General features: G+C 33.8%; 8 protein-coding genes across 12 annotated transcripts in view; 4 read left to right on the top strand and 4 right to left on the bottom strand.

Moving 5' to 3' along the window:
- LOC123891028 (cathepsin B-like protease 2) overlaps positions 1–557 on the bottom strand; it is a 4643-nt gene extending 4086 nt beyond the window's left edge. The window contains exons 1-3 of the mRNA XM_045940812.1: positions 399–557; positions 251–310; positions 1–78 (exon numbers count right to left, since the gene is read on the bottom strand). The exon at positions 1–78 is cut by the window's left edge and continues 3 nt beyond it. Of these exons, the coding sequence (XP_045796768.1) occupies positions 1–78; positions 251–310; positions 399–467 (207 nt within the window). The 5' untranslated portion in view covers positions 468–557. The remainder of the gene's footprint in view (positions 79–250; positions 311–398) is intronic.
- Positions 558–6005: 5448 nt separating this feature from the next.
- Positions 6006–11792, top strand: LOC123891027 (ribosomal RNA small subunit methyltransferase NEP1-like). 3 transcript variants are annotated; one of them, XM_045940808.1, is made up of 9 exons: positions 6006–6088; positions 8475–8510; positions 8877–9185; positions 9518–9610; positions 10329–10473; positions 10609–10713; positions 11067–11149; positions 11228–11285; positions 11538–11792. In XM_045940808.1, exons 3-9 carry the CDS (start codon positions 8892–8894, stop codon positions 11615–11617), a joined length of 858 nt encoding a protein of 285 aa, XP_045796764.1. In that variant the 5' UTR covers positions 6006–6088; positions 8475–8510; positions 8877–8891; the 3' UTR covers positions 11618–11792. The 3 variants fall into 3 exon arrangements, with proteins under 3 accessions (XP_045796764.1, XP_045796766.1, XP_045796767.1); XM_045940810.1 differs by having other exon boundaries at positions 6042–6086; positions 8473–8514; XM_045940811.1 differs by lacking the exon at positions 6006–6088 and having other exon boundaries at positions 8473–8510.
- Positions 11793–13882: 2090 nt separating this feature from the next.
- Positions 13883–29436, top strand: LOC123891026. The gene is given in 22 exon segments (XM_045940807.1): positions 13883–14478; positions 14543–14627; positions 15119–15158; positions 15245–15487; positions 18417–18516; positions 18583–18657; positions 18987–19085; positions 19393–19509; positions 19597–19712; positions 19831–19930; positions 20311–20325; positions 20327–20664; positions 21272–21596; positions 21824–22038; positions 22833–23051; positions 24035–24221; positions 24975–25207; positions 26643–26735; positions 26820–26921; positions 27108–27465; positions 28338–28475; positions 28555–29436. Coding segments are annotated over 22 exon segments (3960 nt in total). The 5' UTR covers positions 13883–14346; the 3' UTR covers positions 29185–29436.
- A 1006-nt stretch (positions 29437–30442) lies between these two features.
- LOC123891024 (anaphase-promoting complex subunit 13) lies at positions 30443–32464 on the bottom strand. 3 transcript variants are annotated; one of them, XM_045940805.1, is made up of 4 exons: positions 32416–32464; positions 31797–31899; positions 31247–31300; positions 30443–30781 (listed from the first exon to the last, which is right to left on the bottom strand). In XM_045940805.1, exons 2-4 carry the CDS (start codon positions 31870–31872, stop codon positions 30720–30722), a joined length of 192 nt encoding a protein of 63 aa, XP_045796761.1. In that variant the 5' UTR covers positions 31873–31899; positions 32416–32464; the 3' UTR covers positions 30443–30719. The 3 variants fall into 3 exon arrangements, with proteins under 3 accessions (XP_045796761.1, XP_045796760.1, XP_045796762.1); XM_045940804.1 differs by having other exon boundaries at positions 31797–31890; positions 32416–32444; XM_045940806.1 differs by having other exon boundaries at positions 31797–31906; positions 32416–32439.
- A 1341-nt stretch (positions 32465–33805) lies between these two features.
- Positions 33806–36203, bottom strand: LOC123891023 (pentatricopeptide repeat-containing protein At1g33350-like). Its single transcript, XM_045940803.1, has one exon. It carries the CDS (start codon positions 35995–35997, stop codon positions 34624–34626), a length of 1374 nt encoding a protein of 457 aa, XP_045796759.1. The 5' UTR covers positions 35998–36203; the 3' UTR covers positions 33806–34623.
- Positions 36204–36899: 696 nt separating this feature from the next.
- On the bottom strand, positions 36900–42929 carry LOC123891022 (DEAD-box ATP-dependent RNA helicase 3, chloroplastic). Its single transcript, XM_045940802.1, has 10 exons — positions 42345–42929; positions 42086–42228; positions 41093–41498; positions 40699–40797; positions 39923–40147; positions 38941–39318; positions 38246–38389; positions 38028–38123; positions 37563–37858; positions 36900–37424 (listed from the first exon to the last, which is right to left on the bottom strand). Exons 1-10 carry the CDS (start codon positions 42786–42788, stop codon positions 37334–37336), a joined length of 2322 nt encoding a protein of 773 aa, XP_045796758.1. The 5' UTR covers positions 42789–42929; the 3' UTR covers positions 36900–37333.
- A 9545-nt stretch (positions 42930–52474) lies between these two features.
- Positions 52475–58768, top strand: LOC123891020 (transmembrane protein 184A). The gene is made up of 6 exons (XM_045940800.1): positions 52475–53068; positions 53410–53483; positions 54046–54195; positions 54516–54801; positions 57591–57824; positions 57999–58768. The coding sequence occupies exons 1-6, from the start codon at positions 52913–52915 to the stop codon at positions 58359–58361; spliced, it is 1263 nt and encodes a 420-aa protein (XP_045796756.1). The 5' UTR covers positions 52475–52912; the 3' UTR covers positions 58362–58768.
- A 3517-nt stretch (positions 58769–62285) lies between these two features.
- LOC123891021 lies at positions 62286–63844 on the top strand. Its single transcript, XM_045940801.1, has 2 exons — positions 62286–63029; positions 63192–63844. The coding sequence occupies exon 2, from the start codon at positions 63206–63208 to the stop codon at positions 63560–63562; it is 357 nt and encodes a 118-aa protein (XP_045796757.1). The 5' UTR covers positions 62286–63029; positions 63192–63205; the 3' UTR covers positions 63563–63844.
- Positions 63845–67204: the final 3360 nt, after the last annotated feature.

Raw genomic sequence — 67204 nt, 5'->3', positions numbered from 1 at the left:
AACATTGGAGAAACGAGGATTAATAGCAGCCTTCCATCCTGCCCCTGGGTTTTCGTTAATCTGTTTAGCGATAGACTCCTGCATCATCATCATCATAACTTTGTTAACAAGATTTATCAATTAATCACATACTACATAACATAGCACCATGAAATTAACCGTATATTTCATCAAATTCAAACTTCAAAATTTTCCCTCAATTGATTTCAGTAACTACGATAATAATTCATTCATAATAATTGATTATTACCTGAAGAATATGAGAATTAAGCTTGAGTCCATTAAGCTGATCTATTTCCGCCTCACCGATCTATCAACAAACAACAACGATTGTTGTAATTTGAAAACACATGCGTTCAAAAATAGAAAGAAATGAAAGTGGAGAAGAAAAAAAGTACCGAGAGATAAGAAGCAGAGAAAGCTAAAAAAAAGGTAACCAGGGGCAGAATTGTTGGGGCCATTTTCATCTATGGATAGGATGAAATGGAATCTAATACTCCTACCTTTTATTTATAGAGTGCATATACATTAATTCATTAATTAATTAATTATTTAATCAATCAATTAATTATCATTTGTTTTGGTCTTGAGATAGAGTAATTATATATCTTGGTTACGCAACTTGGGTGAAAAAATAGTAAATTAATCAGTAACGCTACGAAACTAAAGAAAGCAACATGTGAAGTGATTATCAACTTGCCTAAAAAATCAACCAACTATAATTTTCCATGGCATTTTTATTTTATTTTTTGGGTGCAACATTTATGTGATTTTTAATAATAAAGACAAATGTGGTAATTGAGTAATGCTTATGTATAATGATCGGGATTCTGAGCAGTCGGTTTATTGGTGCAGTCGTGCATTCACGCTATTTATAGCCGTCTGATCAAGATCGAACAATCATAATTTAAACGTTTATTAATTGACTGCATTTATTTAAACCATCCGATCACAATCAAACGACTATAAAGTGATTACATGGAAAAATCAACTGCACATAATCCATTTCTTATGTATAATATATGGACGAAATGTGTGGCTTGTGACATTCACTATGTGTCCAAAGTCATGGGATTGGCTAATGAAGTGGATTTGATACAGAAGAAAAATGGCACAAGAGGACAAGATCAACACACCCAACATAATTAGACTGCATTCATTCAAATTCCAAAATTAGATCGGTCTGTAGTATTTTTTATTTTTTTTCCTTTTCTCTTCCTTCAAAATACACTATCATGCATCATCCTATCTAAGTCTCCAATCAAGTGGCCACTGAGTATGGGCTTGCCTGCTGCTTGATCTACACACCACCCAAGGAGTATAACAATATGTCATTGGATTGGAGATAGGGGGGAGTAGATTTATAATCTAGATTCTCTCTCATAATAGTGAAATTTTCAACCATGCTCATGAACGGATCCAAGAATCTATAAAACGGGGCTGAAATAATTAAATAATAAATATAAAATAAATCATAATAATTATAATAGTCCTTAAATATGTTTAATAAAAAATAAAAAATACATTATATTGTTTATCTAAATTGTACACGACACATTGCTCTATATCATAAAATTCATCAACAATTTAATCGTATTAATTAGTTTGAAATTCATTTTCTATCTTATTTCTCAACCTATTTTTCACAATCTTCATAGCAAGAAAATAATCTTTCACTTGTAGCAAACAATCAGAACTAACATAATTGAATTTGAACTTTAATAGTATATAATATTTTAAAGTAAATTGTTACAATTACTATGTTGTGGGTGTATGTTTTGCACCAAACTGTCGTTACTAATCTTTTAACACATATCTCAAATATCGTAGTAGGTATCAAGAACAAGTATATGAAGAAAAAAAATGACAAGAGGGGGGGGCCTCAGCCCCTACTTGCCCCCCCTTATGTCCGTCCCTGACCATGCTTAATGTTTGTTTTGAAAATAAAAATACACTAACAATCAACAAAAATATATAAGATTGATTAACACTTCCTCGAAGATTACTAAATTTAGTCTCTTTGAAGTTGGTCAAATAGATCGACATTTATGCTTGGATATAAGTAGCAATTTTCATAGAGTATGTTAGAACTTAAAGAGAGAGTTTTGAAATGTGAAATTGAGAGAGATTGAGGGAGAAATGTTATGATTTCGTTAAATGGGAAAAATGAATACAATTGGTGTTATATACAGCAATCAAGGTTACTTACAATCTAAGTAACAAACATACTCCCTCCGGACACAAATATAAGAAAAAATAACTATCATGCATCAGCATGATAGTTTTAGACTTCATTCATTCATTCAAAATACACTATCAAAATACACTTCTCTTCCTTCAAAATTAGATCGGTCTGGAGTTTTTTTTTTCTTTCCTTTTTTCTTCCTTCAAAATACACTATCATCGTTATGCTAAAATAATATTAATTGAAATTTTTTAACTAATAGAGTAAATACACAATTATCCAGAATAGAACTCTAAAAAAAATTTGATTTTAAATACTCCCAAAATAGATTTTTAATTTTAAATGAAGTTAATTAACGAGAAATAAATTATTGAAGAGTTCTAAATTTCAAAATATTCTAGACAGTAGTTATATTTTATGTATATAATTGCACAGTTTATATTTTTATAAAAGGAGTATATAATATTTGAACAAATTTTTCCTTATATGCAATTATATAATATAAGTCACAAGGTTTTAAAAAATAATTAAATTGCACTGACCTCTGAGAGTGTGACTTTTATCCTTGTAAATAGATCGTCACTAAGCTTTAATAACTATAGCTAGGTTTCAGGAAGTCTTTTACAATCTCATCTCAAGCGATTCATAAAACAAATAAAGAGAAAAAACCGACCAAGTCATAAAACTTTATTTCAATAAATTAATACACAAGAATGTTGCAATTTAATTTACCTTGAGAATTAACAAGTGGACATTTAAATAACAATAAGGCAACATATAATTTACACAATATTTGGTGTGTTAGTCAATAAGATTGAGTCTAAACTAATTCTAAAATGTAACACTATTAAAACAATTCGTTACTACTATAATATGACAAATTATACAAATGTATTTTAGACTCAAATCTAGAGAATGTATTTATATAAAATATTGCACAATTTTCAAATTTAATCAACACCAAATATTTAATCTCAAAATAGTTGATATAAATATAAATTATTTTTAGGTGTCCAAAATTCCAAAACTTTTGCCAGAATATCAGAATAATAAATATTAATTATTTGGCAAGCAAACGTAATAAAAGGAAAGGAAATTAATTATGCCTGATGCAAGTACGTAGGTTTCCCGTAAAGCAAAAAAATAATAAAAAAATACAGTTTCTTCTTCTTCACCCTTAGTTTTGAACCCGACTCGTTCTTTAAGGTTTATAAAACAGAAAACAACAATTGAATATGGGTTTTGATGCGATTAATGGGAGTCCCATAACAATTTTGAGAATCGTCAAGATAAAAGAGAGAAATCGGAGATCAAAGATTTCAATGGTTTTATATATCCGAAAATTAAAACGGTACATCACATGTATTGAAACCGAATTTGTACACGAAAATAAAATCACTTAAAACATGTTGTTCATGAAATTCCTAAACAATTTTGGCAGTTTTGAGTGAGAATAAAGCCATAAATTAGGTATCGTAATTTTGCATGCAATAACAAGGATCATGAATTTAAATGTGCAAGTTATGATTATGATATTTTCCAGAAAGATACATTTTGATGGAAAATAGGCACGATAGTTTGTAAACCGTGTAGTCAACATAGGTGATTTCAAGCGATCGATTTCAGTTTCAAAACAAAATAATAATAACCATAACATGCATCTAAAACCATCCACAATGAACATATTCATTTTTTAATATTTAACTGGACCTCACATGTACACATGACTCATTTATAATTTTTTATTAATGGTATCTAATAAATATTCAATCCCTCCAACCCAAATCTCTTAAAAAGTTCTAAATGTGTCCCACCAATAACGCATTCCACCAATAAATATACATCTACATCAATATAAATGAGACCCATAAAAACAAAATAAATATTACTTATTATCGTAGAACTAGTACCTATTAGGTACTTTTTGTGTTTTGCTCCAATGGGGTACCTATTAAGTACTAGTACTTAAAAAAATAAGTACCCACCATTAGAGATGGTCTAAGGAGCTCTGATACCAATTAAAGGATTTTTATATAAATGGTCATAGATCTGTAGACACAAATTATAGCATATTATTATTAAATAAATAGATCAAAGAAAGAAATTGTGTACCTTTAAGGTTCTTGAAGACAACCAGAGAGGAATAACTACCCTCATCACTGTTAGTGTTTCAGAGAGTCAGGTTTAACCTTGCGTTGAAATGTCTGATGAATAACGTTTATATAATTGAACGGCCGAGGGCGGAGACCTCTCATTGGGCTTAATTAAATTGTCAAACTCATCACGGTCCATTCAGAAACAAGAGCTCAATCAAATAATTCATCAATAATTAAGTGGTTAATATAATAGACCGTAGTTCATATTAATAATAATTTCTCATAATTGATTATTGTAAATCCATGATTGATTAATTAAATAATTAATCCAACATTAACACCCAGTAAATACTATATTTTAATCGTAACGTATTTCTCTTCACTAACATTTTTTTAGAGTCATGTATCTATACTCTTAATTGCAAAATGGAGTGAATATGACCGTAAAAAACTTATTTATACAACCCCAATATGCATAAGTGATTGTTCTTAAAAGTATTAATTCATGATTGTTTAAGAAAAAACCGCAACGACAAACGGCCTCCAAGTCTTTCACTTTTATTACTTGGGGTGAGGTTTAAAAATGGAGCGAGATGACTTTAGGCGAGGTCGGCCCAGGCTCCGGATACACGAGACATGCTCAAATAACTTTGCGCTTCAGGTCTTGAGGTCGGCCCAGGCACCGGATACACTGAGACATGCTCAAGTAAATTTTTCCTATGCTTTTCATGTATATTATGGAGAAGATGAAGTACATTATTTTTTATTTCTTTTTAGTCTTACCAAAAAATATTAAAAAATTTAAGAAAAATAAAATAATTCTCAAAATTTTAGAAAATAGAGGACTAAAAATATATCTATCTATTCTATACTATACTATACTAAAACTTCGACCTGTGCGGAGCACGGGTCTAATTAACCTAATATGTAACAAAAAAATTGTAATATTAAAAAGTATTTTTAAAAAACTTTGTTGTAAGCAAAAAAATGCGGGTTTGATTGCCACGGTAGACAAATTTATTTATTTTTTAATTTAAAACCGCAATAAAAAGAGAGAAAAAATGAGCGCGGAAAATATTAGGTTTAGGGTTAGTGTATCGGAATAAACTTAGAATATATATATGAGAAAATATTATAAATGCATTTAATATTAGGTTAAAACATTAGGATGACAAAATTATACTGCAGATAATTTATTTTTATTTTTTTTGTAACACTTTGTTCCTTTATCTTTTATTTGTAACACTTTAACTTAAGATAAAGGACCTGCAGTGTTGACTATTAGGATTTTTAACTTTAATCACAATTGAATTTGAAGCACATGCTCCAGTGGTTGAAATTTTTTATTGTAGGCAAATGATGCGGGCTCGATTTCCACTGTAGACAAATTAATTTTTTTTTTAATATAAAACTGCAATAAAAAAGAGGGAAATGAGGTTTAGGGTTAGTTTATTGAAATAAACTTAGAATATAAGAGATATATAAATATAAAAAATACATGAATTTTGATGTAAATTTTTTTAATAGCAACAAAAAAATTTTATTAACAAACTCACAACACATTTTTTTTTACGGCAAAAATCTTTTAACAATAAATAGACCAATACAAGGTGGAATATATTATAATAAAAAATAAGATATTTTTTTGTTTTTTAAACACAGGCCCGGGCCTGATCCGCTCGTAAAAAAATAAAGAATTTGTAAAACATATTAAAAAATAAAACGTTTATATTATCACACAAGAAGTGAACCACAAGAAGTGAAACACACATCTCGTCTTCTCTGAAACCCAACGAGAAAGACGGCGCTTTCTGTAACGCCCCGACTTTTAGAATTATTCGTTTATTTAGAATTTAGTTAATCCTTGTCTATTTTGTTAGGAATTAATGGTTTAGATGTGTTTGCATGATTATCTAATTATTTTAGCTTGTTAAATAATTAGTTGACGGAAATTTGAAGTACATAAGATGAAGTAGGAAAAATAAATGATTTAGAAGTAGTTAGAGAAATTGGGCCTTGTAGCATGAATTGGGAGGTAATAAAATAATAATAAATATTAAATAATAAAACAAAATTCTCATAACTTGGAGACATAAAATAACCTAGTTTTTTTTTTATAAATAGGCTAAAGTAGTGACAAATTAGGATTGCCCACTATTTTACTGAAACAGAAAAATAAAATAGAGAAGAAAAGAGAGGATTCGCGAGAGAAAGAAAGAGGAGAAAAACCACGGAGAAGTAAGGGGTTTGTTCGACTCACTTAGGAAATCCTGAAATTATAGTTTTATGAGTGCAGCCGTTCCTTTTCTTTCTAGGAGTATCAATTGCTTGTGTTGTGGTTTATGTTGTTCTTCTTTTAAATTTAAAACTCTACCTTCTGTTTTAATGTGAGTGCATGTGATATGTGTTACATTTAAAAATCGTGTCCTATATTCCTATGTGCTATTGAGTTGCTGAGTTCTTGGGTGGTGATATTATTGAGTTAAAAAAAAGGGAATTATAGTGCTTATGGTGCTTTAGGGGTCTTAATCGGTTTAACAATGTCCCTGTAGTTTTTCTGGGTCCAAGACTATAAAAATAAGAGTTTTTGAGAAGTGTTAATGGTGTTGTGGTTTAATTTTAAAGAGAACTCTAACCTCCTTTTACGTGCGATTCGATTGCCGAATTTTAAAACTAATTACGGGTATCTCTTTAAAATCGAACGACGATCAAAACGATATATAGAACGTTGAATATCGTTGAGAAACGAGAGAGGAATAACCGGGTCGGATTCCGGGTCGCACGACCCGTTTTACAGCAAACCGGGTGAAGAAGGAGGTGAACAGTGTCACTTCCCTTCGCCCAGTCGCAGCCCCGGAGAGTGGCGGCGCGTGAGACCTATAGGAGACTCCAATTGTTTTATTTCTTTTTACAGTAAAATAGTAAATAATTTTACGAGAATTTTGGTACCACTTTGATAATTTTTGGACACTCGTAGCTATTTTTAATTAATTATTTCGAGTAAAAATGTGATTAAAAATATTATAATTTCATGAAAATTTCCCAAAAAAATTATGTACAGTATTTTGAATATTTAGAACCCTTTGGTGTGATTCACTCTCTCTGGTTCCTAGATTTGAAATTATTTCATAATTGTTGTCTATTAAATTGAGTTAATTTTCTAACTAAAATTGCAAATCAGTTTTTAATTAAATTACTTGAGTCGGGGCTGTTTCGGGTATTGGTCGGTCGCTGTTAAAAAGAGTAAACTAATTAGTTTGACTAAGATTGGACTATCGTTGGTGTTGTCTTAAATCGTGGTTCGTTATTAGTAGTAGTGTCGTTTTAGTCATGTTGTTGTGGTTGGTTATTAATAAGTGTTGAGCTATATTATTAATAACGATGTTGAATTATAATATTATAATGATTATAATGTTGTTGAAGTATCATTATTATTATTATTATTATTATTATTATTACTATTATTATTATTATGAGGTAGTCATGAGGTAGTAAAGATGTCGTAATGATGTCGTATATATTATTATTATTATTATGAGGTAGCCATGAGGTAGTAAAGATATTAAAATGATGACGTATATATTATTATTATTATTATTATGAGGTAGTCATGAGGTAGTAAAGATGTCATAATGATATCGAATTATATATTTATAATGGTGTAGTAATGATGTAGCAATGAAGTTGATGAATCGTTGGTAGCGCGTGTGTATTAGCTTGTTGAACTGTGGTATCTAAGAGTTGTGTTGTGCGAGTATTCAGTCGTCCAAAAGGATAATATGTTGCTTGTTGTTACTATGTGTTTGGCTACGTCTTATATTACTATAGAATTCAGTTAATTGTGTGACGTTGTTACTCACCCCTTTTTTTGGTTCGCCCCTACGATGTGCAATCGTAGGTTTTCAGGTAAACAATGATGCTTAGCTGAGAGTCCGGAGATGGCATTAGGAGCTGTCTTCCTTTTGCGTTTTCAATAATTGAGTCGCTCTGCTAGGAAGTCCTAGGGGAAAACTCTAAATTTTATTTTAGTTGTTTTATTGCTTTACGAATTTTTAAATTGAACCGTGGTGTTTACCTTAGTAATTTGAATCTTTCGGACAAATTAGTTTTGTTTATGAGTTTGTTTCCGCTGCATTTTTATTAAAGAGACATTTTACAAATAAAATTAAAGGGTAAAAATTAAGGGTGTTACACTTTCACACCTCCGATCGATTCGTCTACATTCCCAGGCAGGTAATTTTATGATTTTGCTTCTTTTTTCTTCTGCTTCTTCGTCTGTCGAGGATCGCTTCCTTACCCATTAAGTTTGGGGGTTAGGTTTATCTTGGATTTTGCAAAATCATGTATTGAGAGACAGCGGAGGTTTTGCTAGGTTTATGCATAATAGTAATGTTGTGTCGCCTAGGTTTATGAATATAGTTTTTCAAATACTAGATTTTGCTATACAGAAAGGTTTAGCGTCGCAGCTTGTTGTCACCCGTCTACCCTCTGTTCATGTGTAATATTATATTTTGCTATATATAAAGTCATTATATATTTAATCTACTTTTGTTTATCAAAAAAATTATATATACTTATTATCTCTTCGGCTGTAGTCTGTGCGTGCCGAAATGACTAGAGCTTACAGGGTAAAGGGGAAGAAGAGGAAGAACAGGGACGTTGTTGAAAAGTACCACCGTGAAGAAAAAGAAGTCGAAGATGAAGAACAAGTTCAACCAAAGAAACCAAATCTTCAGAAGGAAGAACCAACTCAAACACCAACATCATCAATAATAACAGAGGAAAACAAAAATAACGAACTCATTGGTATCCCAATTGCTCCTCCAACTGAAAAGAACAGTGAGAAACCAGGTGTTATATTTATTCTCGAAAAAGCTTCTTTGGAAATCGCTAAAGTCGGCAAGGTAATCGCTAATGTCAATTGATCGTAATTTGCTAAATCACTAACAACATTTGACTTGATAAGCTGAAATTTTACAGTGAGAGTGTATCAAAATTAAGCACTTGTTTTAATGTTGTTTATTACTAGCAAAAATGTTGAGCGGTTTGAGTAGTATGCATGAGGTCCAGGGTTTGATCCTCTGCTCCATTGTAAACCAAAAGAAAAAAAAAATGTTGTGCAAGATTGTTTGTGCAGATAGTGGACGTGTAAAAATTCTTATTTGAACTTATATTATTTATGTGTGTGATGGTTTGGTATTGTGATTAATGATGATGTTGATCTACTTGTCTACAGACTTATCAGCTTTTGAACCCGGATGAACATGCTAGTTTTCTCCTCAGTCAAAAAAAGAAACCTGATGATTACAGACCTGATATTTGTCATCAGGTTGGTTCAAAAATGTTTTTATTAATTATATTTTCACTACTTTCTGTTATTGAGTTTGATGTTTATGTTAATATGCTTCTTGGTTGGTTTTAAAATGGTTAGGCTCAAAATGATTAAACACTGTTTTGTCCTAAGTTTATTGACATGTTCTAATTTCAGAGAATGTACCATGATGGTCTTGAATTTTGTAGTAATAATTTGGATTAAATGTTATTTTAGTCTCCAAAGTACCATAATTTTTGCTTTTAGGACTCCAATTTTTTGTCTCATTTATGAAAATGTTTCAACTTCGATTGTGTATGTTTTGGGCGTTCCACATTAGATGAGATACGGCTTGAAAAAGTGTTTATAAGTGGGAGACATCCCTTGTCTTACAATCTGGTTTTGTAGGATTGAGTTAAGCTCAACATAAATTTTGAGATAGTATAAGAGTCTATCCAAGATTTTTTGAACTCACTTTCCGGCCACATGGGTCATGCTCTAATATCCAGTCTTGAGCATAAGAGTAGGTGTTTTGAGAATCTCACATTGGATGAGCTATGGTTTGAAAAACTATTTATAGGTGGGAGACATCCCTCACTTGACAAAAATATTGATACGTTTTAAGAAGTGAAGGACAAAAATATTAGTCAAGCCAAAATGATCATATTTTGAGGAATGAAAAACATATTTAAGCATAATAATTTAGAATCTCATCTCATATAAATTTTGTTTTCAGGCACTTCTATCTATTTTAGATAGCCCATTGAATAAAGCTGGGAGGTTGAAAATGGTATACATAAGGACTGAAAAAGGCGTTCTCATAGAGGTCAGGCCCGATACTCGTATTCCAAGAACATTCAAACGGTTCGCTGGTCTCATGTGTAAGTTTGACTTAGTTACCTATTTGATTTGATTATGTTAACACTACTATCTTGTGTGTGCCTGCATGATTTTCTTTTTGTGAAGAAAATGAGGAATCTCTTATTTTTTGCTCTTAAAACATTTCTTCCTTGCAGTGCAACTGCTTCAGGAATTGAGGATATCTGATGGTGGGAAACGTCTTCTCCGCATAATAAAAAACCCCGTAACCCAATATTTGCCTACCAACTCGTGGAAAGCAGGTTTGTTATTGTTGTTCAATGCTTTTGAAATTGATTCCATACAGTGTTGCCAATCATGGATTGCAAAGATTAGCAGTTTGTTCACATTTTGCTACGATATAGTGCTATAGCACCGCTATTTGAAAACACTTTGTACTAAATAGCATAGCATGGAACGAACAAATAAATGATTTGTTCAAATTGCGCTATGCTATAGCGCTATAGTTGTTATTTGATAACCTTGATTTCATGAAGGCCACATGTTTATTTCCTTTGTTTCTTCCTTTTTGTACTATTCACTAATCTTGATGTACACACTTGTGTGTTTCTCTTCTCTTAAAAAAATATAATTAATTGCTCTCTTTGAATGATAGGTTTATCTTCTAGTTCAAAGAAGGTGGTAAATATGAAAGACTATTTGTCAACAATTCCAAGCAATCTGGACCTTGTCTTTGTGGTACTTACTAGCTCAATTTTTAAATTCCTATACCTATTTATCTTAGTAGGTTTTAACTTCTGAATGATCTAATTTAAGGTAGGAGCAATGGCATATGGGAAGGTTGAGACAGATTACACAGAGGATTATATAGCTGGTATGTTATCCTTGTATTCACCTTACCTTAAATTTGGGCCTCATTGGATTAACTTATTTGAGGTTATCTACTGTTATAAACACTTAACACTTGCAATTAAACCTCTTTGTTATAGAAGTAGCTTATACACAAACATTTATATGATAAACGCTTGCTTGATAAAACTGTTTATCCAAACATGACCAAAATGTATTTGTCCACAAAGGAGAATAACTATCGAGTTTCTAACTTTATTATGTTTCTTGATTGCAGTTTCTGAGTACCAATTAACTGCTGCCTACTGTATTGCAAGGATTTGTAATTCCATTGAGGGAAAGTGGAACATATTGTGATTTATGATTTAGCTTCTTCTATTTAATCTGGATGAACAATATATTCTTTTGAAGAGCATATTCAGTTTATGTAATATTTAGGGACAGGTAGGTCTGTGTCGTGTGAGCACTAGGCCTTGAATATTTGTCGGTTTGTTTTTAACTTTCTATTCTAACTTATCTCTATATTGTTCTACATCATAGGAACTCTTTGTTCTCTATTTGCTATCAAAGCATTTTCTTGGAAATTTTATGGTTTCAATTTTCAACCAAAATAATGCAGGCCAATAATAAAGAATTATGTGGAGGATCAAATAGATTAAGCAACCAAATATGTGAGGACGATAATAATAATAATAATCAAACCAAAAGATAAAACGGCTAGAGAGAAAAGACAATAAAAATCTCGTGTTTGTTAGCATTGGAATTGGTATTGATTTGATTGCTAGTAAATGTTCGAGAATGACAATCTAGGAATTTGAAATACCTTTGGCCATTCCCATGGTTCTGTTTTTGAAGAACCAAAAGAATATGAAACATCTATGAAAAAAAATAGTAGGGTCTTGCTGGCTAATAAAGGGCATTCGGTGGAACTAAAAACAGAAATAAAAGAAAAGAAGAAAATAAATATAGACTCTTGTTTGGTAATCGTTTTTTAAATAGAGTTTTTAATTTATTTTACTAGTTTATAGTTTATTTTTTAAACGTTATTTCTACCGGTTCGTTCCTAGAATATTAAATTCTCATCTTAATTGGTATCTAGAGCTTTGATTCAGCGCACATTATGGCTTCTAAGCACAAGCTAGTGAAAATTTTGAGTACTATTGAAGTGGGAGACAAGATACAAATGGGTTTATGTTTATTATGTGATTAACCTTTAACTTTGGAACATCAAGTTATGATGGATGATGTGGAACCAGAAGAATGCCAAGAGGAAGTTCATCAACTACACCTTAACCACCCTACTGCAGCTCCAACAACGTTTTTGCAAAACTCTCTTTTACCCATTGATTCAACTCCAGATATCTTCGATCCTTTGATGTTTAGTGATGATGACACGGATAAATCACAAGGTGAAGCCAAAACCGATGCAAATCCCATTTCAGAAATCAACAAGGAGATAGTGAAACACAAATTGTTGGACAAACCAAAGCCAAGGACATTGCCTAGAGGTCTATATGGTTAATTATTACTTTCAGTTTCAAGATATATTTATAGACTATATACTAGTTAGAGTATGATGCCTATATCAATGCTATGTATGACCTAGATAAGAAAAATAGTTAGAGTAAAGGATAATGCAATAAGTGCCTAGCTGTTTTGTGTTAAGGTGGAATACTATATCTCTTGGTGATCTTAAACTTTTGTTGTCTCTCGTACCAGAAATTGATGTTGCATTTACTTTTTGAAAATGGAACTAATTATTAGGCATGTCTTAACAAACATTTAGTTTGGAAAGTACTAGTAGTAACGAAACCTAAAAAGAAGGAAAATCAATTGCAGTGCGTAGGGGTGGACAAGACCCACACAACCGAACCAAACCAATTAAACCGAACGGTTTTTATTGTCACGGGTCGGTTTTAGATGAATTTCGGGTGAAAAAAACAAAAAACTTGATTTTTAATGGTCTAATCGGACGGGTTCGGTTTTCTAAATTACACCCATCGGTATCCGAACCCGCCCGAACATGTCTTATCTCATGCCAATGATTTAGACTAGTTAGTGTGTTTGATTGTGTATTCAAGTATATTTAATATATTTTTTTTCGGTTTGTGCATTCTTGTTTTTTGTGCAAAATTTGTTGTTTATTTTTATCCGCAAAACCGAGTAACCCGAACCCGCCAAACATGCATGGAAAAAATGGGTCGGTGTGGGCCTCCATATATGAACCGTGGTTTGGACGGATGAACATTTTAGGCCCGAACCCGCCTGACCCGGCCCGTTGTCCACCCCTAGTGCGCATGAGGAACAGTTTGTGGAGATGATTTATATGAGATATTAATAAACCGTTAATTTTGATGAAGTCTCAATAACACATCAAATGATTTTCAATTTTTAAAAAAATTTATATGGATGATCTATATGATATAAACTTTCTATCTAACTATAAATTTTGTAAAATTTATATTCGTTATAAGGTTATTGATAAGTGGTGCGCCGTGCATGAACTCGTGCATAATAGAATCATTTAATATCGATAATTTATTTTAGGCTCACGCGACCCTTTAATATTCAAATAAAGGAGAGGTGAATTAGAAAACAAAGGGTGCAAATAGTAATAACCCCGAAAAAAAACCGAGAAGAAGAAAATGTAAGAAAAGAAGAAGAAAGTGAACCAAAATATAAAAATCAAAATCAAAACGAGGAAGAAGAGTTTGAAGGATTCCAGAGTAGAGATCTCCGTTTTACTTTTCCAAACAATCGGCCATTGCTGAAACTATAATTCAAGTCTCTAAAGTCACCAGAACGAAATCTTCTTATACAGTGCAAGTTTTTGTCTATTCTTTTTTATTACTCGGAATTTTTTCAAGAAACGACTAAGAATTATGGTTGTTGATGAGTGAAGAAATTTCTAACTCCGTGTCGTTAAAGTGCGTTCACTGAACGCACATTACTCAAATCTACACGGATTATGAATTTTCACCAGATTTGATTTCAACGGAATCTGAAACCGCGCGATTCCGATCTCAACAACTTCTGGAAACAATTTTCTTCACAATCGCTTATTTTAGCTACAAAAATAGAAGGAAATGCTGAGATTAAAAGCGTTTCGTCCTTCCACTGATAAAGTCGTTAAGATCCAATTGCATCCGACGCATCCATGGATGGTTACTGCTGATGATTCAGATCGAGTTTCTGTTTGGAACTGGGAACACCGTCAGGTAAAATTGCTTCTTCATTTTTGGTGTTTGTTTTTGCAATTTTTCTAATTGAAACGTTTTTCAGGTGATATATGAGTTGAAAGCTGGTGGAGTCGATGAACGGCGTTTAGTTGGTGCAAAATTGGAGAAGCTAGCTGAGGGAGAAACAGGTTTAACTCTATTGGTGTAACTTTTCAATATTTGTAACCGTGAATTCTCGAACATAGCATTGTTAATTGTTATAGATTTGATGCATTTGCTTTTATTGGATGGGTTTGGAAACATAAATGATAAATCTCATTTTGTGTGAACATTGCTCCACATGAATTTGTTCATTTTTGGCATTCTTATTGTAATAATTGTCATTAGTCACTGTTATATTGAGGAATTGACTAGCTATCCATGGTTTTTAATTTGTTTTGTTGCTACCAGTGAAAAAATCTCAATCAGGTTAACCTGCTTTGTTAGCCTAGTATTGTTCCTGTTTGGTTATACACTGGCATTATTAGGGTTAAGTAAATCGTAACAAATGAGTTCCATTTTTATGCATAAAGAAAAACAACACTTTCGTAAGCATGTTTTGCAGCCTTTTAACATTTCTGCGATGATCTAGTACCAGCACTTTGTAATTGTAACTATATGTTTTTTGTTTGTTTGGTAGAATCTAGAGGAAAACCAACAGAAGCCATTCGTGGAGGAAGGTAGTGTAACCTGGCTTTGTGTTTTTATATCCTTTTCTGCTTTCCATGGTTCGTTTGCTTATCATGACTCTTTACTCGCCTTGAAGTGTGAAGCAGGTGAATTTTTATGATGACGACGTACGCTTTTGGCAAAATTGGCATAATCGCTCTGCAGCGGCAGAGGCTCCAACAGCTGTCCATACTTCATCTTTTAGTTCTCCCGCCCCATCAACAAAAGGGAGGCATTTTCTTGTCATATGTTGTTTAAACAAAGCTATATTTTTGGACTTGGTGACAATGCGTGGCCGTGATGTACCAAAGCAAGAGCTCGATAACAAGTCCCTACACTGGTAAGTTCTTTACTATGCTATGGTTTAAATTTCTACACACTATATATTAAGGCAAGACATGTTACACAACGAACCAATATATGTGAAAAGTGAGATAGGGGCTTATAAAAAGGACAGAGGGAGTATCAAACTGTCCCAATATTTCTATATTTGCATTTTCCTGATTCATCTGGCTGGAGCCATTTCATGTTTATAAGTTTTTGAATCAAACAGTAAGTGCAGTGGCTAGCTGGTGGAGTCATAGGACTAATAGGACTACTGAAATTTGACAATTTTCAAATGTTGTTTGTTTTTCACTAAACTAATTTACTTATAAATTATGATATATTCCTTCTTAAATGGACTCTACTGCGTGGCCTTGTTGCCTTATTTATGTGTATGGCTGTTATCTGCAAAGTGGACAAGTTGGAGTAGAGCTTAGCAGAGCCAGATCAGCAAGTTGAGTTATTATCTGTACTATAAATACATCATGTGACACGAACCAGTATCAATATTATATAACAGAGTTTATGAACACTTAAGAACAAATTAAGGAAAAAAGAGAGCTTTTTATTAATAACAAATGGAAAAGTGTTTACAGAATGGAAATCTCTACCCAAGATTCTGCCTAGAGCTAAGCTCCTATAGATAGCATCAAGCTATCTATCCATAATACTATCTCAACAATAATCAAATGTAGGTCTCAACATTCTCACACCCTCTCCTTATATTCAGGAAGCAACGTTGCATTGGCTCTCTCTCTGATACACGTCACACATAATAACCATCTAGCCACATTTTACCTTAGTACCCCTTCTAGAATACACTCTCCACACCTTGGGTCCTTTGGTTGCAACATTTACTAATTGCTCATGTGGCACGTGCCTATCAATACCCTCTCCTTCAGCCATAACCTTGTCCTCAAGGTTAAAAGAGGGAAACTGACTCTTTATCAAAATTAAATCTTCCCACGTGGCTTCTTCAGAAGTTTTACCTTTCCAATGCACCAAAACTTGCTTTACTTCTTCATCTTGCTGCTGAACCTTTCTAGTGGCTAAGATAGCTTCAGGTTCGCACACTTCTGTCTGTTCACCAGCTAAGCTATCGGGTAACTCACCTTCCTCATGGTACTGTCCTACTGCTTTTTTCAAAAGTGAAACATGAAAAATGGGGTGAACTCTAGACCCCTCTGGCAGCTTTAAACGATAGGCAACTGCTCCTATCCTCTCCACTATAGGATAAGGACCATAATATCTTGCAGCTAGTTTGGCATTAATACGAGTAACCACTGACTTTTGTCTATGTGCCCTGAGTTTAACAAAAACCCATTCTCCTACAACAAAATCCCTCATAACTGGAGAATGGTCTCCCATAAACAATTTCAAAAGGAGTTTTCCCAGTAGCAGAATGAAATGTGGTATTAAACCAATATTCTGCCCAATGGACCCAATGGATCCATGTCTTTGGCTGATCTGCTATAAAACACCTCAGGTATGTTTCCAAGCATCTATTCACAACCTCAGTTTGGCCATCAGATTCAGGATGATAAGCTGAGTCCCTTGTAGTTTAAATAGCTCCTTCCAAAACACTACTCATAAAAATGGGTCTCTGTCACTCACAAATCACAATGGATGGTGGAATACTATGTAATTTAGTAACCTCCTTACTAAATACTTCAGCCAAACTCCTAGCAATATAAGGGTGTTTGAGAGGTATGAAATGATAATATTTTGACAATCTGTCCACCACCACCAATATGGCTTCATAACCCTTTGATTTTGGTAACCCTGTGATGAAATCTATGGAAATATCCTCCCATATTTGACTTGGTATGGGCAAGGGTTGCAATAATCCTCCTGGTGAAGAAGTTAAATACTTCTGCCTCTGGCACACATCACAACTTCGTACAAATCCTTGAATCTTACTTTTCATACCCACCCAATACACATTAGCAGCCACTCTTCTATAGGTTTTGTAAAAACCAGAATGTCCTCCTCGAGGAGTTGAATGAAACTCCTGCAACAGCTTGGGAATTAATGCTGAGTTACTAGCAATAACCAACCTTCCTTCATACAAAAGCACTCCTTGTTGATATTCAAACCCAGGCCTAGAAACTGGATCTAATTGCAAATACTGAATAATTTTTTGCAATTTCTCATCATGTTTCACCTCATCCAGCCACTGTTGTTCTTGATCCCACTGCCAATAAGAAGCTATAGCCATTAATTCCACCTCTTCACCCATCCTAGAGAGAGCATCAGCACCTTTATTTAATTTTCCTTGGTTGTAAACAATGTCAAAATCATAGCCAATCAACTTAGCAGCCCAGTTTTGCTGCTCTGCAGTGACTATTCTTTGCTGCATCAATTGTTTTAAGCTCTTCTGATCTGTGGATACTACAAACTTCCTTCCCAGTAAATAAGGTCTCCAGTGTTGTATAGCCAACACCATAGCCATTAATTGTTTTTCATAAGCTGACGTGGCTAAATTTCTCTTGCCCAAGGCCTTACTAAAATAGCAACTGGTTTTTTCTCCTGCATCAGTATAGCTCCAATGCCTATACCTGAAGCATCACATTCAGTGACAAAACCTTTAGTGAAATTAGGTAATGCCAAAACCGGTGCAGCTGTGAGCTTAACCTTTAACAATAGTTCATTTGCCATCTTCTTTGCTGTTATTCTAATTATTTGCACAAATTGAAGTCCATGGTGTGAAAAATCACCACCTTCTGATTTAAATACACCAATCTTCTACTTTATCCTGTCTTGATTGAAATATGACATCACATATTATTGATCCTCTGTGCTTTGTATGTGATATAATTTAGTCTTATAATTGTAATTTTATTGGCAAGAACACATGATTTTGTTGTGAACATGGTATTTTTCTTTTGCAATCTCCATACACGTTACAAGTTGTTTGAAGTTTCCAATTTTATCTGCTACTGCAGCATGGAGTTCCTTTATAGATCTGGTGTTGGTGACGGTCCTCTTGTGGCTTTTGGTGCATCTGATGGAGTCATTAGAGTTCTCTCAATGATTACATGGAAGGTTGGTAACCAAAATGATAATCTAGTCTCAGCTATTAGCATGTTATGATGCCCTTGTTCCATGCAGCTTGCGAGAAGATACACTGGAGGTCATAAAGGAACAATCTCTTGCTTGAGGTCCTTCATGGCAGCTTCAGGCGAGGTAGATCTTGATTACTCAGGGATGAATTTATGCTACATTATGTTATTTTAATAGCATTTTTTTTTGAGGAACTTCATATTTTTAAATTTCACCTATGCTTTAACAAAGAATAATGTTAACCCTCACACTTTTAAATTTTAATATATTTGCAGAAAATTGCATTTTGTGAGCTTAGTGTTCGTCAAGACAATTCATTGAGAAATTTAAATTGTCTGTTTAAGCATGTGCTGCTTTATTGATCATCTCTTGATAGTACTTTTATGTGTGGAATACTTGTGACATTTCATTCTGTTTTTCTTTTGGGGGGTGGGTTTATGGTTGGATTTCAGGCTCTTCTGGTTTCGGGTGCTAGTGATGGATTGCTCATAATTTGGAGTGCCGATCATGGACAAGATTCACGTGAACTTGTACCGAAGCTGAGTTTAAAAGTACCATTCTTTTCCTTATGATTGCTCCACTTTGTCAGTTAGTTCAATAATTGGTGAAAGATGGAATATGTATCGTTTGAAATGTCTGAAATTGAAACATGTACAAGCTGTTGTTAATTGTGGCTAAATTTCAGTTGTTATTTCTTGTTCAAGTAATGTCAAGCAAAAGGTGGAAATGAAAACTTAGTTTGAGTTGAACAAAACTAAATTTTGACCTCTTATTAATTTGTGTGTAGCTTATGTTTCTTTCCGTTTCTCATTTTTCTAATCTATTATCCTTGGTTTATAAACCACACGATGCATCTAGGCACATGATGGCGGTGTTGTGGCAGTTGAACTGTCTAGAGTGATGGGAGGAGCTCCTCAGCTAATTACAATTGGTGCGGATAAGACATTAGCTATATGGGACACGGTCTCCTTTAAGGTATGGCATTGGTGCTGGCACCTTTATTTTAATTCTGTGAAAATTCCCCTCACGACTAGAAAGACTTAGCATGCTTTTAATTTTCAGGAGCTGCGGCGTATAAAACCAGTTCCAAAATTGGCTTGCCACAGTGTGGCTTCTTGGTGCCATCCTCGAGCTCCAAACCTTGATATTCTAACCTGTGTCAAAGATTCTCACATATGGTATGCAATTTTCTTTCTCCTGTGGTGACTTTTAGTTTATTAGTTTTGTACTTGATTGTGCAATGATGCACTATATCCATTATAAATTTGAAGACTTCTTTGTTTGATCTTTTGTTAGGGCAATCGAACATCCCACATATTCTGCTCTCACTAGGCCATTGTGTGAATTGACAACAGTTATTCCTCCACATGCTCTTGCTCCTAATAAGAAACTGAGGGTATGCGGTTAAATAATTACCATTTTGTTAATTTTGACCTGGTTTAGAATGTATTGATCCTTGTATAATTTCTTGTCAAGTCTATCCAACATAGAATAATGATATGAATATGATTTGAAACTTTTAAGCACTTTAAGGATGAGTTGTGGCTAGGATAAGATCAAGATTGAGTACGACAAAATCTGTGGAAAACTTTATTTCAATCTTTCATAAGTTTGTGTACATTGCAGAATATGATTAGCATGCCCCAGGGTAATAAAACCTATTTAATAGAAAGTAAATTGGATTTCAAGCCCGTATTACTTACTGTCGAATTCCCTCTTTTTGTTGACTCCACCTGGTAATGGATTTGGTCAAACTTATTTGCTGTTTTGCTGCAGGTGTATTGTATGGTTTGCACATACTTTGCAGCCACATCTTGTTGCTATTGGAACCAATATTGGTGTTGTTATCTGCGAGTTTGATGCTAGATCTCTTCCACCTGTTGCTCCCCTACCTACCCCATCAGATAGTAGAGAGCATTCTGCTGTATTTGTAATTGAAAGGGAGCTAAAGCTATTAAATTTTCAATTAAACAACTCTGTAAATCCATCCCTTGGTAGCTCCTTGGCAGAAACAGGCAGAGCTCAGGGAGATTCTTTTGAACCATTACCTGTCAAGCAGGGGAAGAAGCACATTAGTACACCTGTTCCTCATGATTCATACTCGGTTCTTTCTGTGAGCAGTTCAGGAAAGTAAGTTATTTTTTCTACAATCTGTTGAATCCCCCCCCCCCCCCCCCCCCCCCCCCCCCCCCCCCCCCCGCCCCCCCCCAACACCCACATAAAGTGCATCTATAACTACAAGCTAACATTTTTTCTTAATACTACTGCCGTCCCTAAATAAATCCCCTTTTGATCAATTTACAAGAATTAAGAAAATTACTTTATCTAGTTATTGTTTACATTAAATTTGTCAACAGTGTGAGTGTCTATTATTTTTCAAAATTGCTCTTCAATTATTGTGACTCATTTTTTCCACCTAATCAATGATCGTCTCAAGTATTTAAATTATTAGGGGTACTTTTTTAAAAATAATGAATGCATCTAGTAATTTGGAGAGGGACTTGTAAAAAGGGCTTTTCTTTTTGTTGCAAAAGAAGCATATATTTAGATACGGAGGTATACCTCTGGTATTATAATTTCTGGTATTCCTCTTATAAGTTACAGCTTGCAATAATTAACTTTACCATGTTTGTGTATGTTGTAGCCTTTCTACCGTTATGCGACCTCCTCTTCTAGCATTTAGTTTGTTAATTGGACTGCCTTTTGGACGCTTTCTTATTGTACCACATGTTTGCAGGTATTTAGCAATTGTTTGGCCAGATATTCCTTATTTCTCTGTCTACAAGGTCAGCGATTGGTCAATTGTTGACTCTGGCAGTGCAAGGCTTCTCGCTTGGGATACTTGTCGTGACAGATTTGCTATACTGGAATCATCATTACCTCCTCGAATTCCTATAATTCCCAAAGGTAGTTCATCAAAAAGAGCAAAAGAAGCTGCTGCAGCGCAAGCAGCAGCAGCCGCAGCTGCTGCTGGTTCCTCAGCTTCTGTTCAAGTCCGAATCTTGTTAGATGACGGTACATCAAATATACTAATGAGGTCTGTTGGTGCTCGCAGTGAACCAGTAAGATTCTTTCTTAGTCTAAAATATTCCTCGTAAAAGATAGTAAAATTCTTTCTTGTTTTAAAATAAATCCACTTCTATATGTCAAGAGTCATCAATCTGTTTGTTTTACCATGCAAAGATAGTATGAACTCTTGTGCATTTTATTCTTCAAAGAGAGTATTGTTGATAACAGGAGCAACAAATATAATGTTAGGGTACCTTTTGAACCAACATATCTCTTTTAGGTCATTGGTTTGCATGGAGGGGCACTGCTTGGAGTTGCCTATCGAACATCTAGGAGAATCAGTCCTATTGCTGCTACAGCTATTTCGACAATCCAGTCTATGCCATTATCCGGTTATGGAAGCAGCGGCCTTTCTTCTTTTACCACTTATGATGATGGATTTTCTTCACATAGATCTCCAGCTGAGGCAGCACCTCAAAACTTCCAGCTATACAGGTGAAATTTATGATTGTTGTACCTTAACAAAATAACCGTTTTTGATGAAGTTCAGTGTTTTTTTCTTTCTTTTTTCCCCACACCTGACCTCTAAATAGAGTATTGCCTTTTTAAGATTAGAATGCTCACATGTATAAGGGTGCCACTTTGGTTCTACTTTTGCTTTGGGATAGATCCACATGTAGCATTCTCTCTGATGCGGTGCTCATGTCTGTTTCAAGGGAATTTCCTTTTCTGATATGCAGAGAGATGGGCAGCCCTGCTGCAATAATATTTATATATTTTGATTGATATAAAGACATTAATTATTTGAAACCCTAACTGTTCAAATCTCTTTATGAAAAGGTTTCTCTGAAATGTTGTGGGTCGGCTCCATCAAAGGTGTCAAAGGTGTTAATTCTTTTATAAGGGTAATCAGTAGAATTAGACAATTAGTAAGAAGAATATTTTACAATAATACTCATACTGATGTTTTTGCCTGTTATTGGAATTAAGAGGCCGCAGCCATGTGCTTATACACTGCGGCTTACCACCCATAATAGGTCTATTTATCACCTTGTTTGACACATGCTTCTGTGCCACTTCACCCTCAAATATCAAATAAGGATTTTGCCTAAACCACGTGGTGTTTTTCTCCTCCCAATTCTGTACAACCTGTTAAACCCCTAATTTGCATCACATTCATATGAAGTTGAATGCCAGTGTTACTTTAATCTGTGTTAGTTTTAATGAGGGTACAAATTCACAAATTTCCTTTAGATTTGACATTGCATTTAATTGTGTTTGTGATTCAGTTGGGAGACATTTCAACCTGTGGGTGCTCTACTTCCTCAGCCAGAATGGACTGCTTGGGACCAAACCATCGAGTATTGTGCATTTGCATACCAACAATACATAGTCATATCTTCTTTGCGCCCACAATATAGATACTTGGGAGATGTTTCAATTCCATATGCTACTAGTGCTGTTTGGCACCGGAGGCAACTGTTTGTGGCAACACCAACTACTATAGAGTAAGCGTCTAGCATATTACTACTTGGTCCTTTTTATTTTTTTGGTTTAGTGCTTCACTGCTTTTTTATAAGTTTGCATTAGTTGTTTAGAAAGTGGAAATGAAATCTATAATTTACATAATTAATTCCTTGGCTTTTTGTGAATAGACCAAAAATATCAACTATTCATCATGACCAATGAAAAACGGAGAGAATTATGGTTTAGGAAATTCTGATGAATATATATCCAATTCAGGAATTAACCGGTTATGGCTAATCCATGCCAGGATCGACTGTTGTGGGTGTAGCATCAGTTCTACAAAAGTTCCATCCCTCCTGTTTTTATGTGATGCGTGACATCATTATCAATACCGGTGGTTTTGTAGAATAGATCCCATATCTCTGAAGATCTCAGTTTTGGGTATTTCTTCATGGCACATGGTCACCTATTACTATCCTATCATACTCACCCCTTTGTTGTTCGTACGTAAATTCCTCTTATCTTTGATTTAGTCAAATGGAACCCCCTTGGTCTCGAGAGCATTTGTCCGTAATTCCAACAGCTTAGCATTTTCCCTATCCTATTTTTCCATTCACCACAACAATAGCATTACGAAAGAGCATGGTCCTAGATGCTCATCTTGACCGTGTCCAATGAGTTCTCAAAGTGAGGAGTTTAAAGTTGATACTTTGCGAAAATCTGTTTGTAGTGGAAACTCTTCAGTGGCACGCTTGATGTTCAGACACTTGCCATCTCTTCTGCATACATACCACCCCCCACCCCAAGTAGAAACAAAATCTAATTTTTCTGACAAACATCTCTGCATGTTTATCTTGCTACGTGGGATGCTTACATCACTTATAAATCCTTAATGTGAAAGTTTCTGTAGTGACTAACTATCCCTACCATAAGTTGTTGGGTGAAGATTAGTAAATGCCATTTGATTAAAATCTCCAACAACTGGAATTCATAATTTATTTTATGTTCTATGTTTTGATTTCAGAGTTGTTTTTGTGGACGCTGGGGTTACACAAATTGACATCGAAACTAAAAAAATGAAAGAAGAGCAGAAATTGAGAGAAGCACAGTCAAGAGCAGTAGCAGAGCATGGAGAGTTAGCACTAATTACAGTTGAAGGCCCCCAATCTACTACCGAAGAAAGAATATCACTGAGACCACCAATGCTGCAGGTTAAAATACATTTTCAATTTTATCATATATGGAAATGATTGCAGACATTTTGTGTCTATTTACTCTTTCCTCAAGATTTAATATTTTATTCCTAGATATGTTTGATAGATGTTGTTTGAATGAATCGAAAGAATATTTTATATGAAATTTTGTGTGTAATTAGTTTTTTTCCCCTTTAAAACAAGCATTACTTTTCAAAACTAGCGCTTTTTAGCTTTCTTCAGGATTTGGCCCGAACTGTTCGGCAGATTCCCACACATTACGCACCCGTTCACCACTTTGTTTTCAACTGTTCCCACCTCGTGGGCGAGACAAGGGTATCTCTGTGTTAACAACATTGATATATCCTACATCGTTGTTCAGCTGTTAGTTTTCTTCATTTTGAAAGGCTGAAATGAATGAGATTAACATCTATATGATTTTTTGCACTATTTTTGCATTGATGGAGATAGTAATTCAAGTCTATGATTCTGGTATTATATTGTACTATTATATACAAGTTGCCTCTTGATAAAAATTTTGAGGGCAGAGAATATTGCTCTCCAATTAGTTGTATACTGTATCTGGTGTCTGCTTTTTCACTTTGTTTTAAAAATCGAAATTTTTGTTTTTGATCCTCATGTTGCAATTTACACACACCACGAGTTACTTTGTCATCTTATCTAATAAGAATAAGCATATATTGCTAGTTTCCTCGGAGGTTATATATATGAGAGAGAGAATGAGATATTTATTTCTTGTTCCTATTCTAGGTGGTTCGATTAGCTTCATTTCAGCATGCTCCTTCGGTGCCGCCTTTCCTATCGTTGCCAAAACAAACTAGAGTTGATGGTGACGAAGCAGATGAGAGAAGGGCAAGTGAAGTAGCAGTGGGTGGAGGGGGTGTGTCTGTGGCAGTTACTCGTTTTCCAACGGAGCAGAAACGTCCAGTTGGGCCTCTTGTTGTGGTGGGTGTCAAGGATGGAGTTCTATGGCTAATTGACAGGTAATTAGACTTCTTACTATCAGTTGGACATTTTAAAACTAGAAAATAGGCTAAGAAAGTATAGAGAAGATCATAGGTAAGTGCATGGTATTTTTCACTCAGAACGCTGTATTTATATACATCAAGAAATAAAATGCATAAAAGGACAATAGGTTTTGAAATTTTCTTATTATCCTAATTTCCAGTACTACATATAGTCCTATTGCTTCTTTTTTACCAGCAGTGACTATTTATTGGCCCTAATACTTCACATACTATTTCAACATATTAAAGGAGTGATTACGCTTAGTTCACAGTAACTTAGTATACACTACCTGTAGGATATAATGTCCCTTGTAACAAACCCAACTGACTCAAGTGTACAGTAGCTTAGCATACTCTACTTGTATAGATACTATCCCTTGTAAAAAACTGATACGGACCAGAAAACGAAAACAGAGAATCTTCAGTAAAATAAGCAAAATAGGGTAAGAGAAGGCTTTTATTAATAACGGAATTGGAATGTTTACAGAAAGAGGAAAGTCTATTCCTAATCCTGACCAGAGCAGAGCTCCTATAGGTAGCTTAAAGCTGCCTATCCATGGTACTTTCTTACTAAATGATAAGATAACTTTCTATTCTCCCTCACTATTCCTTATATCATGGAAAGGACGTTGTGTGCTCCCCTCACTCCAAAGGCCACGTCATACTCTTAACAACCTTAGCCACTATTTCCCACTTTGCCCCTTCTAGAATAAACCAACCACGTTTTAGGCCCAATAGCTTTGTGATGAATTAATTCCTCATGAGATGTTGACTCAACATTTAGAGTTCTATCACAAACTGTAACCAACTAACCATAGTTAGTTGCAGAGCCTAAGCCTATCGGTGAATCTATAAATAGATTCAGCCTTCATTGTAATCTGATTAAGAATTAAATACAATATTCAGATTCTCTCAACTTTAAATTCTCTCAAGGATAGCTTTAGATTCTCTATAGCATAGGTTCAGATTTCTAATACAACACACAACCTCCAATAAATGTTCAAGACATCCATAATCAATGTGAGAGCTCACGTCATTTAATACCTCCAAGCCTGTATACTGTAGGGGGAATCAATGTAAATTGATCAAACCCCAAGAGAGATCAATGTATTATTTTGTTGGGAATGAATGTTACAGTGGATGAGCAGTCAGAAGAAATTAAAGAAAGCATGTGATTCGGAACAATTATATTTGAAACAGAGTTGGAGTAGCTCTTATGAAGAGATGTGTGATGCACTTAATGTGCTTAATTGAGTTTTCTGTGTTATCTAACATGGGCATCTTTTGTCAAAAAAAAAAAAAAACAAACATGGGCATCTTGTATTTATACATGGATTACAAATTTAAGGTTTTTCATTTTTATTAAATACTGGTTTCAAGAATGATGCTACTGATACGTGGGTTGTGGTAGGTACATGCGAGCTCACGCCTTATCCTTGAGTCATCCTGGTATTCGTTGCCGATGTCTTGCTGCTTATGGCGATGCTGTTAGTGCAGTAAAATGGTCTTGATTTCCTTCTCTCTTTTCATATTTATTACTACTAGTTCAGATATATACGAATATCTCACATTATACTTTATCAAACAGGGCAAGTAGGCTTGGAAGAGAACACCATGATGATTTAGCACAATTTATGCTAGGAATGGGCTATGCTACTGAAGCACTTCATTTGCCTGGAATATCAAAGAGGTGTGTTGTATGCATATAGCCAAAAGGTGGCATTTTAATTGATATTTGTTCGATATATCTTTACTCCTTATGGTGGTTGTTTACGTTCTGCAGGTTGGAGTTTGATTTGGCAATGAAGAGCTAGCATTTTAATTGATATTTGTTCAATATTGCTTTACTCTTATGGTGGTTGTTTACGTTCTGCAGGTTGGAGTTTGATTTGGCAATGAAGAGCAATGATTTGAAGAGAGCTCTTCATTGTCTTCTTACCATGAGTAACAGCCGGAATATTGGACACGATGGTACTGGACTTGGGTTGAATGACATTCTTAATTTAACAGATAAAAAACAAGATGTAGTTGAAGGTGTTCAGGGCATAGTGAAATTCGCAAAAGAGTTCTTGGATCTTATTGACGCTGCAGATGCTACAGCACAGGGTGAAATTGCCCGTGAAGCTCTGAAGCGATTAGCCGCAGCTGGATCCGTGAAAGGTGCATTACAAGGTCATGAGTTGAGGGGATTAGCATTGCGCCTTGCAAATCATGGAGAGTTGACTCGGCTAAGTGTAGGCAGCCTTTCTTAACACTTATTGTTCCAACCCACTGATTTTTGGCTGTTTGGTGCATGTTGGTATAACAATCTAATAGAACTGGATCATAATTATTAGAATAGAATTTTATTCAAGTTAAGCCCAATCCCGATAACTGAGATCTAGATGGTAAATTCAGGAAACCAAAAAAATCCGACTCTAGTATTATAGAAGTGTTTATTCTTATCGACTTAAATAAGTTTGTGCATGTTAACATCTGTTTGTGCACATGTGAGTGAGAGTGAGTAATGTTTATGATTATATAGATAACATAAATTTAAGAGAGAACTATTGTTTTAAAGAGAAAGAAATGCTAGGGGGTACAAAAAAAATATGGAAGGATGTTGTAGGGTTAACCATAGTTTTGTATCACTTTTGGGCAAGTTTAGTATTCAATACAAAGTAGTTGGATTCTTATTATTTGTTGTACAGCTCGGATGTTAGAATCTTTATTTTTTTGACTTAGGGTTCTTCCCTCAATAGATTTCTTTTACTGTATTTGATTCCTTATAGTGAATAGACAATATGACCCTTGTGCAAAATGACATTTGTAAGGATTGCATGTATCACTTTAGCAATGACTAGTTATGCCTCTGCTTTTTGTCCCCATGATTATCTAGTGATATTGGTTTAATGGCAGCACATTGTTTGAGGAGAAAGAATAGACTAGTGTTTGTTTCTTTATTAGTTTAAATGTTCAAACTAAATACATGAAATTTTTAATAAAATGACTGTATGATAGTGTCGTATAATCTACTTTCTTTGGAGATCAAATAGTCATCTTTAGCTCTTCAATTTTTTAATTTTTGTTTTTATTCATAAACAACTAATTACGATTAGTACTGCAGGGTCTGATAAACAACCTAATCACGCTTGGCTTGGGACGGGAAGCTGCATTTTCTGCTGCTGTTTTGGGCGACAATGCTCTAATGGAGAAAGCATGGCAGGATACTGGAATGCTGGCTGAAGCTGTGCTTCATGCTCATGTATGATCTGTTATGTTACTTATGTACAAGTTGTTGATCGCTCTATTTAGTATTTGTGGTCTGACCCTGTTGTTTTCAGGCACATGGACGTCCAACTCTGAAGAATTTGGTTCAGACCTGGAACCAAATGCTACAGAGAGAGGTTGAGCCTACTCCATCACAAAAGACAGATGCTACAGCTGCATTTCTAGCTTCTCTTGAGGAGCCTAAGCTTACGAGTTTGGCAGAAGCAGGGAAGAAACCACCGATTGAAATCCTACCTCCGGGAATGATGTCGCTTAATGCCCCTATCTCCATTCAGAAAAAACCAGCTTCTGCTGCTCAGAATTCCCAACCACAACCGGGAAAGCCATTGGCATTGGAAGCACCTCCTACAACCACAGCAGCGCCAGACAGTTCTACACAACAGCCTGAATCTACACCTGCATCTGCACCGGCACCAGTTAGTGATCCACCTCCATCAGATGGCACACCAACTCCTGAGGCCGCTCCACCTGAATCAAATTCGGGTGAAACCCCTGTAGATAATGGGGCTCCTACCCCAGCCTCAGCGAGTGCCGAAAATCCAAATGTTAATGGGGAAACTGTTCAGGAAGAACCTAAAAGTGATCCAACGCCTCCCGAGGCCCCATCACCAGTAGCAGAGGTTTCAGAGACTAACACTCCAAATCCGACAATAGTACCTGCAAGTGGCGACCCTTTCATATAATTGGTGTACCTCCCGCACTGTTGAAGTAAATGAATTTATTTACAATTCAAGATTTATTTACATTTGTAAAGAAATCATTTTAGATATAAAGGAAATCTATAGTATATTAGTTTGTAACAAGTGTAAAACTCTGGTGGTACAATTGTACCTTGCAGATGTGTTTCCTTTTTTTCCTCTCAATTTTCCGAGCTGAAATGTTCTCTCATATTGTTGTCTGAGTGCTGTTTTTTTTACTTCTTACTTTGATTTTTATTTATTTTTCTGAATATAAGTTCAGTTGTTTTCAAAATTGTACGAGTTTGTGGATTGCATATACAAATTATACTATCAGCTACATTCTTTTGTTGTCGTTTTTTATTCGCATGTTATAACCCTTTTTGGCCATTCATGGCTAGATGATGTAAGAGCTGGTTTCTTTATTTAATAATTTAAACGATATTTGGCTGTCCCTCTTTTCCTTTTGGCTAATGGCTTTCTTCTGCATTTGTTTGGATCATTCAAAAAATTTGAATAAAAATTACATCAACTCATACGCGTGATAAAATAATAACACCGTTATTATTAACCATAGAGATTTTCTGTTTTGACAGATTTAAAAGAGATTATAACATCTACAAAAATACTTCTCTATGTGACTAGACGGTCGTTCAAAAATTCATCTCCCTCTCCCATATGTAATTGATTCTTCACAAAACACGTAAAAGAAAACTCCATCTCCACAAAATACGTAAAAGAAAACTCCTTTCATGGTCTAAATTTGTATGTAGTCGGGGCATGATACTATTTTAAGTGGAGACAAACTAAAATTTAGAATAATACAAGAGGAGAAATCTCCCGTTATATTTTTCTCCAGTATAAAATAAAATAATGCAGTGGTACACATCATAAAATAATTAGTTAAAGAATGGATAATAACATTGGACTCCCTGCGTTAATATCCTTTCCCCCACAATACCTTTACCAAAAGGAGAATGGTGTATTTAGTATACACACATTTGGAGCCGTTGGAATTTTTATTTTTGTAAATTTTTTTTTCTAAACGTGGCGACTATTTTGAGCACGTGCATCCGAGAGCCTGCTGAATAGCCTATGAATACAAGACCAATTTTGGACAGCAAAAATATAAAGATCAAGAAGGCTTAATATAACGCGAATTTATAATCAGAACAAAATTATTCATACCAAACTCTTTCGTATATGCTAAAAAAACAAACTATTATATATTAAGTACATCTCACATCTATTTAAACTCACAAGAAATCTCACAAGAAACTAGAGATTTTATTTAAACTCCCTCTCCTTCCTTTCATTTCCCAAACTAAACAGTAAACACTATTTGTGCATAGTTGCCTTCAGAGTTTAAAGCAAAAAATACAAAAGAGTGCTTTTAAGGCAGGAAGCAGCCAGAAATGAAAACCATGATTTCTTAATATCTATCAGGTACATAGAAAGGAAGGTGCCTAGTTCAGTAACGGGAAGCAATATCATCTGCTTACTATTAAGCATGACACAATGGCACTAGTTAATTGATACTTCTACTCTTGGCCAAGGGCAAGATCGTGCCAAACATCCTTATTAACTTGCTGCGTCTCCTGATCTGATCAACATCAAAGCACATGGTGTTAAAAAGTCAACAAGAAAACTAGAAACAATCCTCAAAAGACCAATCTCATAAACAATAATCAATCGACTATTATAAGCTATGTAGCACTAACACTTAAGTTTGACGTACGTATACAATTACATTCAATCACTTCAATTTTCTTAAATTATTACAGCTGTTTAAAAGTCAGTGTCAGTAACATGTTTTGCTACATAAATTATAAGAGTCCAGTTGTATGTCCATATACACAATTTCCTTTTCACAGCCATATTTTCATTGAAACAATTCCACTAAATTTCAACTTCTCAAGCAACATTAAGTTTGAATCAACAGCTGTGGAGTTGGATAGCTTCCCAACAACAAAACCAATAAGTGCTTATTGCTTAATATAACAATGTCTGCATAAACTAATCTTAAGAAATATAGTATCCACAAAGATAAGTGATTTAAGACACATACTCGAGTCTTCAGTATCATCAGTCCGAACAACGAGCGTTGGGGGCAGTGGAAGATCTGTAAAAAAAACAGCATATCAGATTCACATTCCCACATGGATATCAAGCTAACTGAATATATCACCAATTTCATCTCTAAACTTACATTCTCTTCATACTTCCCATTAAATGAGTGTGTGTGTGTAATTTACATTGAGGGTGGAATGGTGACATATGCCCCTTAATCTAAAAGAATAAAAGATTATCTAATACGACCCATCTTCTCATTTTGTTTACACTTTTGTTTTGTTTTGGTTTACAGCGGAGCTGAGCATCAAACCCAAGACCTCTAGCAACCTACCCAAACCCCTCACCACTAGACGAAACCTAGTAGCTTCATTTTGTTTATACTTTCAATACAAACAAAATGCATAAAAGATTCATCTTGAATATTCACAACATAAAATGCATAAAAGACTCAACTTGAATATTTAACTATTAGCTAAAACAACATTCAAGGGAAGGAAAGGAAGAATAAAATAAAACAGAAAAAGTAAAGGAAAAAAAAACAGTACCATCTGCAGGAAGCGTGTCTCTCATCCAATCCTCATCAACAATATCAATTAGAATTCCCAAACTCAGATCTGCCATGTTAGCTTTTCCACCACACTGTATTTCCTATTCACAGTTAATAACACTTCACATAAACAATGCAATTCTATATATAAATTAAAATCCTAATTCTAATTAAGCAAATATGTTAACATATTGGCAAAGATAATTTTTACAATACATGGGGTTTCAGTTCACTAATGCAGATTTTTCCTATTAACTGCATAACTAAATTTGAATTACTGAACAACACCATCATAGACCCAATTAAAAAAGAAATTAACTTTATGACCAGTGACACTATTTGATACATTAATAAAAAAAAAACAACCCTAGATAAGAAACTACATCATAGACATAAACACAAACACATAGTGAGCAATCCCCAATTTTTTTTTTTTTTCTATTAACTGCATAACTCAATGCAATTTGAATTAGAAAACACGATCATAAACCTAATTAAAAAAGAAAGTAAACTTTATAACAAAACGAAACGGAAGATGCGAAAATTAGGAAGAAATGTGATGTGTAAAGAAATTGAATTTGGAGAAAATAGAGAGAAGCGGAGAGAGAGGAAAGAACCTGACTGAGACTGAGATGATTGTCCCTGCCGATGAAAGAAGAAAGTGTTCTTTTGTATTTTTTTTTCAAATAAAGAGAACGGTTAGTCCCGGGCCACGGTGTGTTTGGTTTGGTGGAAAGAAAATGAAAGGAAAAGAAAATTACGAAAACAAATTGATGAATTTGGACTACAGATTAGTATGGGGAGAGATCAAATTACACTGTTCGTATAAAATCTATCGTTGGATTGAAAGCTTATATCGCATATATCGTTAAATTTTAAAAAAAGAAATTGACGTATCCAAAAAAAAGAATTTGTTCATACCTAATTTATTTAGACCTAGCTTATCCTCATTCTGAAGTTATTGAACAATATTTCATCAAATTTTATCTAAAAGTTTTTGTATGATTAGATAATATGAAGTTTAATTTAAAAACTAATTAAGTTGGACCATCTCTCATAAAAATGCTTGAGTCGCAAAATTTCTTGCTACACCATATTTGCAAGACAATAATTTTTTTTGGGTGGCAAAAGTTTATTGTTTGCAACATGTCATGGCAAAAAAAACTTGATGTTTTCTCTCCCGACGCCCCTCATTTCTTTTCTACCCCCAAAAATCCAATTTTGTCCATTGCGGTTTCAAACATTTTTGCTAAAAAACTTCGGTTCGTATTCACCGAAGCCAAATATTAGACCATTTCGGTAACTGCAAACCGAACATTAGCGTTTTCGGTACAAAAAAAACTAACGTCAGCTTGTTCGGTATCTGCGAACCGAAATGTCCTAGATTTCGGTACATTGGTCGCTGGAATTAGGCCATTTTCGGTAGAAGTTTACCGAAATAATTGTTTCGGTACCTGCGAACCGAAATGTCCCAGATTTCGGTAAGTGGTTACCGAAATTTATCAGCATGTCAGCTTATTTCGGTTCGTATAAACCGCAGTACCCCAAGGGCAAAAATGGAAATTCAGGGGGTAGAAAAGAATTGAGGGGGGTTGGGAGAGAAAACATCAAAAAACTTTATGAATAAAATTTACCTCGTTTCTTTTACCCCATTAAAAAGATGAATGGAAAATAAAAATATTAGATGTCGCTTGGAAGAACTTTTATCTCTATAAGAGCACTTCTTATTGTGTTATCCGGAAGCTTAAGTGGGTTTTGCATTATTTTTTTTAGTGGTTAGAAAATCTAGCTTAAATGTGAATAAGTGGAGTATTTCGGGTTCGAACCGGGCTCCTTCACATATAGTGTAATGTCACTATCAACTGAGCTAAGTTCACGGGATTTTGCATTACTTTAAAGCAATCTATTCTTTTTTTTTGTCAAATAATCTAGTAACTTGAAATTTCACCTTAAGGTAAATAAGTGGGGTGTTCAGGGTTTGAACCCCGACCTCTGCATATATAATACAATGTCCCTACCAACTGAACGAAGTTCATGGGGACTGCAATCTACTATTTTTTACTCTAACAAAATACAACTTTTAAAAAATTATGATGAGTACCACAAAGTATACACATAATAAATGATAAAATTAAGCTAGGTAATTTAATGTCTACCCTAGTCACGAATTTGGTATTTGGATATTCTTTTCAACAACGATCTGGTGATGAAAGATTGTAATATTCTATAATACAATATATATAGGATTATGAAATGTTCATGCAATTAAGAGTTGAGTTTCAAGATTCCTCTCTTGGAGAAGTTACCCAGGTTTAGATGTATACCCAGCTTGGGGTGGGATTTTTTTATTGTTTTATTTGATTAAACAATGCATTTTCTACTCATCCGACTAGTCACAGATTCAGCAAGGCAACTACCTAATCACCTAGAGAACAAGTTATAATCATAAATTCATAATCATACAATACAAATGCTGCTCTTGTAAAAATTGGAACACATCAGCTGTTTGAACTCATTATGCAGTGCCAGGCTGCCAGCCCTCAGATTTGTCATACACTTCTGGATCAAAACTTATAGAACATTGATAGAGTTTGGGTGTCTGAACTCAATTCTCTATAATATTCCTTCCATCTAAAAGATTGTAAATGAAATTATTACAATATACAAGCATAAAAAGAATAGGCTTATAACTGATTTTGCCGTAGCTCCTAATATGCCGTCAATATCAATAAAAGAACTGTGATTTGTAAATGAAAGAATATAAATATGATAAGATTATCTTATAGTATCTCTGCACCCACGTTTAAATTGGTTGAACACACGTTTCACCAGAAGCTTGTAGTTGTAGCTTCTGCCATGGGACACGGGAATGAACGCACCCACCCCAGTTCCAAACTATCGCTTAATCCATTTTTTGTGTCTAAATTTAACTCCTTTGCCTGTCTCAACTGTTCATTAAGCATCAATTTCTTCAACCTTTCAGCCTCTTCAAATTTCCCACCTATGACATACAAATCAGCCATAAGGCTATAAAGTCCGCCATCATTTTTAGGATTTGCCATCCTCAGGACCTGCTCAATCACCCTCTCAGCAATCTCGAATTGCCTATGCTCCTTACAAGCTGACAAGAAGGAACCCAAGACAACAACAGTTGGTTCCACTCTCATTGTTTTGATAATCTCATAAGCTTCCTCGAGCATCCCACTTTTCCCAATCAAATAAACCAAGCATGAATAATGTTGAACTCTTGGTTCCAAACCACATTCCTCAATCATCTTGAAATACCTTCTTCCCTCCTCAACAAACCCACCATGAGCACAAGCAGTAAGCACTCCAGTGAAAGTCAATTCATCGGGTTTGATTCCATCCATTTGCATCTTCTCAAACACAACCAACGCTTCTCTATTAAAGCCACATCGTGCAGCTCCACAAATCATAAACGTCCAAGACCTAACATCTCTTTCACCCATCAACTCAAAAACCATTGCAGCATTCCTCAAAACACCACCTTTAGCATACATATTAACCAAAGCAGCACCTATCTCCACATTCAACTCCCACCCATTTTTCACTACGTAACCATGAACCGATTTCCCAGCCAACAATCCAACACACCCCATGTGAGCACAACCTGATAAAACCGCACCAGCAGTTACCTGATCTGGTTTTGTTCCTTCAACAAACAGCATTCGTCTAAAAAGGTACAAACTTGACATATAACTTCCAACATTAGTATAAGCCGAAATAATCGAAGACCACGAAACAGTATCTCTATCCGGCATTTTCTCGAATAACTCACGTGCTTTATTAATATCACCCGATCTTGAATACCCAAAAATCATAGTGTTCCAAGTAACAATATTCTTTTGTGGCATTTCGTCGAACAAGATACATGCATCAATAAAAGAGAGAAGAACATAAGCATTTAAAAGACAAGTTGCCACATGAACTTGAGAAGTGAAACCGAGTTTGATGATTTGGGCATGAAGATGATGAATGATGGGTAAACTTTGTAAATGGGTGGATGATTTTAAGGTGAAAAGAACGCAGAAAGTGTCAATAGGAACTCCATTGCGATGCATTTTGGAAAAAAGATGCATAGCTTTTGTTGGTGAAGAAGAAGAAGAAGAAGCTTTTTTAATAGCTAAAGCCCATGAACTCCATCTTCTAACAAAAGACAACACTGGTAAATGTTTCATTTCATATCAAATATTATCATAGGTTTTGCGCTCTTTTTCACTTCAAAATATATGAACGTGAACTTGTTGAAATCCACATATAAATATGCCTTTGGTCTTTTTCTCATTATTTTACCCAATTTGGCATTTTTGTTGTTTAAAAAATGTTGGTAATGGTATTTAACAAAAAGATGAATCTTTCTTTATGAACGAAATGAACGAAAACGAAAACGCGGGTAGGTAAGGAAATTGGTACTCTGCCGTCACTCAATAGGTTTTCTTTAGATTTTTTGAAAAATAATTAGTTGGGTTGATTTCAATAATAGAATAGATTTGTTTACTAAATAATCTTATTAATGGATTTTATAGTTTTTATGTGTATCATTTTCTTTAAAAAAAAAAAAACTTGTAAAATATTAAAGGATTTATTAGTGGCCGGGCCGACCTTTGATACTTGCAAGTTTTAGAGTTTGTTTGACCCAGTTTTTTTGAGAGCTTATGCAAATAGCTTATGCAGTATAAATTAAGTTTTATTCTATTTTATAAGTTCATACTAGTAAAAATTATAATTTTATAAACTATTTTATCATAAATTACCTTGATAAACTTATAATAATATATAAAAATTACATAAGCTGTTTGAATAAGCTCTAAAAAAAGCCGGGATAAATGAGCCCTTAGAGTTTGAATAACTATATGTTTAAAATCACAAGTAGATGAATTTATGTAGTTGTCATTTTATGATTAAGCTTTGCAAACAGTTCACTATCGATGACACAATCATATTGAAGAGTAACGTAATTTTATAAACTTTTATGACGTTTTAAATGAAGTGAGGAAGGGGGCAATTGCTGTAATGCAGCTGCACTTTTTCAAATCAAAGATTCAGATTGAAATAAATTACATTACATAAGAATTTAAAATGGAAAATAAATTACATAAGAGTTTAAATTTTGCATTAATTTAAACTTTAAAGGTATTCCTGTCTATCTGTTTCTAAACCACTATAAGATGGAAAATAAATTACATAACAATGTTAAGTAGAACACAGGACCATACAAGTATACAACCACGCTCCTTCCCTCCCCTTTTTCCTTCTCCCAAAAAGAAGAATGCAAAACCAAGCCTTTTAACTGAATACTACTACTAATTTCTATATCAAGACTGAAAAACACGAGGACCGGGAAAGGAGACGTCTAAGGACATTCTGCCGACAAGGAGATGCAAATAAACATCAGTTCTGTAATTATTTTGGGATGCATCTTTGAATTTTTCTGACCCCAATAGGCCAACAGCAGTGACCTCAGCTCACATCATTGGACAAAGGAATACCCAAAAATAAATTCATGGGAGGGGATTAATAAAAGCCGCCGCCGCCTCGCTTGGTTGGACAATCCGATGCTCGATGCCCGGATTCCCCACAATTAAAACAGGCCCCATCAAAGCTTCTGCAATGCACATTCAAATGCCATATCAGTTAAACATGGACTTGATATCACTCAGATAAGGCTCATTATGCAACCTGGATGGGAAGAAAATTAACGGACAACGATAAAAAGTATTATTATAACTTCTAATATTATAACCTGTTCGGTGATGACGGAGACCTGCTTGATTGTCTGCCTCCAATTAGCCAATCATCCCGGCTGCTTCTTTCTGGTTTGGACCAGCTGTTGCCACTTTTATAACTTCTGCCACCCCTCCTAGAAGAGTCACCAAAATCATCATCAGAGCCTCGGCCTTGGCCTCGGCCTCCATCCCATCCCCGTGAGGATCTAAAACCTCCTCTCCCATCTCTAGAACCTCTGCGGTTACTTCGTTCTCTATCGGAAAACTTCCCATAGAAATCACTTGCAGGCCCGTCATCTTGCAAAGCAGGCAACTGCCAATACAAAGTAGCATATGCAACAAATTTTAATATAATCAATAATGCAGTGAAATGATGCCAGATTATGACATTTTGGTTGGGGAAGAAAACAGGCAGCACATGCAATCCACGCATATTTACAAAATAAAATATTAGTGACTTTAAAAATGATGTTGTAATTTACCTTAGTGACTTTGGAAATGGTGTTTCCAGGTGGTACATCCTTCTCAAGTAACTCTTTACCAATGTCCTCTGGAAGATCAAAAACGGCTCCTTGAACCTGATATTAGGGTATTGGCAATGTCAAAGTGTAAGATAATTTGAAGAATGTAGGTGGATTCTCAATAACACTGAAGTTCCAAGAAAAATAAACATGGAAACAAATTTAACTAGGATACAAACCCTTTCATCTGCAATTAAATGTATTTTTCCAACTTCATCGGCCGCTTTGGAATATACATCATTAAGAAACCCGGTGACTGATCTTACTGAAAAATATCTTTGAGAATTTTCTGAATCTCGAGTTAATTGCAATGTAACCCATCCCTGCAATACAAGACAGTTTTAATTAGGTATAGACTACCCACACACCCGTTAACTAAAAGAAAGAAAAGCTAGAGAAAAACAAAACGGACACACATATGAAAGGAAAAATAAGCAGTAGATAATAGGTGAGACGAAGAGAAACTAAAAAATGGAGGTGTATGTTGCCAGTGAAAGAGTTGCACAAGAGGAGATTTCCGGAGAATGGCCTTTGGTGCTTTGCAAGCCATAAACAAATGGGGAAGACAGGGCACCATCAGGATAAATGTTGGAATACTATCAGAGCCTTTTTATCAGGTTTTAAACTTATTTTCTTTCTCATATATCCCAAAAGATTTTTGTAAGAAGCTATTCAAATTAACTTCCCTTTTTAATCAGGTTTTAGAATCTATTTTTTAAAAGCTGTAACAAACAAATGAAAACATTTAAAAAGTAATTATTTTAAAAAGAAGTGATTTTATCATAAAAAAATCTGTAACAGGCTGCCCCTTATACAAAGGCAACATATAGGGAAATTCTTAGAAATGCAAGTTTCCAATACAAGTTTCCAATACCTGTTCATGGGTGATAAGAGACCGGGAAGACGGAGGTTGGGCGAATCCGCTCAGTTGTGCCAGTGCAGCTGCAAGGGCAGTTGTTCCTTTTTCTTCAATCAGTTTCTCTGCAGTTGGAGTGAAAAATGCAATAGACTCGGGATGAACTCTATCAAGTGTGACAACAGCTTGCTCAGCGGATGCCTCCAAAACATCTTCCATAGACGGTGCGTTAACAAATTCAAATTTGCATCCTACATCACGCTCAAGGGATCTAACTGTTCTCCTCTGGCTACCCGTGTACATCAGAATGGCTGTACCTAGCTTTCCTGCACGGCCAGTACGACCAGAACGATGTACAAAAGTCTCGGGATCATTTGGAAGCTCATAATGGATAATCTGAAGGAAACATACAAGACCAATAAGTTCATAAATATTCAATATGTCAATAATAGATTGCACTTTCATTTCAATACATGACTGAGGCAAAAATAAGAATCTTATGAGTTAAATATAGATCTTACATAACAGTATCATAGAGATTGGGATGAAACAATTGAACAATGACCTTAAAATTCACATATACATATACTTATGTGCACAGTTCACAATTTATTCAAATATAAAATTCTAACCCTCATGTCAAATGAGACAGTGTACACTGAAAACAGATTAAAGAAAAGGTTGAATTTAGTAGAAAACGTCCGCTCAATAAAACAGGCAACCTTCATTATACTAGGACAAGCAACCCAAACTCACGAGCCGACAAATCATACCTCAAAGTAGACAATAAAGTCCTAACCCAATCGAGGGTAATATACCGCAAAAAGTTCAAACTATTAAACGCTATTCCAAAAAATTGGTTGTTAGATCATGAATCCCCAATTAAAAACCCCACTCTCCAAACTAAAATAACTCATGAGGTTCACTCTATTAAAAACCAACACCAGGAATGGATTGGTAGAATGGGGACTGCAAAACAACCTATGAAGTATGAACGTACCAAATCAACATTGGGAATATCAAGTCCACGAGATGCAACATCAGTGGCAACAAGCACTGTAAATTTTCCTTGTCTGAAACCATTCAATGTTCTCTCTCTCTGGTGCTGAGATATATCGCCATGCAGTGCCTCAGATGTGATACTATTTGTTAATGCCAACGATACTTCATCAGCATCTCTTTTTGTCTGTGTAAAAACTATAGTCTTCCCACCCTTTGCATAAACCTAAAAGACATAGTAACATTTAATAAAATTAGTGAGCTCAGTACCTTAAAGTAAATGGTTGAATGATAACATGACAGAAAATATTAGCTTAAGACACATCAGAAGATCAGAAATATAAAAATAATTGATTTAATATATTCATGATTTCCAACAGCTACATGAGTTGCAGAAGAACACACAGCCATAAATTTTTGTGTAGGAAGAAATGGCTATGTCTACATGTTTGTGTAAAATACAAAAGTTAAGAGAACTAGAAAGATTTCTAAAGAATGCATTTAAAATTTTAAAATAAACACACGATGAAAATGAAAAATTTAATTAGAGTCAACATAAATAAGTTACATCAGCTAAGTAAATAAATATACTCAACAATAACATTGAATCTTAATTGATATAAGTTTGAATTGTTACAAGATATCAAAACGTTTGGTTACAAGAACTAGTAATGCTATAGTATTACTCATTGTTATGACTAAACACAACCCACAGAATACAGATCGGAGGTTACAGAACATCAAACTATGAAAGAAAAAATTCAACTGTCAACTTACGGTAATAAGATCAGAAAGAATTGTTCGCTTTGAAGTGGCAGTGGCTGACAAAGCATAAAGTTTTATCCCTTCAGCAAGCTTTTCTTCTTCATCGCCAACCTTTTTAAAAGAAAAAGGGAAAGCATCACTATTATAATCTATTGGTTTTGGATAAAAAATGCATCATAATTATGATTCAACTTTTATTCTAAAATGCCATAAATATTATGCACAATTATGGCACAAATCATTTGATGATACAGTCGTTAAATCTACAATAATTAAGGCTATGTTAGATAGGGAAAAAATGATGGGAAACGAAGCAAAGGACGAAGCCTCTACAAACAAACAGTTACGAATTCGCTATATTCTATGTATCTTTGGAGAATCGAAGCCTGAAGTAAGAACAGCATACCAAATCAATAGTCAATGGATTGTTCAAATATTTCCTGGCCAATTTTTTGACCCAAGTAGGCATGGTTGCAGAAAAAAGCATGCTTTGTCTCTTAGGTGGAAGCTTTTCCAAAATGACTTCCACGTCCTCCTCAAACCCAACAGCAAGCATCTGATCAGCTTCGTCGAGTACCAAATACTCAACTTCATTCAACCTAAGTGTGTTCCCATTGATGAGGTCAATCAGCCTGCCGGGAGTTCCAACAACCACATCAACACCACGTGAAAGTGCACTCTGTTGAGTAACATAAGAAACACCTCCATAAACACAAACTGTTTTGAGATAAGGCGCAGATTCTTTTATCTCCTTCTCCACTTGCTTTGCTAACTCCCTGGTAGGTGCAAGGACCAAGGCTCTAGGAAGACGCCTAACAACAAAGAAACAAACACATGCATATAAAACATACAAACAATAAAAATGAATAGAATAGCATCACAATTACACATGACATTAAATTAAAACTAATTAAGGCTTATTTGGATTGACTTATTTAAGTTTATCTATTGACATAAACATTTGGAAGAGCTTATGAAAATAACTTATGACATATTCATAAGTTGTTTTAAGCTTGTTTTCATAAGCATTGCTGGTTAGCTTACGAAAACAACTTCTAGTTTATATGAAAACAAATTGACTTCATTTTATCTTTTGTTAAGGAAATACTAGCTTATACACATACGCTCTGGACCTGTTTGGATTGACTTATTTTTTAACTTTATGAAAAATAGCTTATGCAAATAAACAAGTTTTTATGTTAATTCATAAATTCTGACTAACGAAAATTGTATCTTCATAAGCTGTTTTTTCACAAACTACCTTTACAAGCTTATGAATAACACATAAAAGCTTATTTATTTGCATAAGCTAAAAATAAGTCAATCCAAACTAGGCCTTAATATGATAGTGTTGCACCGTTATTACATGTGAAATCATGAACGAGTGAATGAAGATTACCTGCTACTGCTGTAAGGACCCGAATCTTCACCATCATCGAGACCATTAATAATAGGAATTCCAAAAGCCAATGTTTTCCCTGTTCCAGTCTTTGCACGAGCAATGATATCTCTACCTTGTAGTGCAGGAACTAACACAGCTCTCTAATTACACATACACACAAAAAATGCAATAATTATTTACCAGTTAACACAATGCTATAATAAACAATATTAAGCAAATTAATTAACCCGCTAGGTTTTGTTAACAGTTAACACACCTGAATAGGAAAAAGCTCAGTAATCCCACGTTTACGAAGTGAATCCACAAGTTGCGAAGGCAAATCGAGTTTAGAAATGTCAAGTTCATCGGAGCTAATAGAAGCAGTTCGTGAAGGGAAATCATCATCTTCTTCATCATCACCGTCGAAGCTTCTAGGTCCTCCTAATCCTTGAAATGCTTCATCACTGAGAAGTGAAGAAGAGGAAGAATTTGGAGTAGCAACAGCAGAAGGAATAAACCTATCGGAGGAGGAGGAGGAGTTGAAATTGGCGAGACGGTTGTTATGTCTGAGGAGAGTGTTGGTGACGTGGCGGGATTTGTTGGAGTCGAGAGAGTGGAATTTAACTGAGGAAGTGGAAATGGATGATAGTTTTTTCTTGTGTGGTTCGAGAGAGGGATGTTTGTATGCAGAGGAAGCGCCGATTACAGTGATGGAAGCCATTTTTGTTGATTCTTCTTCTTCTTTGAGAAAGAAGAAAAGAAGAATGAAGAAATGAAGAAAAAGAGATAAAGATAAGGAAAAGAGAAGGAGATTGTTGGAGAATGAATGAATGTATGGCCTTTTAAACCTCCAGCTCGCTCTGTAATTAAACCCACAATAATAATAATTATTAGGGGGTGTACATGGGTTGGGCAAATTCGGTCGACCCGATCAAACCCACCCAATCCAACTCAAAAAATGGGTTGGGTTGGGTAAGTGGGTGGATATGGATTTCAAAAATGAAAAACCCATTAAAAAAATCGGGTTTCGGGTAAAACCAGACCCAACCCAAAAAACCCATTAACCCACTAGTGCTATGTTTCTTGAAATTTTTTTATGAAAATACTAAAGATTTTTTCATTTGATTATTAAATATTTTTATATTGAAAATGAGTTGAACTATTTTTACGAAAATAAAAAAGATTGAATAATTTTTATGAACAAATATGATAATTTTTCGCATTATTTTTTTAAAATTTTAAAAAATTGAATAATTTTCATAAACAAATATAGTGATTCATGGTTTAGTCATTTGATATTAAAAAAAGCAAAAACATCATTTAGATAACACGCTATCCAACCCGTAAATTAGTAGATTTACAAAAAAAATGGGTGATTATTTTTTATAGTGAAAGAAAGTTAGCCTATTTTTCAACAAAATACATTGATTGAGTTATTTTTTATGAAAAAATATGATGATTCAACATTTAGATATTTAATATAAAAAAATAGAAAAATAATTTGGGTAACCCACGACCCAACCCAATCCAACCCGGAAATTAGTGGATTTGCCCAACCCGGCCCAATGTTATAACGGGTGGTTATTTTACTAAACTCAACCCGGAGTACCATATGTGGTTTGGGTTTTGGTTTTGGCCAAACCCAACCCAATCCGGCGCACGTACACCCCTAATAATTATTTAGATATTTTTTACTCGAGTCGGATCTAATATATCCGGATCGCTATCTTACTTACTAGATACTATTATGAAGCACTACACGGACACCAAACACAATAATCATACTGACATGTCGATATCGATAATAATTTGAGAAAATAACATAATTAATGCCACGGGACACGACTAATCTTAGAAGTGTCCATGCTTTATAGATTACTGTGGATATAAATCCAAAATTTTGACATGTTAATGCCATGACATTTTTATGTTCAAAATGGCAATATTATCTTAAAAAAAAAAATTCAAAAAGGTATTTGACTCTATTGAATTTTATTCGTATTATGCGGGCCGCCCGTGGTCCATTCGGGTTAGCTTATATTTTAATCGAGCTTTAACGGGCTGAGCTACTAACACTTGAAAAAAGAGTTCCGGTTTGTTATCGCCACTTACTCTCTCGATTTCCTCTTTCACAACACCGGAACACTTTTTTGAGATGTGAGTAGAAAATAATTTTTTTTTACGGTTTTACTTTATATACGAGGGCATTTTCGTCATTCAAAAATTTGTGTTGGGGTAGATGAAAGATTGTTGGGGTAGAAAAAAAAATTCCTACCAAATTATAAAAATTAAGAAATGTAATTAATGGTGTATGAAAAAGAGAAATTATGATTTAGTTTACAAAATTGTCATTCATTAATGATATAGATAAAATAAATTGAAAAATTGAAAGAATAGAGAGTAATAAATAGTTGAGTGTTATGAAATATAAGTAATAGTAATAATATATAAGTATAGAGGAGAGAAGAAGAGAAGAGAGAAATAATAGATATTGTATTATTCTCATCAAGGTATGTTTTACATGACAATACAAGTCCTATTTATAGGACAATATAATGGGTCACTGGAATGGGCCAATGCTTAATGGACATCCACCAAATTATTCATAACACTCCCCCTTGGATGTCCATCGAGGATATGCCTCATTAAAACCTTTACTAGAAAAAACCCGGTGGGAAAAAATTCTAGTGAAGGAAAAAGAGTACAACATCCTTTGTATTTGAACTGCCTCATTAAAAACCTTACCAGAAAAACCCAATGGGACAAAACCATGGTTAAGGGAAAAAGAGTGCAGAACACAATTATATCTCCCCCTCATGAAGACAATTATATCTGAGACGAATAAGAGCAATTAATCTTCAATATAGTTGATCAGAAGCTTTACTTGATGATGACTTTGTAGAAAGATTTGATTCTTCTTCTTTAATATAATCTTCTCTGAATTAGCTGTTGATGCAGTATTATCTTCTTCAAATTTCTTGTATGTGTAGAATCACAAACTTCAACAAAACCACACTCTGAACTTTCTGAATGTAGTGTTAAAACTTCCACATAATCGGATGATATTGTTGTATCTCTAAGATACAAATTATATACTTGACTTTGTTCCAATATCTTTGAGTTTATTGATACTATCACATACATAATTAACAAAATGCAATAGTATTCTCAATTGAACTAAAATATGGTCCTTCAAGACCAATTCAAGTAAGTGATCATTTTCTTGAGACATGAAATGATCTTTGTTTACATCAAGTGACAATAAATTATATTTGTTAATATCAAATATATTTCATTTCAAATTTTTCTTTAATCAATAGATTTCAAGAACTCTTCAGGAGTTTATGTCATCATATAACAAATTCATTTTCAAAGTGACTTATTCATTTCATTAAGTCATCTCTTCGATAGTTTGAAATGTATATCTCGTGGAAATTAAATCCTTCAAGGAGTTTTATATAATTCACACTAACAAGTGAGCCATACAAATATATCGTGACACATTTTTCAAATAAATTGAATTTTCCATGTGTTAAGAAACTTAATCAAGTAAGAGAAGAATTTTGATTTCACTTCAGGTGAATATTTCTCTTCACGTTCAATGGCAAACTTTTACCAATATGCTTGAATAAAAAAATCAAGCTTTTAATGTTTGTATGTCAACATTTTCTATTCACACGAAAATTAATTTGTATCTATCATGTTTTACATCTTCAGGTGTATGGACTGCTGGTCCAAAAATCTTCACTTTGCAAAGTGACTTTAATTACGTAGCAATTGCGTTTTCATTTAGACAATCATTGTCTATAATTCTCAATAGAATTTAGTTCATGATCCTCATTAACTCTTTTCACAAATAGCGCTATATTATATATAAAAATATCATCAACGTTGACTTCCTTTCGGTTCCATCATATTCCATTCATGACATAATTTTCATTCATGACATAATTCGTCGAGATCTCTTTATTATCATAAATTTTAGGTACCTGAGAAGTTCTTCTGGAACTTATAACTCAATTATGTCAAATACTCTTTTGACAGTTTCATATCCTCACTTGGGTCATCTTTCTTTTTAGCTCCTTTTCTTATTTGAGGATTTTTTTTTTCCATTGGAACCGACTGATCTACCACGCTTCAGGGTGGTTAAAATTCATTTGCAATATAAGACTGTCCATCAGGGACATCCATTTTGATTTGGAGCATTAGCAGCTAATAGTTGATTTCATAAATTTTGCAAATGATTTATCTTTTGAACATTTGATTTAAACTATGAGGATCAATGTGAGATAATAACATTAATTTATTTCAAGTGATTCATTTGAACTTCTGGTTCATATTTTTCAGCTGCTTATTCTCCCCCCTAATATTGGGAAAATTAATTCATCACTTGAAAATCAGCCTACAGGGCTGTAAATAATTCTCCAATTTTTGGCTCAAGATGATTTATAATAGATGGAGATTCATATCAAATACATTTTCCCAATATTCTTTAAGAACCGTTTAAATGCATTCTATTGGAGCAATTGCACATACACAACACATCCAAAAATGCTTATATGGGAATCATGTTTATAAACAAAGTTCAAATTGTAAATTAGGAGAGAACTTATAATAACTTGTTGGCTTGATACGAATTAGTATCTCAATATACATGTTTGAATGTTCCCAAAATACAAATTAGAAGTTATGATCTCATAAGTATCAGTCATGTGCTTACTTTAGACGTCTAAAGAATGGATCTTCTAGTCCATTTTTGTATGATCATATTCTATTCGATATCGATTTCAATTGACATACGATACTTATCAAATATTTTCTAAGAATTCAGAAAATGAGATCTTAGCAAAACTATTTGAGAAAACAAACTCACAAACTTCTGGTTGTGAGTAAACATGCATGTGACCAATTTAGTTGATGCATCAATTCAAGTCACAAAATATCTAAATGGTCAAAAATCTCAAATTATCAATTTCTTTTGGGAATTAGTAACCGATAAAAATTATTAGAATGAAGGAACTTCGGGCCCTTCAATATATATTTATAGTTTTTTTTTTCGCATCATAATAAATCCGGGATGACCCAACCGGTATTGCCAACAATAAATTTAATATGATTTATAAACTTCTGGTTTACAATAATTTGTGCTTCGATTGCACTAATATATTTATAAATGTAGTATATAAACTTCTGGTTTATATCTTTCTCATTAGACTTATTTCCTTCAAAATATGTGTCATAGAGATATTCAACATCTCTTCATTTGTTTCAAAATAGGTGTCATATAAGTATAATTTTGCACCTTCATATAACAATATATACTATACCCAAATGTACATAATTGACCTATTTTATATTTTCTGTAACCACAACATTAATTACTTTCTCTATAATATTCTGCGTTTAAAATATGAGGTTATAAAAAAAATTGATTGGCAACTAGTTAAGAGATATTATTGCCAAATAATTAAAAGATTTCGATAAACGATTGCATACCTTGAATACAATTAAAATAATTGAGATATGATCATATAATATTAATCAAGGGGAAAATAGGTGTACTATTCATATTGAAAAATAATGTCATATAAAAATATAAGTTACAAAGACATGATCATTGCATATAAAGAAAGGAAGGTTAATTTCAAAGTAATTAAGACAGTAACCAAAAATAGATATGAATGTCAAATCAAAATTATAATACTAATATCCATTAACATATCTCACTTAATCATTTGAGAAAATTTCAGATCATGTACAATTCTTTACACAAAGAAAATAGGCTAAAAAAAATTATTTGTGCATGTATAATCCTTAGTATAAAATTGAACAACACCATATAAAAAAAAATTATACTCATGATAAGTAATCATAATAAATCATAAATCAGCCTAAAAATGCAGGTGATGCCATAGAAAAATCGATGCTAAAATTAATAGCAACAAAAGGAGATAAAATAAATATAGTAAAATATTGCAAAATTCAAAATATATCCAACAATTTTTCTTTTGTTCAATCACAAATTTGACTGATTTTTCAACATACTCAAAAAAATTATTTTTTTAATTTGCGTATATTAATGAAGATCTAACTTTGTTTGGATGGGCCTTAAGTTTAGAAAAGTTGGTTTAAAGTACCAAAATATTAGTGAATAAGTTGGTATCCGAAAAAAATATTGCACACTTGTGTTCCTCTTTTGTTAAATTGCCTTAATAGTAGGTAAGTTAATTAGTTTCTATCTCTTTTGTTATAAGTATGACAATTGGTATATGGAAACAAAATCAATTATATAAAAAAAAAAACAATCCATAAGGAATATATATATATATTTTTTTTTTTAAAATAAAACATTGATAGTTATATTTGGAAACAATATTAAATATGAAGATTTGTCATAATTTAGAATTTTTAACGGAAAATCAATATGGCCATTGACCTTTGTTTTTAAGGTTATATTACTGCAGGCCGTAAAAACAAACGGTGTGATTCATGCTAAATGTTTTCTGTGAAATTTACTTAGCAATTGAATTTTACAATTTTATCTATTGAGTTCTTCAGGAACTATATAATAAATCACTATCAATTTACAATCCTTCAAGGATGTAGGAATATTGAATTCATCTAGAATTCATTGAAGAGAAAAAGGAAGTTGTTTTATTAGTTCTTCAGGAACTATATAACACATAAAAATATTTTTGATGTGCAATCCATTAGGGATGCATGGTGATAAATGGTGATATTTCGTAAGTTCTTCAGGAACAAAATTAATTTTTTCTAAGTTCTTCGGGAACTAAGATTATGAATTCTTCGGGAATTCATGTATTAAATGTCTAAGTTCTTCAGGAACTAAGAATAGGTTCTTTAGGAACCAAGATTATGAATTCTTTGGGAATTCATGTATTAACTTTCTAGGTTCTTCAGGAACCAAGATTATGAATTCTTAAATATGTTTATGTTCTTTTGGATGATCGAAGTGTCGATGTTTCACCATACAGATGTCGGTCACGAAGCATAATGATGCTTCACCAGACTATTGTCGGTCACGAAACTCAAACAATATCAAACATCCAAGATACATATTATAAATAAATAAATAATTGATCAACATTTTATGTAATATTAATGATCAAAGTGTTATGCTTCACCATACAAATGTCGGATATCACGAAGCGTAAACAACATTGAATCAATTAAATACATAAAGGAATGATGCTTATTTATTTATTTAATTTTAATTATTATTATTTGATCTTTTATAAGTATACAAGGTTCAAACGATTGATAATCATATAATAATCAAAAATAAAAACTACTTGTGATTTCATAAAAATAGAATAAGAATTGCGTACCTCAATTAGTTAGAGTGTCGTACTGATAACGTGTTATGAAATATAAGTAATAGTAATAATATATAAGTATAGAGGAGAGAAGAAGAGAAGAGAGAAATAATAGATATTGTATTATTCTCATCAAGGTATGTGTTTACATGACAATACAAGTCCTATTTATAGGACAATATAATGGGTCACTGGAATGGGCCAATGCTTAATGGACATCCACCAAATTATTCATAACATTGAGAATATAATAGAAAAAATAACATTAAATATTTCATTGATAATGTAAAGTGATTTATAATTTGATACAATTTTTTTCCCAAAGTGACATATCATTTGGTATGGAGGAAGTAGTAATTTGAAGTTTGTTTTTTTGGGTCGATTTGCCTAAAAATTAATATGTTTATCTGTTCTAAATTTTTAGCCGTTGAGGCAAGTTTAATGTTTGAAATATTTATTTTAACCTTCTCATTCTTAGTAAAGTAAATAAAGTGTAATCAAGAATTATTTCAATAATCGAATTTGAGTTCTCGCAAATAATTTGTCCTAAAAAACTTATTAATCACTTCTACCTAATTTCTTAGTTACAAGTTGTTTAGAAGTTAGAGATAAGAAGGATTTTAACAAGAATTGTATGGAAACTGCAGAAAAAAATAAAATTGTGTTTTATATCATCGACCAATCACACGCAGCCTCAAATTATATAAATTAAAATCTCTTTTTATATTTTTCAATCACCCACTCACTCACTCGGTCATTTTAAATATTTTCATGAGGACGAAGGAAAACTTTTTATAAAGTTCGCTATTTTCGCACTTTAAATAAAAAAACTGTGTTCTCCATAAATCAAATCTATTTAGTTACTCACATAAATTTGAATTAATATCTACGTCCAAGGACCTGAACCACCATATCTTTAGAAAACAAAACAAAAAGCTCCTCACCATTGCTAGCAAAACCAACAGACTGAACTAGTTATCCCCTTCCTTCAAGATCCTATTGAATTATATAAATATAGAGTCTAAACATAAAGGAATATTAAAATCTGTCTCAACCATCGCAAACTAATGAGAACAAACCCAAGAAAAGGTATGCAAAAATCCCAACTCCAGTACACACACCACACTCAGGAAGCAAAAAGGTACAATATTATGATCAAGCAACTAATTTTCTTCCGAAATAACATGGAAATTGTTTTGAGAGAAAATGTGCGATAAAGATGAGGAAAATTTTCACATTTTTTATCTTGTTTGTGTTAAAAATAATATAAGTTATGAGCATCTAGACTAAGTTATGAGAAAAAATTAATTTTGTTCTATGTGAAGAAATAGTAGAAGAAAAACAAAGAGAACCAAAGATGAAAGATCAGGATTATGTAGTAAGAAATAAGGACACGTGTTATGCAGTTTTATTGAAGGAAGAATATTAACAAGATAAACAGCATGTTGGACAGAATAACAACAAAAAGGATAAGGTAAATGAGATTGAAATAGAACACTTCTAGCAATGTTTAATATATGTCCATGTTTGCGTCGGCTACCCCCATTTTGTTGGGGGTGTTTCAACACAAGTATTGTGTAAAATAATACCTTTTGAATTAAAGAAAGAAACCATAGAAAATTCAGGCCATTGTTAGTTCGCATAATTTTTACTTTCTTTTGGAATTAAGTTTCAGCATAGTTAATAAAATTGATAAGATGAGTTCGTGTTTCATGCTTTGCAAGTCATTAACCTAATCAAAGTATAACGAGATTTATCATCAACAATTTAAAGCCCATATATTAACATTATGTCATTCCCATTTAGGGCCAACTCGGATCCCTTTGTTGTTGTCTTTTCCTGCCGCGCCTTTTCCTCGAAATGCAACCTTTGGAGGGGATGTGTCATGTGGTCATCAATTTTCTCCACACTGCTAGGCTCCTCCTAAAACTGAAAGCGGAAATTTTACCTTGTGCGAAACATATTTGGATTCAATGGAGGAAGAGTGTGTGATGACTGATGAGAATGAGATGGGAGTAGTAGTTACCTTGTGCGCATCATATTTGAATTCGTATTTTACATGTAAAAGTAAAACAATTGTCAACCGCTTTTTACTTTTTCGACAAGCCACTAAGTTTGGTAAGTGACGAGAGATTTTGATATTATGCAAGAGCTTCCGGGTTCAATTATCTGTCCGTTGTAAACCGTTTTTTTTTTCGGTAAAAAAAAACTAAATTTACTTACCACAGTATATCTTACTTGATATTCGAGTTATCGGGCCATTTCCTTTAGGAAATTTGTGCCCCATATTTTCTCATTCGTCTTGCGAATTTATAAAAATATCCCGCTTGCTATTAAACTTGCAAACACTTTTTGCACTTTAGATAGAGAACCTTGTAAAAATCTGATAGCTTTGTCCCCTCTCACCCCATGAAGGGTGAGGGCCGAGGGGTACAAAACAATTATATTTTTATAAAGTTTACAAGTTAAGGTGAAGACTATGTTCGTAACCATATTATCTAGAATTTGTGTTTTTATAAGGTTTACCAATTAAATCACACTAAACTAACTTGTTGTAAAAATTTTGATTGACTACCAGAGTGACTATTTCATAACTAATCACACTCACCTTAAAATTATATAAATTGAAACCTCTCCTTTTCAGTTTTCAATTACCGACTCGCTTATGAGGTGTTTTATTTAAAATATTTTCGTGAGGTAAAGGAAGATTTTTTTATAAGGTTCATTATGTTCGCGCTTTAAATAAAAAATTGTATTTTTGTAGATTTTACGTTTTTATAACATGAGGAGATGAAAATTAAAATGAAGCTAGAATGGAAGAGGGTGCAAAAAGAAATTTATTTTTTTAAGAATCAATGAAAGTAAAAAAAAATAAAAATTATTTGATACACATATGTGGATATGTACTTGTACATTTGCTGAGGTGGATAATTCTGATTGATTTATAAATAGTATTTATTGATTTTTCTATATTAAATATTATTTTTGCACCATTCACAATCATCGATCTAAGCCGTATATTGGTACATATTCACATAATATATATCTACGGGTGTTGAAAAAAAAAAAAGTTGCACAAGTTGTTTGGAAGTTAGAGATAAGAAGGGTGTAAATTGCAAAAAAACACACACGTTTGGGTCGAACGGGGGTGGTGGTTTCCAAAAAGTAGAAGGCAAACAACACAACACAGCTGTAATGTAACTTAACAAAGGAATTTTCAATTTTGGTTCATCGTTGGCACACTGTACACCCATTTTCTCCTTCCTTGTTACCGAAGCCAAACAAACACTTCGCCATTATTGTTTGTTCCACTCAAACAAACCACCCCCAACCCTAACCCTAACCCCTTTTCTTCTTCTTCTTCTTCTTCTTCTTCTTCTTCTTCTTCTTCTTCTTCAATAATTCCTTCCCTTTTTTCGTTTTCAATCTTCCCCGATCTACTCTCTTCGATTCTCTTGTCTTGCTAGGGTTTACGCGTTTTTAATCTTCCACCAATTAGGGAACCAGAATGGGGGTACTCGTTCCGGTTTTCTTCTATGTTATCGCTTTCTTTTGCACCGTTGGAGCCGTCGCTTTGGCGATTCTTCACATTTATAGACACCTTCTCAATTATACTGAACCTACTTATCAACGTTACATTGTTCGCATCGTTTTCATGGTTCCGGTCAGATTTCATTTCTCATTCTTTCTATCAATTCTATAATACTAATTCTATTTCCTTCTAGGTTTTTTCATTTCTGCATTTTCTTACTTCGACTCATTACTTTAAATTACCTAAGATAATCAAACTATTAACTATTAACCTAACCCTAATTGTGTTATTACACTTAATTAAGGGGATTTTGAACTTCTCTTCTGTAAAATTGGGAGCTCAAAAGGGGGTGATGGAATTTGGATCATGAGTTCATTATCTTAATATAGAAAGTTATAAATTGTGGAACTTTTTATGATTCATTTCAAAGTTCATATAGGTATTAAACATTAAAATTTCATTTTCTCTGGCAGGTTTATGCGATGATGTCATTCATGTCCCTTGTCTTACCCAAGTGTTCAATCTATTTTGATTCAATCCGGGAAGTGTAAGTTATCTGTTTGCTTTTGTTGTTGCTGATATTTAGACTTAATATCTCTTTCATATATTTATTTTTTTCCTTTATGTCTCATGGTTCAACATGTTGGTCGTGATTTAGGGGATTAAATGATTACCAGTGATATATCATATATTGCTATTGTCATTTTATTTTATATAAAAAGCATGTCATTATGAAAATTTAAGGTTCTAGTTCTAGGTGTATATTTCTGTTGACAAATATCTTGAAGTGTATATTTCAAGCCTCTAGTCTGGTACCATGCTCTAAATAAGTACATATTCGTATTGGCAAGTTTGTTTTCCGATGATACGATTAGCGATTTGCTGCAGCAGCAGAAGTTCTTACCCATGCAATCACAAGAGTGCCCTTCATTTACTATTTAACATTTCATTCTATGTATCTTCTTTTGCTAATCAGCTAACTTTTAGTTCTGTAATCCAAGTTCACCCTGCTAATTGTTGTATGTCCTTAGATTTGAAATCAATTTTGTGATGTATATTGATTATCTAAGTGCAATTTGTTGATGATTTTCTCTTGTCTACTGTTTCAGCTACGAAGCTTGGGTAATTTACAATTTCCTGTCACTGTGTCTAGCATGGGTTGGTGGTCCTGGATCAGTTGTTATAAGTTTGAGTGGGCGGGTTCTGAAGCCATCAGTTTATCTGATGACTTGTTGCTTGCCTCCTATACCATTGGATGGGTGAGTTTGCTTCCGTTTTATATTTTCGGATTAAAAGCCATTTTGCCTGAAAATGGTTATATATACTTTGACACCAATCCTTTTAATTTTTTACATATATTTTTTTAATTACCTCCTCCTCCTTTTTTTTTAACTGTAAGAGGCTAGGAATTAGGATGACTTATGAGACCCACAATATGGAAATTTGATTTTATAGATTATTAGGAAATCACCTAGACGTCGTAGAGAAGCAACATATCGTGATACAGACTTGTATATAGTGGCATGATCATCATATCATAACTAATTTTAATTTATCACTTCTAAAACTTCTATTGTAGGCGTTTCATACGTAAATGCAAGCAAGGATGTTTGCAGTTTGTGATTTTGAAGCCTATTTTAGTTGTTGTTACACTTATTCTCTATGCTAAGGGTAAATACAAGGACGGGAATTTCAATCCAAAGCAGTCATACTTGTATCTTACAATCATCTATACGTTCTCATATACAATGGCTCTCTATGCTCTTGCATTGTTTTACGTGGCATGCAAGGATCTGCTTCAGCCATTCAATCCTGTTCCAAAGTTTATTATCATAAAGTCCGTTGTATTCCTGACTTATTGGCAGGTAATTTTTAAACATTTTTCATTTTTGTGGTCTATTCTTTTCTCATATTTTCGGCTCTATCTCGTTGCTGGTTGTATTGTAATACTAGAAGAACATGAAAAGTGTAGCAGTTATATTTCTGTTATATGTTACCATAAAAAAAGATCTTAATGTCATGTAAAATAAAAACTAAGCTTTTATAAGGATGTCTTGTTTGATCTTAAGATGATCAGTAACTTGTTTGGAACTGTTAGATATAGAATATTTTAATTTCTGTTCCATTATCCAAGTAGTGTTAGAATCCATTGTATGTTATTGTTAGGAATTTGAGTTAGCTTATTTACTTTTCTTGTGAATGTTTTTTTGCATTTATTATTGTTTTTGTATTGTATGTAATGTAAATATCATTAAGCTGAGCCAACTGTGTTTTCGATACTAAAACTTATTCATAAAATTCTGTCTTATAATGTTATTCTCATGTTGGTATCAGAGTGGGATTGATTCCGCTTCCTATTTTCACTTCCATTGTATAGTTCATCCCCGTCAAGGCTTGACTCTGTTGTTTTCCTGTGTCCTCATTCAAGCACATACTACATCTATTGCCAGTCTATTTTCTTGCCGATGTCTACTGCCATAGAGTGATTTTTCATCTGTTAAAAAACTGCCATTAAGAATGCCACTCCATCCCGTCACTTGTTTGCCTCTTGAGTCTGTTTTGGGTCTGTGTTCCCATTTCTCTCTGGTCTGAGTCTTAGTATTCTGGATGCTGCTCCCCTATTATGTGCAACTTTATGTCTCAGTTTCTTTTTTCTTGGTGATGACTGCATATGGTACGATAGGAGGACGATCCGTTCTCTTTCAATTGCCTATGAAAAGCTAAATGGAAATAAATTACTTGGACTCGTGCTCTGGTATTGTAGCTTATGTATTGATCCATTTCTTTTGGTTCACTACCGTTCCTATTAATCTTATGAGATTTGGAAAAAAGATAAAAACTTCGATGCTAATGATATCCAATTTCCGATGCTGTCCATAATTAAGCAACTCTTCAAACGGACCATCATGATTTAAATTTCCTAATTGGGCAAAATTTACTCTACCATCTAGCAAGTGAAGATGATTATATGAATTTATTATGACTGACAATGACCCTCAAAAGATGCTGGATAAGTTAAATCAAATGTACATGATTTTTTCTTTTTCATGGCTTGTATAAGGATTTCGAAAATGTTATACATACTATTTTAACTGTGGATGATGAGGATGTTGTGGACATGGAAAGGGTGGTCATGACTCATGGTAATCAGCCACAATGCTTTTTTAGCAAATGCATAGGACACATTTAATATTGATGCTATCCTTGCATGGATTTATAGGAAAACATACAAATTCAAGTGCTAGAGTATATATCAATGAGTATAAGCGTCTAAAGTATAGGCAGCTTCCTATAGTAGTGTCAGGGGCGTCTCCGAGTTTTAGGAGGCTCTGTGCAAAATATAAAAGTGGCCCCTTAATAAAAAAAAATTAAAAAAATTATCGATTTAAATTGCATATAATATAAAAAAAACATTCTTGTAAACATATAAATTATCAATATTAAACCTTACATTAAATTAAATGGAACAAGAAATACAAAATAATTATCTTTGAATATAACGTCAAAAAGGAACATCATAATCTAAGATTAAATTTTATGCAAAGATTAAAATGGACTAGAACTATATTTACGAGTATAGATAACTAATATATTGATACTCATGATATTTATGAACATTAACAATATATAACTATTATTTTAGGGCCTAATAATTAATCTATTAATATACATCTGATATTTTATAGGTATAAATAATATATAAATAATATTATAGGACCTCAAAATTTTGAGTTGAGGCCCTCAAAATTTTGAGGCCCTATGCCGTCCGTCGCACACCTCGCACATGCATGCGAGCCTCCTCTGAGTAGTGTCTCTTCCTCAGTGCCCCAATATAGTACTACTTCCTCATTTTGTTTTTCTCAGTTTTTTCCTTCTATAGATCTTGGATATTAGACTCTGTCCCAGATCATATTGCTGCTTTCCTCCTCTTCATCAAACCTCTCTGCCACTAAAGCTTCTCATTTCGTTACAGTTATAGATGGTTCAAAGTCAAAGCCGCTTTCGTTCTTCAAATTTCACCTCTCCCATCAAATTTGGATTCTGAACTTCTCAATTCTCATTCCTTGCAGTTCTTTCTAATTAGTATTAATATGTAAACTGATTAACTCCGAATCTTTCAATGAACTTTTTTTTTTACCGTTTCTTCTTCTACTCAAGAAATGAGTACTAAACAGGTGATTGACACACTCTGAATCATATGACTTTTATGATCCCAACTTTTGTACTCAACCATTTGTGTTGTGTTTGATTCTTTGTTTTTTCTTGATAATCATTTTGATCATCCAAGTTTAATATATAGAGAAAAATGTTCAATGGTGATCATCCTTTTGTTTGTGAAAGTCACAAGTCAACTACATTTTTTTAACTTACCTCCTTTAACCTGTGTTGTCAGTTTCTCAAGGTTTTTACTTTCCAAGTTATACTTCAAATTCTAAGCTTATTTAGACATTAGAGTCATAGTAATAAAAAATGGAAACTTGACATTCATATAGTTGTACGATCATATATTATTTATTTGCATGCAAAAGGTTTGCTATGTGATGGGATGTAACTATAGCCTATACTATTTGTTAGCTTGTTATTTTAATGTGTTTGATTTTTTTCTTCACTAGAGGTTTGAAGCTACATGACTTTTTTGCTTTTCATTTCTTAGGGGGTGCTATTCTTTCTTGCTGCAAAGTCGGGATTCATCGAGGATGCCGAAGAAGCTGCTTTACTTCAAAACTTTATCATTTGTGTTGAGATGCTTATTGCTGCTCTAGGCCACTTCTATGCATTTCCATACAAAGAATATGCTGGGGCTAATATAGGTGGATCCCGTGGTTTGACTGCTAGCCTTGGGCATGCTTTGAAGTTGAATGACTTTTACCATGATACAGTTCACCAAGTGAGTCTCACTTTCTATGTTTTGTCCATATTCTATGACATTGCTAGCATATGGCTTTGCTCTAGGCTTAATGTGTAACTGTTACGCTGCAATGCATTATTTTTTAAAATTTCTTGCCTTTACCTGTTTTTTCTCCACTAATTGATAATCTGATACCACTCAAATTTGTGACAGTTCGCACCAACCTATCATGATTATGTTCTCTATAACCACAGTGAAGGGGAAGAAGGAACAAGGAAGTACAGGTCACGAACATTTGTTCCGATTGGCCCAGAAATGGATAATGTGAGAAAAAATAAGCATATAATTGGAAATAAGGTAGACGACATACAGATGTCAAACTTCTCTTCTAATAGTAGTACTCCGTCAAATTCTGTTTCATTTCCGGATGCTTCAATCTCTGATGTAACGAAATCTTCCTTGCTTGTGGATGTCTCCCATTCTGTGTCTATACCATATGATTTGACGCTTATTGACTTGGATGTATCCAGTTACCCTGAAAAAGTTCCTGCAGCTGATAAAACTGGTGCTAGGTGACCGATTAGCTAGGTTGTTTGGGTAAATGTTATTGCTATAGAGAAGATATGGGCATCTACCAATATTGGTTTTTGGCTAGGAGAGAACTATGATCTAAGTGTGGTTTCTTACATTCCAGGGAAGGATTTAAGCAGATCGTGTGTGAACATTCATTTGTGTCTGTTGTCAGCCTCCACTCCCAAGCAAACAAAACAGTCTTTGTTATTGTTGATCTTGGTCTTCATACTGTAATTGTCTTTGTTGGTTGTGTCCTATCACTTATGTGCAAATGTAGATACAGAACTTGTTTGTTGGCATACAAGAGTTCAAACACGACTGTTTCCCAAGAAAATCGACTTAGAATTAATTTGTTGATTTTTTTCTTCCATGCATTATGAAGAGTTGGGTACCTGTTCCTGTTGGTTTAATGCTTATAGCCATTGTCGTTATTTACACCGTTGGCATCCGATTGTATTTATGTTTGATATTACATACTCCCTCCGTCCCAAAATATAAGGGAAAATTGGTCAACAAAAGTTGATGTATTTAGTCCAAATTTTTAACCAAATACATCAAGTTTCTTTGACCAATTTTCCCTTATATTTTGGGACGGAGGGGGTATATTATTGATGATGAGGGTATTTTCACATTTCACAAACAGAAAATTTGACGAATTTTATCCATGTGTTTCTTTCCTCATTAGTCATTAGGGCCCTCTCAAGCACATTAATAATTTTCATGGTCCAACCCTTGTCCTCGATTAAGTTTTTGGCTAAATTGCAGTTTTGGCCCCCCACGTTTCATAATTGTGCGATTTTGGCCCCTCACGTTTCAAATGTGCGATTTTGGCCCCCCACGTTTCATAATTGTGCGATTTTGGCCCTCCACGTTTCAAATGTGCGATTTTGGTCCCCCACGTTTGCCCCCTTTTGCATTTCTTGGTCCCCGTTGACTATTTTGACCAAAAAATTGATGACATGAAATATTTTTTACACGTGTCTTAATTGTATTGGTCAACCAAAATTTATTATTATTATTTTTTTTTAAAAAAAAGGATAGGTCACGTGACTTTTTCAAGAACATTATTCTCCACCACAAATATTATGTTGATGCACTTGCTTCTACCAAATTCTCATTAATTGGTTTCAAGAATTGATTATGCTATATTGAAAAACCAGAATCTAAAAACTTGGTCTCATTAATTGGTTTAACAAAAAAATCATAATTCAAAATATTTCAAATTCAAAATATTCATTCATTATACAAAATGACATTGCCGGAAAAAAAAAATTAAACCCCCCAAAAAAAATCACGTGACCTTTCCTTGATTATTTTTTTTAAAAAAATAATAATAAATTTTGGTTGGCCAATACAATTAAGACACGTGTAAAAAATATTCCATGTCATCAATTTTTTGGTCAAAATAGTCAACGGGGACCAAGAAATGCAAAAGGGGGCAAACGTGGGGGACCAAAATCGCACATTTGAAACGTGGGGGGCCAAAATCGCACATTTGAAACGTGGGGGGCCAAAATCGCACAATTATGAAACGTGGGGGGCCAAAACTGCAATTTAGCCTAAGTTTTTTCTTATTGTTTTGGTAATGCTCTTGAGTAATTACTTTTAGATACTTAACACTACGAAGACAATGCCAATTCGCCATCCTTGGTAAACAAGCTCCAATCCTATTTACCATTATGTATATATCTTCATTGTTTTCCAAATTTAAGTTGAGGGGTTTATGTGCGTTGTTAGGTTTCAATAATGTGAAAACATCTCAGTATTACGAATCAAATGATTAGTTTTATGCTCAGATGATGAACATACTCAATCAAGGACACTAACAACTGCTTGTCAAAAAATTAAAAAAGACACTAACATTCAAATAAGTTTTGACTCTGTCAGAGACCTATTTCAGAGCAAGGTATAGAGACAAAGACTAATTTCTTATTAATCTCTACTTTTTAAGTGTGCCATTTGATAGAAGAAAAGATATATGGATGCGGGAGAAATGAGACAGATGATGAACATTGCAAGATTTTTTGGATTGTAAGTTCAAGGTAGGATCTTTGACCCTCAGTAGGTGCCACAATGCATTTCCACCGCTTAAGTCATTTTGACCCTCTATGAGATTAATTTTTAATTTTGAAGACGGTAGCGGAACACTTTTTGCTTGGTAGGTAGGGTGTTTGTTTGGTTACAAAATGTCACATGTTCAAATCTGGTCATCCCTATTAGTTATCGTATCACCAAAGATCAATTTCGACCGATTCAACTAAAATAAAATTTCTCATTAAAAAAAAGCGCTCTTAGTTTAGTTCAATAGAACGCGGGTCTCCAAAACTCGATGTTGTAGGTTCTTTATTATATAGTTTACTCTAGAAATTGAATCTAACTTCTTTTTTGGAGCAGAACATTTTTTTATTAGAGCTAAACTACCTTTCATATAGGTGACTCTAGAAATTGAATTTGATTTCCTTTTCAGAAAGAGTCATGTTAACTATTTTAACATTGTTGGTAGAATCATTTATGTTGGGAAAAACCGGCATAGAGAATATCACTATGTGAAAATTGTTAAAACACATAGACTACCCTCAACCTTCCCTCGACCCCCATTACACCCCACTCTCCAAAGCAAATACCTAACTACATCTCACAACACTCTAATACAAGAGTATAAGAGAAAAACAAAAAGTCAGATATAGGCTTAAAGTGCTACTGACTGGTGCAATTAGAAACAAATAGCTTAGGTCCATTATATAGCTTTGATTTCCTCATTGCTTCACAATTATAAGCGATGTGGGACTTTCAATAGCTATTTTTTAACCTCTTTCCTTTATTTAAGAAACTAGGCGATGTGAGACTTGACAATCAACCCCAACAATTTATAAGTTAATTATGGCTAATTATAAAATTTTGTTTGTTAAAAAACTAACCATGTTTAGGAATCATCTACAGCAGTGAAATTAATACAAATTTAATTTACTTCGATTTTAAGATTGCAAATACTTGTTTATGACTTCAATTAAATGTATCATTAAAAAAAGGACTTAAGTTGAATACGTAAATTTGGAAGGAAGAGCAGAAAGGAGAGACGCGTAGGAATGCTTGAGTTGCAGTTAATAGTATAGTATATTAGTAATGTAGAGGGATGTCAAATTAGAATAATTAGTTGTACCTATCCAATCCAAATACACCACATTTTGATTATGTAAGAAACAAATTAAGATATAACTGAGCTCAATTTTGATTATCTAACTTCTTGAATTAGCACAACAAGCACACCGTTATTATATTCATACGCCACCCACGTTGCGTACCATGCTTACAACCCAATTGTTGTTATCTGTATAAATCAATAATACACTTTGATTTTAATAAATAAAAAAAAAATACACCTGATCATCAATACTGTATGATCAAAGCCAACATTTTTATTTTATAGCCATTTCGTTACATATAGTTACTATAACAAAATTACAAAAATATTCTTTAATATCTATTTCTTTAGTGATTCAAAAAAATATATTTCTTTAGTGAGACACACTCAAATGTTTATATAACTTCAATACATTGATGATCAAAACGATGATTTAGTGGTTTTTAGTTGTGGGTTAAAGATCATGATATATTTGTTTTCCCATGCAATATTTATTTATTGTAACACGAGATGGGTTAAGGTTAGACCGTTTCTAACATTACCAAAGCATTTGGTCCCACGGGATGGGAGAAACAATACTAGAACCTACGTACCCCATTGGACAAACTTCGGATTCTGAATGATATAATAGCACTACCAAACCAAACCATTCGAAAATCATGAATGAAGGCAACAAGAAGATGATGCAACTATGCACGTGATTGTCTTAATGAGGACTCACGCACGATAATAATATCTTAAAAGAGAGAATAGTTTTGTTCTAATTTAAGTGATTAATTAAAACAATGGAGATTAGTGTTCATATAAGTACTAACTCAACAAAAATTGATATTGTTAGGTTGAACACTGTCACTTGCGTTCAAACCCGAAACCTCAAAGTATGCGCGAGTTTCAACGGTGTTTGCCACTTCGTCTACAAACTATAAAAAACAACAAAATAATGAAGAGTACTATCGATCATCACAACCGGCCTAAGGGTAAGACAACTCAGGCAAGGGTTTTAGGCCCCTGAAAAAGAAAAAGAAAAATTATTAAGAAAAAAAGGCCTCTTAAAAGCCATAAGTGATAAGTTCATTAGTTTACAATAGGAAGAGGTCTCGGAGAAAAACATAAAATTTATTCAAAAACTTTGCAATTCTTCAAAAATTCAAGCAACTTTTTTTGCCTTCACTTTAAAATTTATTTTAGGCCTCATTTAGTGTTGGGCTGGCCGTGTCGATCCTTTTGTTTCATTACCTTCTATTTTGATACACTATTCAATATTTTTACATGCTTAAACATATATTTAAATGGAATAATTTTAAGAAAATTAAAAAGTTAAAAAATGAAAGACCAAAAATTTGGGGAAGTAATGAAAATCTCTTCTCACAACAACATTTAAGAAATACTTAAGTAGTACCTTGCACAACACAGTAAAGAGAAATTAAATAACAATAAAAAAACAGGACAATATATATAATATCTTAGGCATTGCGGCGGCGCACAACACAGGTCTGGTCGCGTAACAAACAAACCAAACAATAACTAAGGTACGTGTATCTACAGTACATAGTACATGCCCCTTTCTCTTCTAACATGTCATTTCTCTTTATCTTTCACGAAACCGTTTCTTCTTCCTACCACTATTTAATGTCCCTCAAATTTCTAATTCTTATATCCATAAATCTTTATTTCTGTTTCTAACTTTTTAGGGGGTGCCACCATAATGAACATGAATCTACTTCAGAACCAGAAGCGTAGCAATAGCATGAACATGATGATGACTACTAATCCATTGTTTAGGAGTGATTCATTTGGCTATTACTACCCTCATGAGCAACACAACTATACTACAATCATGGAGAAGAGACAATTGTTTCTTAGAAGCTATCAATTCACTAGAAAGAAAACTTTTTCTGAGAGAATCAAAGGCTCTTTTGTTCGTGTTCACAAAGTTGCGTTGCGATCTGCTAGGAAACTTCGGCGGTTGGAATTTTCTGTTTCCAGAATCAAATGTAGTTTCTATTCCCGAAGCAATCGCAACAAGTATCGCAAAACCCAAATTTCCTCGTGTTTATGTTAATGTATATGCCAAAAATTGGCATAGATATAGAAATTGGACACAACGGTCTACAAATAGTGACGCCTCGACATCAGTAATAATTTGAGGATATGTAACTGATTGAAAGTAATCACATAATTAATGTGTAGAATGCTAGAGTAGGTCCATTACTAATCATCTCTCGTGAGAGAATTGAGAGAGATTTATTTAATTTGTTATTTTTCATTTCATGATTTATCAGTTGTTGCTTTTGGAGCCCTTAGTCTTACTAGTGATATAAATATTGTGATTGTTAATTCGAATTTATTAGCCTCAAAAGATACTTCTTCCATTTCTTCACTTTTTTTGTCCTCTAAATTTGTAAGTTTATTTATGAGATGACTTGTATCTTGGACAGTTGCGATTTTGTTGTTTTGTTAAGTTTGCATGAGGGATTTTCCAAATAAATAAATAAATAAATAAAATGAAGGGAAAATAAACTTTCATCTTAAAATAGGAGGGATTTTCTGACATCATCATAGCAAGTTGTCCACATGTACAATGCCACGTCATCAGTGAGCATGACACATTAGCAAAAGTTTGACCAAATTGAGGTGGGGGACTAAAACTAACAAAAAACTAAAATAGGGGATCAAAAGTGCTGAGTTTTAAAATAGGAGATCAAAAGTTCAGGTTTTTCAAAATAGGGGGATCAAAACTGCATTAAAACCAATTATTTTTTATTTTCAAAAATTTTTCTACATGATTTACAATTTTTTTAAACAAGGATGGAGGTTGATGCACAATCCGGAATCACTAGTAGCTAGAGTACTGCTCAAGGCAAGGTATTTCCCTAACTCCTCTTTTTTTGATGCACAACTTGGATATAATCCTAGTTATTCTTGGAAGAGTCTATGGAGTTCTAGGGAAGTGTTGAAGAGAGGCTGTAGGTGGGTTATTGGGGATGGTAGTAAGGTGATGGGGGAACCATGGATTCGAGGGGGTTATTGAGGAGGTATATGAGTTAATGATGGATGGGGAAAGCGCATCAGAAGACAAATTTGTTGCAGGCCGTGTAGCAACACTGCGGTGGAACCTGTGGCAGAACAGAAACGACGAATTGTGGAACAATACCAAGCTGTCGCCTACTCAAATTGGTCACAAAGCGCATCAGATGTGGCAGAGGTGGTTCGAGGCAAACCATATGCGATCACGCAGTCAGCAGGACGAAACCACGAGAGGGCTGGATTAAATGTAACGTAGATGCAGGCTTAGAGCTAGGATAGCCTGTGGAGTAAGCTAAATGTGACCACTTGTGTTTGTTTTCTATATGAGGTGTTAGATCTTCTTTCATGCACTGGTCTTCATTCTCTTTAGTATTCAACAGACTCCCACAAGCTTGACCTTGATAAATGTTTATCATTCCAAGCTTGGATATAAATGAGTTGAACTTTGGGGGAACTATAACCTTGGTTAGAAAATCGGCCAACTGTTCTTGTGTAGGTATAGGAAGCAATCTGAGGACCCCTTGTTGAACCCTTTCCCTTACAAAATGGCAGTCTATTTCTAAGTGTTTTGTTCTTTCGTGAAACACAGGATTTGATGCAATGTGAATTGCACTTTGAGAGTCACAGTACAGCACTGGTTGTTTGCTGCATTTGATATTCAAATCCTTCAACAAGTATAGAACCCATTATTACTCACATGTGGCGGTGGATAAGGCACGATACTCAGCTTCTGAGAGGATCTTGAGATAGTTTGTTGTTTATTAGCTTTCCAAGATATGAGTGAGCTACCTATGAAGAAAAGAAAACCAGTAGTGGGCCTTCTTGAATCAATACACCCTGCCCAATCATATCCTTGTATCTGTATTTCTGAATCTCTAGGAAACATAAGTCCCCTTCCAGGATTGTGCTTCAAGTATTTCTGAATCCAAACCCTCTATTTGGTTGTAGCCTTTGGCATAGTAATAAAAAATGGAAAGTTGGCATTCTTATTTGCATTGCATGCAAAATATTTGTTATGTGAATATGTGATGGGATCTAACTATATAGCCTATAGTTATAGGTTATGTGAATATGTGATGTCATGGCATTCAATCATGATATTCATCATCGTCCATCCTCTTCATCTTTTGATGTTGGAATCACGTACGTAGCTATTTATGAAAGCAAATGAAACTGATACAGTTGATTCATTTAGAAGGCCAACAATTCTTTGCAACTTCCTTTCCTTAACATATCTCTAAGGTTGGTCCAGGTTAAAGAATATGATTGAAGTTATTCTAGAAATTTCAATCTCAAACACTCTAATAACAATGTATAAAAAATGCCAGAAAATAATCGATAAATTCATGCTCATTATAAATTAGATAAAATAACACTACAAAATTATAAGCTGACATTGTTCGTTTACTTCATCTTTAAGCATTTCATGAATGAACCCACGGCAACAGCCTAAGTCATTAGTCCATCTACGTCCAACAAATATATAGAATTTGTCACAAGAACTGAAAGTCATTTTCTTAAGCAAACTTGCATTCCTCAATAGGTGACTAGCTAGGTCGATAACATTTATGGAGCAAACATAACCACAAAACTTGACATCTTTCAAATTATTATGAGAAAATCCCACATATTTTCCTTTTTGCTTCTTGGATCCTTTTTGCTTCTGTTTACTGTTTTGATATTGTAGTACGTATAAAATTGGTCCGACCTGCCGGATTCCACATCGGAATCAGTGAATGCCACCAAAGAAAGTCAATCTTACCAGCTGGGTGATGGATTTTTATCTTCAACTCAAGGGGTGTGTAGAGATTTGGAGTTGAAAATTGGGAGCTTTGAAGGCTGTTTTACAATTATTAAATGATCATGGGCTGGTAGCTAACAAGAAAAAGTGTCAGTTTGCACAATAAACTATTGAATATCTAGAACATGTGATATCACAAACAGGGGTAGCTGTGGATCCTAATAAGGTGGTCAGTGTAAACCGATGGCCTATTCCTAGAAATGTGAAGGGAGTAAGGGGATTTCTAGGTTTGACTGGTTACTATAGAAAGTTCATTAAAAACTATGGGAGGATGCCAAACCATTAACTGATTTAACCAAGAAAGATGGTTTTCAATGGAGTGAAAGTGAAGAAGCTCAGAAAGCCTTTGAGGAGTTAAAATTGAAACTGACCACTGCACCTGTATTAGCTTTGCCAGACTTTAGCAAAGAATTTGTGATAGAGTGTGATGCTCTGTTGTCAATAGCAGCCGCGACAACCACTATAGCGGTACGACACGTCAAAATTGGATGGGTGAGTTTGCTTCCGTTTTATATTTTCGGATTAAAAGCCACTTTGCCTGAAAATGGTTATATATACCTTGACACCGATCCTTTTAATTTTTTTACATATATTTTTTTAATCACCTCCTCTTTGTTTTTTTAACTGTAAGAGGCTAGGATGACTTATGAGACCCACAATATGGAAATATGATTTTATAGATTTTTAGGAAATCACCTAGACCCACAATATGTTTTTTTACATATGTTTTTTATAGTGGCATGATCATCATATCATAACTAATTTTAATTTATCACTTCTAAAACTTCTATTGTAGGCGTTTCATATGTAAATGCAAGCAAGGGTGTTTGCAGTTTGTGATTTTGAAGCCTATTTTAGTTGTTGTTACACTTATTC

The sequence above is a fragment of the Trifolium pratense genome, linkage group LG6 (assembly GCF_020283565.1).
Source record: "Trifolium pratense cultivar HEN17-A07 linkage group LG6, ARS_RC_1.1, whole genome shotgun sequence".
NCBI classification, from domain to species: Eukaryota; Viridiplantae; Streptophyta; class Magnoliopsida; order Fabales; family Fabaceae; genus Trifolium; species Trifolium pratense.
The sequence above is the reverse complement of the archived record's forward strand: the minus strand, read 5'-3'. Positions and strand labels throughout refer to the sequence as shown.

What these genes read in the sequence shown, in the direction of transcription:
- LOC123891027 (XM_045940808.1), top strand. Translation starts at nt 8,892, where the DNA reads ATGACTAGAGCTTACAGGGTAAAGGGGAAGAAGAGGAAGAACAGGGAC. An exon ending in ACGGTTCGCTGGTCTCATGT is followed by an intron (nt 10,474 to 10,608) that starts GTAAGTTTGACT and finishes TCTTCCTTGCAG; the next exon opens with TGCAACTGCTTCAGGAATTG. An exon ending in CACAGAGGATTATATAGCTG is followed by an intron (nt 11,286 to 11,537) that starts GTATGTTATCCT and finishes TCTTGATTGCAG; the next exon opens with TTTCTGAGTACCAATTAACT.
- LOC123891024 (XM_045940805.1), bottom strand. Translation starts at nt 31,872, where the DNA reads ATGGCAGATCTGAGTTTGGGAATTCTAATTGATATTGTTGATGAGGAT. An exon ending in AGACACGCTTCCTGCAGATG is followed by an intron (nt 31,301 to 31,796) that starts GTACTGTTTTTT and finishes TTTTTTTTACAG; the next exon opens with ATCTTCCACTGCCCCCAACG. An exon ending in TGATGATACTGAAGACTCGA is followed by an intron (nt 30,782 to 31,246) that starts GTATGTGTCTTA and finishes GATGTTGATCAG; the next exon opens with ATCAGGAGACGCAGCAAGTT.
- LOC123891023 (XM_045940803.1), bottom strand. Translation starts at nt 35,997, where the DNA reads ATGAAACATTTACCAGTGTTGTCTTTTGTTAGAAGATGGAGTTCATGG.
- LOC123891022 (XM_045940802.1), bottom strand. Translation starts at nt 42,788, where the DNA reads ATGGCTTCCATCACTGTAATCGGCGCTTCCTCTGCATACAAACATCCC. An exon ending in ATCCATTGACTATTGATTTG is followed by an intron (nt 40,798 to 41,092) that starts GTATGCTGTTCT and finishes TCTTTTAAAAAG; the next exon opens with GTTGGCGATGAAGAAGAAAA. An exon ending in ATTTAATTGCAGATGAAAGG is followed by an intron (nt 38,124 to 38,245) that starts GTTTGTATCCTA and finishes CCCTAATATCAG; the next exon opens with GTTCAAGGAGCCGTTTTTGA.
- LOC123891020 (XM_045940800.1), top strand. Translation starts at nt 52,913, where the DNA reads ATGGGGGTACTCGTTCCGGTTTTCTTCTATGTTATCGCTTTCTTTTGC. An exon ending in CCTCCTATACCATTGGATGG is followed by an intron (nt 54,196 to 54,515) that starts GTGAGTTTGCTT and finishes CTTCTATTGTAG; the next exon opens with GCGTTTCATACGTAAATGCA. An exon ending in TATTCCTGACTTATTGGCAG is followed by an intron (nt 54,802 to 57,590) that starts GTAATTTTTAAA and finishes TTCATTTCTTAG; the next exon opens with GGGGTGCTATTCTTTCTTGC.
- LOC123891021 (XM_045940801.1), top strand. Translation starts at nt 63,206, where the DNA reads ATGAACATGAATCTACTTCAGAACCAGAAGCGTAGCAATAGCATGAAC.